The sequence below is a fragment of the Esox lucius genome, chromosome 6, assembly GCF_011004845.1.
Source record: "Esox lucius isolate fEsoLuc1 chromosome 6, fEsoLuc1.pri, whole genome shotgun sequence".
NCBI lineage: Eukaryota > Metazoa > Chordata > Actinopteri > Esociformes > Esocidae > Esox > Esox lucius.
The window spans coordinates 26,836,992-26,909,080 of record NC_047574.1 but is presented as its reverse complement, the minus strand read 5'-3'; the positions used below and the strand labels follow the sequence as shown (position 1 = coordinate 26,909,080).

The following is a 72,089-nucleotide window of genomic DNA, read 5'->3' as shown; positions in this document are numbered from 1 at the left end:
TCCCCGCCAGCGAGGTGACGTTTCACGTCCCTAGAGCTAGTTTCCGTACTTCACCATCATCCGTGAAATTACATACTTGTAGTACGTATGCGATTTGAGAGTCACCAATGCTTTCGATTTCCTCATAGTTCACATAGCGTGGTGGTTAGCTATTTAATTATTATATATTGTATGGATGATCATCTACTGTAATCTTTGTACAAGAGTAATCCTTAGTTCTGTGAATGAAACTTCTGTTGCGCACGTTATTTCAGCAAAAATAATGGCTAGGGTAAAAGTTACGTTTGGAGATGATACAGAGCTGACCTGAGGACCAGCAGACTTTGTGGTTTTGTGGGAACATCCTCAACCTTACATTTTTTGACCCTGGTTCAATTCCCCTCTCAGACGTTTCAATTTTTGTCTCTCAGAAATATTCATCAACTCAGTAGTTTTTAGCTGTTCCGCTAATAAACATTCTGTTGTCCATGTTATTTCAGCAAAAATGTAATGAGAGGTTATCTTTCCCCATTGTAGAATGAATAAGTCAATTTCCAATTTCTATCGTTGATTTTGCTGAAATATATGTCAAGGTATCTTCTGTGAAAGATCTTCTCCCATAACTATAAAATTAATTAGATGGTATCCCACTTTTACGGTTGAATAAAGCTTTTCTTAAGAGGCATAAAAAATAATCCACTTTAGTGGAGCCAAGGTTTTCCTCTCTTTTTTTATTTTTATTTCTTTACTTCAAGCAGTGTACATATTTCAAAATGGAAATACATTGTGTAATAATGTTGTGAAATACTTGTCTTCACATTGCATATAAAGATAAGAATAACGGTACTGTATATGACCAAAAAGAGCAAAACTTCTTTGTACCCTGTTTGAATTTACAGAATTTACAGAAACTAAAACATACCAAGCACCCCAAATAATATATTTTTCCCTATAATCTGCTTATTTAATAATGTTTCTTACAATGACAGCTACTCACTGCTCTGAGCTGAACTGTTATTGTAAAAAGCACACATTTTCTGCTAAACCTTGATACCCAATGTTGCTGAAGACTTACAGTAAACGTTTTATAGTTTTTTGCATAATCCCTTAAAGGCTTAAAAAATTATTGAATAGGTATTATTGGTCATCCCTTTTGAAACAAAATGTGCCAATGACATTTAAATAAAAAAATGAATAACAAACCAATACAAAACCAAATCAACCAACCACAGCCTTTCATCAGAAAATACTTAATTTGTTCGCTGTCTTTTGAAGAATGAAATATTAACCCTGAATACCTGCCCAAAGTATTGCATCTTATCAATTAATTATGTGTTTTGGGGAAAAGAAAGGGCTGGGGAAAGAAAGTATAATGTCCTCTTTCATCAGGCAAAAAAGACGAGTATTGTGGAATATTTAAATTATGCAATTACAGTAGATTGCACTACTGGTCAGTCTGGGCAATCTCTGACTCAACAGAAATATATTACTGGCACCCTGTTCCATTTTCTGTAAACTCGTTTCTTAGGGGCCTAAATGGAAAACCTGTCATTTTACAGTAAAAAAGTGTTCCAAGGCCTTGCGGAGCTTAAGACCCAGCAGTGCGCCAGGCTTGTGATTACTGGGCAATCAGACACAACAGTGGGCACCTTAGCTGGTAAATGTTTGTTTCCTTATCTCCTGCAAAACAGATGACCCTTTACAGTTAGTGGAGGAACCAGTGGACTGAGAGCGTGTCGCTGCTGCAACACATCCGAGGGCTACAGTATGTGCGGTATTCGCTTCCAGCGGTCCCGCCTTGTTTTTTGTATGGTTGAACCCCATAACCGTTCTCATAATAACTAACCCAAAACAGGTCTGAGGGTGTGTTGGGTGCACTGCTGCCATCTGCTCCAGCTGGCGATTAGCACACTGGTAAGGTGGAGCGCCAGAGAGGGAGAGTGCATGCAGCGCCACATGGAGCAGACATCATATGGATATGAAATGCTCGACAACATTAGTTCTTTTGGTACAAAAAAAGAATGCTAGCTTAACAGTGGTTCACTTATACCATTTGGTGAGAGACATCTGTAACATCAAATTTGTTGATTGCCATTGCCATGGTCAGCATGTTTGTAGCCTGGATTCAGTATTTTGCATTTTAAATATTACCAGTTGTAATACATTGTGGTTGCCCTAAATTCAGCAACATAATTAGATTACTTTCAGTAACTTTTAGATTTCTTTTGAAGTAGTTTTTTTTGGTTTTTCGCTCTGTAGTATACAGAATAAAATAATTCAAATCTTTAGTCATGCTAAAATCAATTGTTTGGTTGTTTGCTCAGATACAAACAAATGCCTTTGAACTCACTGCTCTGATTATGTCTTTGGGTTGCTGACCACCAGCAAACATTGTATGCTAAAGTATGAAACCAAGTACTAAGCATCACTACGTTATTGTCTTTTATGTTAATCTAAGAGTGTTTTGAACTTTGAAGAGCTAATTTGCTACTTTTGGCTTATTTGATCAAATAGACGTTTTGTGAATTTTAAGTTGTTATAAGTGTACTGATATAAGTAGAACACATGACATCCTAGGAACTATTAGAAACAACATTGTTGTCCCTCTTAAAATCCAAAATTGTATATGCACAAAGTTTTTTGACAAAATCATTTTTCAACATTCTGGCCTTGCAGACATACAAACCCTACTGTTAGAGCCATATGGTTACAATCAACATTATATCATCAACCCTGGTCTTGTTTCTTTTGCTTATTGATTATTTCCATAAGCATCAAAGCTGCTCTTGAAATTGTGCATATGAGCGACCACATGCACTAGTAACCATGTCTGTCAGTAACCAGAATTTATCTAAAGTTTACAATATCTTTGGGGATTCAATCATCAATCTTCCATAGACTTTTGCCGTGAATGCCTTCTGTAAGTAAATAGAGTTGATGTAGAGCTGCCGCTACTTTTTGATCTGGTATGTACAGCATAACAGGGAGAGATGGGGAAAGGACAACGGGTTGTGGTTAGGGAGTTTATTAACAGAAACAAGAAGGGGGGAAAGTAAAAAAAAAACACAGAAATGGCAAACCTCTGTGGAGGGTGAGACTGTGGAGGGTGAGACTGTGGAGGGTGACACTGTGGAGGGTGAGACTGTGGAGGGTGAGGCGGGGAAGGGTGAGACTGTGGAGGGTGAGATTGTGGAGGGTGAGACTGTGGAGGGTGAGACTGTGGAGGGTTAGACTGTGGAGGGTGAGGTGGCAAAGAAATGATCAGTCTAATTTTTATGGTATATTTATTTGAACAGTGAGAGACAGAATAACATGAATGTCAAAAATGACAGAATGTCAAAAATGTTATAAATTAATTAGCATTTTAATGAGTGAAATAAGTATTACATCCCCTCTCTGTCAGAAAGATGTCTGTCTCCCAGGTGTCTTTTATACAGGTAATGAGCTGAGATTAGGAGCACACTCTTAAAGGGAGTGCTCCTAATCTCTGTTTTTTACCTGTATAAAAGACACCTGTCCACAGAAGCAATCAATCAGATTCCAAACTCTCCACAATGGCCAAGACCAAAGAGCTGTCCAAGGATGTCAGTGACAAGATTGTAGACCTACACAAGGCTGGAATGGGCTACAAGACCATCGCCAAGCAGCTTGGTGAGAAGGTGACAACAGTTGGTGCGATTATTCGCAAATGGAAGAAACACAACAAAAAAAAACTGTTCTCCCTCACTCTGGGGCTCCATGCAAGATCTCACATCATGGAGTTGCAACGATCATGAGAACGTTGAAGAATCAGCCCACAACTACACGGGAGGATCTTGTCAATGATCTCAAGGCAGCTGGGACCATAGTCACCAAGAAAACAATTGGTTACACATTACGCCATGAAGGACTGAAATCCTGCACCACCCGCAAGGTCCCCCTGCTCAAGAAAGCACATGTACAGGCCCGTCTGAAGTTTGACAATGAACATCTGAATGATTCAGAGGAGAACTGGGTGGAAGTGTTGTGGTCAGATGAGACCAAAATCGAGCTCTTTGGCTCAACTCACCGTGTATGGAGGAGGAGGAATGCTGCCTATGACCCCAAGAACACCATCCCCACCGTCAAACATGGAGGTGGAAACATTATGCTTTGGGGGTGTTTTTCTGCTAATGGGCCAGGACAACTTCATCAAAGGGACAACGGACATATACCGTCAAATCTTGGGTGAGAACCTCCTTCCCTCAGCCATGGCATTGAATATGGGTCGTGGATGGGTATTCCAGCATGACAATGACCCAAAACACACGGCCAAGGCAACAAAGGAGTGTCTCAAAAAGAAGCAAATTAAGGTCCTGGAGTGGCCTAGCCTGCCTCCAGACCTTAATCCCATGGAAAATCTGTGGAGGGACCTGAAGGTTCGAGTTGCCAAACATCAGCCTCAAAACCTTAATGACTTGGAGAAGATCTGCAAAGAGGAGAGGGACAAAATCCTTCCTGAGATGTGTGCAAACCTGGTGGCCAACTACAAGAAACATCTGCCCTCTGTGATTGCCAACAAGGGTTTTGCCACCAAGTACTAAGTCATGTTTTGCAGAGGGGTCAAATACTTATTTCACTCATTACAATGCAAATCAATTTATAACATTTTTGACATGCTTTGTTTTTCTGGATTTATTTGTTGTTATTCTGTCTCCCACTGTTCAAATAAACCTGCCATTAAATGTATAGACTGATAATTTCTTTGTCAGTGGGCAAACGTACAAAATCAGCAGGGGATCAAATAATTATACCTCACTGTAGCTACATGAGATCCTGGCCACAGCCTGGTCCTTCTTTCTAGTTCCTGGAATTGGGAATCCATAATGGACATTGGCTTTCCTTTTCATTTAAGTCTCAGCAAGCAACAGTGACATAACCTACTGACTGAAAAGGGACATTAACAATGAAAGTCTATTAAGGCATCTGGCCTGTTAATGCAAGAAAGCATTTAATTACATTTAAAATAGAAACTATGCAAACTTATCATATAAGTCATAAGGCAGACACTTATCCAGACTTATCATGTGTGTCCCCGTCGCCCCTCAGGATCTCCGCCTGTGCTGGTGTTAGGACAACAGTCATGTCACATACTGTATGTCAGTACAACAGAGCAGATCATCTATAGCATATAAGGGGCCACACATACAGATGAAATGCATGCTGTATCTTGCTTCTCAGCGCTTGGCGCCAATTAATCTTTTGAAGGCTGTAAGAGTCAATTTTTCTCCATTCCCCTTGCTCGCTGACATTTCATACAGATTACACAGTGGGAATATGTACTTTTCATTGTTCATGTCCATGATCAAACATACAACTTAATTACCTGATTACATCAGCCTTGATGACTTTCAGGATACTTGTATGATAATATTTATTTAGCATAAAGTCCATTCTTGGCCCAGTCTTCATAGTGTCTATAGAGATACTTAGTTACTGGAACCTAATCCGCCCTTAGAATAGTAACCACCAAGATCTGTAGTTTTTACTTCCTGATTTAATTTCAAACCTGTGCCAGATATCTGGACACAAACATTATTTGCTTTGTCACCATTTCCCCCACAAGCATTCATTCATGACACACCAGTCTGTGTAGCAGGTGGATCTTTGGATTCAATTAAACAATTGATTTTCCTAATGGAATTGATTTTGATAATGGATATATTAGTAGTAGGAGTAGCCTTATATATTCTTCTGTAGATCTCAAAGCTGTGAAAATTCACATCAGATGAAGTAAGTTCAATATTTGTGTAAAATATTAATTAATCAATCATTTTAAAGTCAGGTTGTCTTCTTTGGTTTCTTTCACAGAGGTTGTGGCCAAGGGTGCGGTTAACATCATGTGACATTATTCACATAAGGACTATGAGAATGGGTTCTCCACATTAATCAGTATTTAAGAACAACATTCTATGGTCATTCCTTGTGAACAAATAGATGTATGTGGTGCTGTTGAGAGTGGAGTAAGTACAAACGCATTCTCTTCATTAAGTCAGTTGAATTCATTGTCCTAATGAGCCCAGCTTTCTATGCTTAAGGGAAAAAAATTAACTTCTAAAATAATTTGAAAATGTCTGCCAATATTGGGCGTGTTCAGAATCATTATCTTTTATCTGCGTTCACACCAGCAGTCAAATACAGCTTCGGAAAAAATTAAGAGACCACTGCAAATTCGAAGAGGAAGGTTTTGAGTGAGTAACAGAAGGGTTTAAATTAAGAGACCACTGCAAATTGAATGCTTCTGTTCTTCACTCAAAACTGGTGCAGTGGTCTCTTAATTTTTTCCGGAGCTGTATATTCATAATTTGATAATTGTGTAAATACGAAAACAAAACACTAAAGTATAATATATTCCTTATGTTGTTTATTTTCTACAGTCTCTTTTGCTCATCCTGAAGGTGCAACATATTCTGGAGACTCAGTATCCTTTATGTGAACGACGGGTTGTATGTTGATGTCATTCATTATTCTATTATACTTTTAAATGATTCAAGTGGGTTTGGATAATGAGGTAATGTACATGCATATGTTATATTTTGATGTAATTCATTACTCATATAATTTAAAGATGCTTTCAGCAATTTTGAGTCAATCAATCAAATGCATTTATAAAGCCCTTTTTACATCAGAAGATGTCACAAAATGCTTTTATTTAAAAACACCCAGCCTGAAACCCCAAGGAGCAAGCATGGTTGAAGCATAGCAGCTAGGAAAAACTCCCTAAGCGGGGCCGAAATGTAGGGGTCGTTATGGGTGGTCAGCAGAGTAGCAGCTGGAATCATCAGTTATCATCTTGATCTGCAACACTGCGAGGAGGACTTTGGACAGGGACAGCAATGAGTGTTTCGAGCCTGGTACTCCAAAACCTCATGTCCTCATAAGCTTTTGACAGAGCAGGAGACAAGAACAATTTAAAGAGAACTGACCCTACTCCCCCGGCACAATAATATAGCGGCATAAACCCTTGGGGCTGAGGGGGTCCAGTGACACTGTGGCCCAATCCAGGGGGAGGCCCCGGACAGGGCCCAAAAGGCAGGAAGTCAATCCACCCACATTGCCAAGCATCAACTAAAGGGACACCAACCAACCGCAACCACCCTTAATGAGGGCTGAATATTACCAACAGAGTTCACTCCAATTGCTTGAGGTGCACAACGGAGAGACAACAGCAAGGAGAGAGGGCATCCAATGGCTTTAAAAGTGTTAAACAAAAACATAAAAATAGCATACTATTTCAGATATGGGCCCCATCATGAAAACCATTCTCTTTAAACTTGAAACTGTCATGGCCAACTGAGGTATTATAGTGATTCTAGTAAGAGAGTGCACATATAAACAACATATTACATATCCAGATAAAAATGGAAGGTTAAAAGATATTGCTTAATTCTTTTTGCGAATTTCCCAGAATGCATCTTTAAGTGTATTCATATGATGAGTCTATGATGTCAGCCATAGATGATTGAGATGAATAACTTGTTCTGGAACAATGCTGTCCTTGGCAAGGATATCATATTTAGAGAGAAGAGATAGGGAGAGAAAGAGAACTTGGCCAGCTGTGACTAAAGAGTGTAACTTGATAGCACTTTACTAATGCCCACTTTAATCAAATATAGCCTATTTGCACTTCAAACTTGAATTGGAACCGCAACATGTACTCCCTATCACGCACACAATAAACCTGTCATTCATATTCTCAACAAAGCTTCTTTCTGCCTTCCTCTCTGTTCCTTGGCACACACCCACAACACACATGTATTTTGTTCTAATGTGTACTAGGATGAGAATCCGGATGCAGCACTCTCCAATACTAAATGAAGTTGATTGTCACAAAACTTTCCATTTTGGCAGGTGTTTACAACCTTGAAGTGTGAAACTTTTCAGAGACTGTTTTGCTAGGAGAGAGCAAACATGTTGCACTTAACTAGTAATTTTAATTTGAAAGTGATATCATCAATCAGATGAATTATTTACAAATAACATTTTGTACATACTCCCTCATTATAGCTAAAACTAAAAGTCTTGCTTTGTCACCTGTCATTACTTTCATAGACAGCTAATAGCATGCATGCTGCAAAAAAAGATCTGTGAAGCTTACCAGATGGTGATTATTAAGTAACCTGTTGTTGAAAGTTTTACTAAAAGGCAATTGAAAAGACCTACAGTACCTAATAGATTCTGTTCAAATTCTGAAGGATTAGCTACTGTAGATATTTCTAACTAGAGACAGCCAAATAATAAGTCTGATTGAAAGATTTTTGGTATTAACCCTTCACTTTCCAACACAAACTGAAGAAATTGAATAAAAATGAAGACAAAAGGATGAATTCTGAAGTATGCAGAAACATCTTGTTTGCTCAGATCCAACCAAATGCCTCAAGAGTCTTGGATGACAATTTATCTTTCAGCAGGACGATGTCCCCAAACACTGCAAAAGCAGAGAATATTATTTTTTCAAAGCCTAAAAGCCTGTCATATGACCTGAATAAAAAATGAGCTAAAGTCATTCTATAATAAAATGGAAAAGCACCCTATCTTTTTGCTAAGAGCTGCCCAATCATATTGCTTTCTGCTCATGGTAAACTGATAAAGTATTGGGTCTAATCAAATACAATCCTATTATAGAGAAGAGCGCTCAACTTTTACTGCACTAACTCAGATACTGTTACTGATTAGCTAAAATAAATGGATAAAATGATGGAGCTGACGCAGCTTTTGATGTTATTGATTATAAATAGTGTTTTGGGAAAAACAAATTTGTTATGGCTTTACATCACCTTCAGTTGCACTGATAAATAGAACTCATTGGTCTTACGTGGAATGATCTCTAATGTCTGACATTTACAGTGTGGTGTCCATCAGGTCAGCTGTCTGGGGCCATTAGTTTTATGACATTTTCAAATTATTTGGGAAGAAACTAGACTGACAATGTATGCTAGTTCCACACTACACATCAGCATCCAGAGCCAGATAGCACTGACTCTGAACAGCGAATTAGTCAATATCAATAAGTGTAATCATTTTTTTTTAAATGGTCAAGCCATATTGTTAAAGCTGTTGTGAAAATGGGGCGAGGTATTTATTAGGAAAATTAATTCAGCATTTTAGAGTCAAATGTGCTAGTTTTTCAGGCCATGGTTTTGTCCCATTATGGTTACTGTACATCAGCAGCAATGAAGAATGAACTGGTGAAACGGCACACCCAAAACTAGGTGGCACATATTGTTTCACTGTACAAAAGGAACGGCAACACACAAACACAATCTACAGATATTTCTTTATTTTTGTTGTTGTATTGTTCATTGTCTGATGTTTCTTCTCAGTAGTGTTTTGGTTTGTATTTTGTGTGGTCCTAGAAAGAGTAGCTGCTGCTTAAGAGAGAGGAGAATTGCTCAACAGAGTGTGGCTCAAAGCCTAGTTTTGCTCCCTTGACAGCACAATGACACCTGGTAAACTCGACACGTTCTGCTCCTAATCCAATGTACACTGTGATTCAGGCAAATTCAAAGCATTTACAGGGTCAACCAAATTCAGATCATTTTTCTCACTTATTAGTATTTTTACCAATGATATCAGACGTTTTCTGATCAAATCATTTTCAGTGCTGATATCATTGTTCTAAAGTGGTATCAGTAAAGGTAGCTTTGAAGCCCTCTTTGAACAACTCACATCCAGTTTTTTTTTAATCATGAGCTTGCATGTTTTTCTGGTACACATTTTGTCTTTAAAATCCCTCTGTCCAGAGATATTGCTTTAGCAGCAGTTCATTATCAATCCCAGCACTGATGCAGTGGCTGGAGGTCCGGGGCTCGGTTCTACATTTAATGTCGATGTTTTGCAATCAAAAGGAGATTTGCATAGCAGCATGTGGTGTATACACTATCATACCTTTATTTGACTTGTATTATTAGAAAAGTTATCACATTTTCTGACATAACTGGTTTATTCACGCCGCAAAACAAATATTAAGCTATAATTTATCCATCACTCATTCAATAGTCAAGGTTGCACAAAAGTAAATAGACCTGTTTGCCAGTTTTGATGTGAGTTAGAGGAGCCACATCACAGCCTATTTACAGGAAAACAACAGCAAATTATAGAGAGTGCCGTAACTGTTCTGGCCGGGGTTCTTGACTCATACAGTAGGTTCACAATGAACCTTTGGAGTTGCCAACCAAAGAGAAAAGTACACAACTTGACTGTGTTTGTTAGAGCTTGGCACTTACAACAACTGGGTGGAGGGTCTGATTCACGCTGGGGCCTATAAAAGAAAATGTATGCACTGACTGCTGAAAATTAATATTGTTTCTCCAGATAAGTGCAACTGCTGACTGACATTACTAAAAATGTTGAAATACATGAAAATAGAGCTTTTTGACTGTATACGTCATTGCTTTTGAATTTAGAATGCATTAGCAGATTACATGCACTCTTGCACAATTGTATTGCAGAGGCAGTAGCAGTGCATTACATGCGGTGCCCGCATGTAAATTACCAGATGATGTATATCTACCGTTTTGTCCAGTGACAATCTGTGTGTGATCCAGACAAGGCTTGAGCTACGTTGGATGTCAAACTTTCAGTTTTGAACTGTAATCAATGTAAGCATTCCCAGAATTGTGTGTCGTCAGCGATGAGCTGAGTAAATACGCATGGTTCTTTTTTTCTGGGACAAGGTGTAAACTTAGGAAGATAAAAGGAAGATTTTGTATGTGTAGGGTCCTTGCCTGAAGGTTCTGCAGGAATAGGCTTCCCTTGAAGTCAGCGTCTTAGTGATTTAGTGTTTGATTGATTGATTATACCCTTTTCTTCACAAAACCCTTCGGGCCTAGTCCTCTCAGCGATAGCTTGGCTCTCCTGTTTTTATTTGGGGCTGTTTATACACTGTGTGCACAATTATTAGGCAAGTGAGTATTTTATCGTATAATTATTTCAATGCACATTTTCCAACTCCAAACTATATAAACTTGAATTCTCATTGGATTGAATCATTTTCAGGTGAAATGTATTTGTGTAATGAGGGAGGGTGTGGCAACAGTGAATAACACCTTATATCAAGGTGTGCATAATTATGAGGCAGCTTCATGACCTCAGGTAAAATGTGCCAAAAAATAGATTGAACTGATACTGAAAAGTCATAAATTGTAAAATGCATTTCAGACAGATGCATCACTCTTGAAATAGCTGAACTATTGACCACGAGACACTCAAACGTCTTTTTGCTAAATAGTCAACTGGGGTTTTATGGAGAAGAAAAGACGCGAATGAACTTCCAAAGAATTAAACGTGAAGCTACACAAATACAGTTTGTTTTTAATGTCTTGATTATCGTGTAATTTTTCTTTTTCCGTTGGCAAAAAAAGTGAAATTGTCTTGTTTCAAAATGTTTGCAGTGTGGTACAGGAAGAACTCCTTAGCATTCAAGAAGGCCATGTTCTTTATGCAGGACAACGCTCCATCACATGCATCCAAGTACTCCACTTCTTGGCTAGCAAGCAAGGGCCTCAAAGATGCCCCAATAATGACCTGGCCCCTTTCCTTACTTGACTTGAGCTTGTGGACCCTTCTCAAATGTGAGATATACAGTCAGGGAAGACAATAAACCTCTTTGAACAGCATTTGGGAGGCTGTGGTTGCTGCTTCAGCGAAAGTTGATTGTGAACAGATCAAGAAACTGACAGACTGAGTGGATGGAAGGCTCATGGCAGTTATTGAAAAGAAGGGTGGCTATACCGGTCACTGAATAAGTCAAGAAATGTTATTTAATTTTCATTTTGTGTTACTTATTTGTTGCACTTACTCTAAAAATTGAGAATAAACAATTGAGTTGGAGAAATAATTTTTGTAATTTAGTTGCCTAATAATTGTGCACGCTTATTGTTGCCTAATAATTGTGCACACATACACTCACCTAAAGGATTATTAGGAACACCTGTTCAATTTCTCATGAATGCAATTATCTAATCAACCAATCACATGGCAGTTGCTTCAATGCATTTAGGTGTGTGGTCCTGGTCAAGACAATCTCCTGAACTCCAAACTAAATGTCAGAATGGGAAAGAAAGGTGATTTAAGCAATTTTGAGCGTGGCATGGTTGTTGGTGCCAGACTGGGCCGGTCTGAGTATTTCACAATCTGCTCAGTTACTGGGATTTTCACGCACAACCATTTCTAGGGTTTACAAAGAATGGTGTGAAAAGGGAAAAACATCCAGTATGCGGCAGTCCTGTGGGCGAAAATGCCTTGTTGATGCTAGAGGTCAGAGGAGAATGGGCCAACTGATTCAAGCTGATAGAAGAGCAACTTTAACTGAAATAACCACTCGTTACAACCGAGGTATGCAGCAAAGAATTTGTGAAGCCACAACACGCACAACCTTGAGGCGGATGGGCTACAACAGCAGAAGACCCCACCGGGTACCACTCATCTCCACTACAAATAGGCAAAAGAGGCTACAATTTGCACGAGCTCACCAAAATTGGACAGTTGAAGACTGGAAGAATGTTGCCTGGTCTAATGAGTCTCGATTTCTGTTGAGACATTCAGATGGTAGAGTCAGAATTTGGCGTAAACAGAATGAGAACATGGATCCATCATGCCTTGTTACCACTGTGCAGGCTGCTGCTGGTGGTGTAATGGTGTGGGGGATGTTTTCTTGGCACACTTTAGGCCCCTTAGTGCCAATTGGGCATCGTTTAAATGCCACGGCCTACTTGAGCATTGTTTCTGACCATGTCCATTCCTTTATGACCACCATGTACCCATCCTTTGATGGCTACTTCCAGCAGGATAATGCACCATGTCACAAAGCTCGAATCATTTCAAATTGGTTTCTTGAACATGACAATGAGTTTACTGTACTGAAATGGCCCCCACAGTCACAAGATCTCAACCCAATAGAGGATCTTTGGGATGTGGTGGAACGGGAGCTTCGTGCCCTGGATGTGTATCCCACAAATCTCCATCAACTGCAAGATGCTATCCTATCAATATGGGCCAACATTTCTAAAGAATGCTTTCAGCACCTTGTTGAATCAATGCCACGTAGAATTAAGGCAGTTCTGAAGGCGAAAGGGGGTCAAACACAGTATTAGTATGGTGTTCCTAATAATCCTTTAGGTGAGTGTATATTCACCTGAGAAAGATCAAAAAGAAAAATCCTTGGTTAAACATTCAAGTTGGAAGTTCAATTATATTTTGGATTAATTGAGAGCATTGTGTTTGTTCAACAATAAAATAAATCTGGAGGAATACGATTTGCTTAATTATTGTGCACGCAGTGTATTTGTCTGTGGGTGCTTGTTTCCACGCATACTTGAGTCCGATCTCATTTTGTCATCGAAGAACTGCGGGTCAATTTTGCAGTAAACAGGAGTTGATTTTCATTGACAGGAACCTCGTCTGGGAAAGCATGCAATACCTTGGCAAATAAGGCACTGATACAACAAGCTGATGTAGATCTAGTTTCGCATTGTCAAAAGGAAAAGCTCAAGGCATGATCTGAAGTTGATTAACTGTATTCTATATTCTCTGTGTAGAGTTAACTCTGTGTTTGTGTGATCAGTGTCACATCTAAAATGTGACTGATGATCACGTCCGCAATGAGATTCGGCAAGTCCATCAAAGTCCGAGACATCTGTCCCTCACTTCTCAGCCTTACCGCACCTCGACACAATAAACAGGATGGGTGATTGAGAGCAGCTGTCAGTGTTTGGACTAAATGAGAGTACAGCCTCCTCAATGATTAATGGAAGGTCAATAAAGATCCCTCAGTGCACCATAATTTCACTGTATACTGTGCCAACAACCAACAGCACAAATATACATTTTAAGGATTATGTTGTAGCTAAGGGTTAATCCTATAACTTCAATTTAAGGATGATGTTGTAGCTATGGGTTAGTTATAAATAAATAAAATTCAGGCGCATATTAAAAATCACAACAATGGTGTACGTTTGTTGATTATTGTGGCATAACATTGCTTTTTCGGTGTAAGTGTACCTCTTCTATCATAAGTTACATCCTCATAAAAGCACAATTTCAACTACTAAATTAGAGATCACAAGGCTAATGCTCTGTCTCTGTCCAAGGTAGTTGTAGTAATATTGTTTACAGCATCTCCATGGGGGGTTTATACCACTTGATCTCACACTTGATCTCTGGTGAACCGCAGTGAGGAGGCGAGAAAGACTGAAGTGATGTCCCATTGAACCGATGAAAGTGACACGTGGACCACAACAGTCTGGCTCCACTCTCTTCTTGGTCACAAAAGTGTGTAGAGGAAAGAGCTGGAAAGACTTATTCCCAAGGATACACAACATCCTGTAAAATGCTGTATATGGAGGCCTCTGAAAAAAGATGTTATATTTCCCTTGACGCAAAATTCTCAATTTAACTCCCTGTCCCCTATCGTGTACAATGACTCAGAAACTCCACAAACATAAACTGCTTAAAAATATATATATTATCTATTCACTGAGAGGCTGATTCAGACCAGGAGGTGCGTAACAAGGTTTGCATTTGTGGTTCCCTTTCGCGCAACAAATAAATGTAATTTAACCCCAGAACACACACGCAGGTGGCTTATCAATTTCATCAGGTTAAAGAATACTATATATTTTGACCCCTTCCTCTTCTCCACATGTTTTGTGTTATAGACTTAATTTATAAATTATAATACATGTTTGCCATCAATCTACACACTGTACCCCATTATGAAAAAGAAACAAAATGTGTTTTTAAAAATGTAAGAATAAAAAAAATAAAAAAATAAACACCATGCCTCGCCATCGGGATGGTTTTAGTCTGATGATGAGCAGTACCTTGTATTCAGCAGACCTAACACTTGGCATTGAGGCTTAAAGTTTTCCTCGATTGCTTAAACACATTTTTTGAACCTATGCCTCGTATTCCCAAAACAGTAAACAAATCCATAACGTCTCACCCAATTCACTAAACATCCTATTTTCAGGTCGAAATGAAGTGCTTTATCAAAACCATTAACTCTTGCTGAAAAACCAAACTTTGACCTCAGATGGGACATACAAGCCGTCACATCATACACACTAAAACTTTGTTTTACACACTGGTGTAATAAATTCAAAACAACATTTCCAAAACTGTTAAAGTTATGTTGCCACAAACCTTTTCAGATGAACACAAGACACAAACAATGGTTACATTGGCACATTTTATTCATTACTGTATTACTGTATTAATACTACACAGTAAAAAAAATTACAAATATTATTCTGCATCAGCATCCCGTCTTTGCTCTGGGTCAGGCCAGAGAATCTCCTCCACATCACAGGCTATATTGGCCCTAGCCAGGCAGTGGGGGTAAATCCTCTTGCATGCCTGATCCACCCCTGGCACGCATCTATTGATATGTCTAGGCAGGCTTCTTCCATGGCCTGAAGGAGGTGAACACGCATATAAGGTTCTCGGTCATACACTTTCCACCGCCATGCCGAAAAAAACTCCTCTATTGGGGAGTATGCAGGCAGAAAGAGGTTGGAAAATATTGGGTTATCGGTAAACCAGTCACGAACCAGAGCAGCGCGATGGAAGCTGACGTTATCCCAAACAACAACATAGTGAGGGTGCTCTGGTTGTGCTGGTTCCCTGTGGTCCAGCTCCCCCTTCTCCTTCTTTTGGTGAGGTTGAAACCAACCTCATCCACAAAGATAATTTCAGGTGGAGCAGGCCAGCCTTCAATCTCAAAGATCCTCTGCAAAACACATCAAAACACAAAAGAGTATATCACTACCCTAAAGCACAGTTCAAGAGGGCACAAATGGCAGCATAAACTGCTATACTGTGATGGTGCACAATACTTCATACAATATCAAAAGTCATACCTGAACATATTCCACTCATTGGTCTTTTACCCTGTCAGAGTTTCGTTCAAAAGGGACGCGGTACACCTGTTTCATCCGGAACCGATGCTTTCGGAGAATGCGATCAATTGTGCAAAGTCTGATGGAATTTATTCCTTGAAAATGATTATTATCCTCAATCACTCTCCTTTGAATCTCTCGCAGGCGGATTACATTATTGGCAATGACCATGTTTACAAGCTCCCTCTCTTGCTCCTCTGACAAAAGCCTTAGCCTCCCACCACCAGATGGTCGTCTCTGTATCCTACAGAAATAGAAGCATGCATTACTGTACATTTGATGGATTTATTTAGTATTACAGAATCATAGAACAACAGTGCATGTGATGTCAAAGCACAGAGTACAGCACTCAAAAGTTACTGTACAGAGCAGTCATACTGTAAGAACACCTACTTGTTTTCCTCCCTAAAGGTTCTGATGATGGAGGCGACGGTGAAGCGACTCAAATTAGTTTGGACTCGTTGCCCAGCCTCCCTCATGGTCATACCATGGACAAGAACATGGTCCACTAAAGTGGCTCGAACTTCATCCGAGACTGCTGGTCTCCTTGCCATTACTCCTCTTCTACCTCGTCCTTCACCTTGTCTTCCTCGTCTTCCTCCTCTCCCTCCTCGCCTTCCTCCTTCACCACGTCCTCGTCCTCCTCCTTCTCCTTCACCACGTCCTCGTCCTCCTCCTTCACCACGTCCTCCTCCTTCTCCTCCTCCTCCTCCTCCTTGACCATGTCCTCTCCCTCTCCACCATCATTTCTCTGTGGATCCATTGTTCCAAAACTCAATGAACTGACTCTGGCCATTTTATCTATCTATTGAAAGTTTTGATTGGTGTGTGATCAATTTTGACCCGTAGTGTTTCCACCTGGGTAATTGTGTGCTAATTGAGCTTCAGCTATGCTGACTTGAGTGAGCAATATTGAATGCTGTGCTTTCTAAATGACAACATGGTGTAGGCAAGGAGAAATTAAGGGATTTGTGTGTAGAGTTTTCCAGTAACAGTTCAACGAATCTGACTCATGTGTCAAAACCAGGGAATAGTGTTTATAGTTTAGTGAAATGGGTGTGCTTTTTGAAAAACTGGCATTATGGTTTTGAAATTTTGGTTAAAAAGCCTGGTTATAGTGTTTAAGCAATTGAGAAAAACTAATAGTTCAGAAACTTGGTCTCATCAGACCCAAGAATGTTTTTCCTCAATGCTCTTAGACAGGGATGTAGCACATTCTGGGCCCTGTGCATAGGTGGTCTCTAAGTGGTCCTCCCCTCTTTATTCAAGATTCAAACATAAACAACAGCCCCTGTAAATGTTAGGCTTCTGTATACTTTGTACCCCCTTTCCCCCTGGTCCAACACCACTGCTCTTAGAGTCCTACAGACGGCATGTCATATGCCTTTTACTCAGGAGTGGCTTCTTTCTAGCTACCAGGACTGGCATCTGTCAAGCCACTTCACCATAAAGGTCTAAATTAATGGAGTGCTCCAGAGATGTTTGTCAGCAGGTTCTTCTATATCTGAAGAGAAGCTCTGAAGCTCTTTTAGAGTGGCTATTGGGTTCCTGGTCACCTCCCAGGAGAAAAACCCTGAACAAAGTGCCTTTGCAAAGTTCTCACTGTTACTGATTACTATTTGTCAGGCCTGCTGCTGAAAATCTTTGCATGTGTCTGCGTCTATGTATGCTACGTACCTGCCTCTCCCCCTGAAGCGTTAAGCCCTACTGTAGGCTACGTACCTGTCTCTCACCCTGAAGCTTTAAGCCCTACTGCAGGCTACGTACCTGCCTCTCCCCCTGAAGCGTTAAGCCCTACTGTAGGCTACGTACCTGCGTCTCCCCCTGAAGCGTTAAGCCCTACTATAGGCTACGTACCTGCCTCTCCCCCTGAAGCTTTAAGCCCTACTGTATCCTATTTACTGATATAGAAGATAGGAAGAAGTATAAGGATAAGACCATTATCACTTTTCACAATGGATTAATTAATTCAAGAAAATAAACGTTCTTGATGCTGGAACCACTCGGCCCAAATGAGCTTGTTAGCTAACTAACTCGGATCCAGTGATTGCTAATTTTGAGGCACTGGATATGTCAAACTAGCTAGCTTGCCAATTCTGTTCTAGGTTCCTGTTGTCACATTGACTGAAGTAATTAACTGGCTAAACGATGAGAATATCATATAGAAAAAGGAACTATATAAACTGGGGGTGTCGCAATATACCGATATTGATGATAACTGTGATATTAAAAAAATGAAATATTGATATCATGTTAATAATACACTAGGCGAAACGTAAGTTTTTTTTTTCTCCAAAAACCCCTCTCAGTTTTTCGATACTTTATTCATGTCACGTATAGACAAACAATCCTATGCACTGGCGTTGAAATCAACTTCGGGAGAGATCCGCAAAAATGCGCCGTTTTTGTAGCCTATTCACATATGGAAAAAGGGATGTATTTTTTCAAAACCTCCTCTCTGTGTTAGGCCTTGTTGATCTTTTGTTGCCTTTTCACTATCCATAAAGTGTAGTTGTTCTTTTTATATGCTTTTATTTTTTGGTTACAGACTCTCTCCACCACCATACACTTGTATATTGAGTGTAATTCATTTGCCAAAATAAAAAAAAAAACACATTAAACAAAGTTGAAGATTCATGTGACTGATAGCATTTTAATTTCTTCAAATATTCTACATATAACGTGATAATATCATTAGGCTACCGTGAATTATTTCGGCCATGTAGTGAATCTGATATTGTGACAGCCCTAATATAAACCAATACTTTTTGGGTCTTAGAACCGGTTTAGAACATTATTTTGCTGGAATTGAACAAAAATGAAGTCGGTCTTATAAGCACTAATGGTAAAAATGGTAGGAGCGTCTTCTGTGTATTGAAGGGGTTATGCCATTTGATTCCTTCCAACCTAAGGTAAAACAAGTTGGAAAATTACCGAATGTAGAATTTTAGTTGAGTGAATAGTGTAGAATAAGAATCAGAAAGAGTTTTATTGCCAAGTATGTTTCACAACAAACAAGGAGCTGTTCATTGGTGCAACAATTTATACAAAAGGAATAAGGGAACAGTGGACTGAGAATAAAAATAGTAGGCTGTGCATTAATAAATTACAAAAAATGTAAACATATATTATATATATATTATATATAAAGTGCAAGATTTTGTCCAGTTGAGGGTTGAGTGTGTATGTGGTGAGGGGTTATAGATTTGTCTAGTTGAGGGTTGTGTGTGTATGTGGGGAGGTGTTATAGATTTGTCCATTTGAGGGTTGTGTATGTATGTGGGGAGGGGTTATAGATTTGTCTAATTGAGGGTTGTGTGTATGTGTGGAGGTGTTATAGATTTGTCCATTTGAGGGTTGTGTATGTATGTGGGGAGGGGTTATAGATTTGTCCATTTGGGGGTTGTGTGTGTATGTGGGGAGGTGTTATAAATGTGTCCATTTGAGGGTTGTGTGTGTATGTGGGGAGCGGGCTATAGTCAATTTGGTTCTGGGAGCATGCAGCCTGCCCTTGTCCTTGGCAGTGGCTGCAGTTTACCAGACAGTGATGGAGGAGGTCAGGATGGACTCTATGATGGCAGTGTAGAAGTGCACCATCATAGACTTTGGCAGGTTGAACTTTTTCAGCTACCACAGGAAGTCCTCTGCTTCTTTGTAAGAGAGGTGATGTTCAGCTCCCACTTGAGATGTTGGGTGATGGTGGTGACCAGAAAGTGAAAGGACTCCACAGAGTTGACTGGGGAGCCTCCCAGGGCGATGGGGAGAGCAGCTGGGCTTCTCCTGTCCATTATCAACTCCACTGTCTTTAGGGCGTTGCGCTCCACGTTGTTCTGACTACACCAGGATACCAATATACCCTGATCTATTGCCGTAATTTATAACAAGTTTTAATCATCCACCAACTGTTATTCTTGTATATGTTGTGTGACAGATGATGCTGGGGTTAAATTATTGGTAGAGTTGGCTAATAAGGGCAGCAACATGTCAATTATTTATGTGGTTAAAAAGTGCAGATGGTTGATTTTTATTCTATGTCTCTCTTTACACGATTTGCTCACTTACTCAATTCCTTACAGGGAGGGGTCAAAGTCAATAATTGCCATCTAGAGGGTTCTGTGCCCCTGGCTGTTTGGTTCTGGAGTTCACCTACGTGTTGGTTTCCATAAAATCACGGCATACCAGAATAACTCAACAGCCTGAATCTACAACAGCCTTGGCTTCCTTTCCTATTTGCTGCTATCTTCACAATTTAAGGTACCAGTAATTGCTAACCCTGACAGTGATAGAACCACAGCAACTGGGATCTACATTACACTCCATTGGTTCCTCTTAATATTTTTATTGCAATATGCCCCTCTTCATAGCATTTATGACAAGTATAGACTGCAAATCTACACTCACCTAAAGGATTATTAGGAACACCTGTTCAATTTCTCATGAATGCAATTATCTAATCAACCAATCACATGGCAATTGCTTCAATGCATTTAGGGATGTGGTCCTGGTCAAGACAATCTCCTCTCACCCTGAAGCTTTAAGCCCTACTGTAGGCTACGTACCTGCCTCTCCCCCTGAATGTCAGAATGGGAAAGAAAGGTGATTTAAGCAATTTTGAGCGTGGCATGGTTGTTGGTGCCAGACGGGCCGGTCTGAGTATTTCACAATCTGCTCAGTTTCTGGGATTTTCACGCACAACCCTTTCTAGAGGTTAGAGGAGAATGGGCCGACTGATTCAAGCTGATAGAAGAGCAACTTTGACTGAAATAACCACTCGTTACAACCGAGGTATGCAGCAAAGCATTTGTGAAGCCACAACACGCACAACCTTGAGGCGGATGGGCTACAACAGCAGAAGACCCCCACCGGGTACCACTCATCTCCACTACAAATAGGCAAAAGAGGCTACAATTTGCACGAGCTCACCAAAATTGGACAATTGAAGCCTGGAAGAATGTTGCCTGGTCAGATGAGTCTCGATTTCTGTTGAGACATTCAGATGGTGGAGTCAGAATTTGGCATAAACAGAATGAGAAAATGGATCCATCATGCCTTGTTACCACTGTGCTGGCTGGTGGTGGTGGTGTAATGGTGTGGGGGATGTTTTCTTGACACACTTTAGGCCCCTTAGTGCCAATTGGGCATCGTTTAAATGCCACGGCCTACCTGAGCATTGTTTCTGACCATGTCCATCCCTTTATGACCACCATGTACCCATCCTCTGATGGCTACTTCCAGCAGGATAATGCACCATGTCACAAAGCTCGAATCATTTCAAACTGGTTTCTTGAACATCACAATGAGTTCAATGTACTGAAATGGCCCCCACAGTCACCAGATCTCAACCCAATAGAGCATCTTTGGGATGTGGTGGAACATGAGCTTCGTGCCCTGGATGTGCATCCCATAAATCTCCATCAACTGCAAGATGCTATCCTATCAATATGGGCCAACATTTCTAAAGAATGCTTTCAGCACCTTGTTGAATCAATGCCACATAGAATTAAGGCAGTTCTGAAGGCGAAAGGGGGTCAAACACAGTATTATAATGGTGTTCCTAATAATCCTTTAGGTGAGTGTATTTTCCCTTGATTAAGTCCTTACAGAGTTGGTGACTGCTCTTCAACACCCATCTCTTTGGAGAGATCTTACCCATTCTGGGAGGTTGCGTGTCTATCCAATTGCTATGTGTGAGGTTCTGTGCTGTTCGTGGCCTTCCTGTGTGAGGACATTATTGCATCCTGCCACCCTCCTGCACCTTGTTCACCTCTGAATGCTCTCTAGGCAAGGCAAGGCAAGACAATTTTATTTATATAGCACATTTCATACACAATGGTCATTCAAAGTGCTTTACATAAATATCCATTTGACAGAGGAACTGTTACAGAAATAAGAAATAATAAAAACCATTAAGAATATAAAATCAAATACAGAACAGTGAAGAAATAAGAAAAATTAAAACCGTTAAGAATATAATGTCAAATACAGTTTAGAATAAAAAATATAATAAAATAAAGGACAGTGAAAACAGTCGGACGGACAGTGGCACAGTGCTCATTCATTAAATGCAAAGTAAAATAGATGTGTTTTGAGTCTGGATTTGAATGTGACTACTGTAGGAGCACATCTGATCTCTTCTGGAAGCTGGTTCCAGCTGCGACTGGCATAATAGCTAAAAGCAGACTCTCCTTGCTTAGAGTGAACCCTTGGTATTTCTAGCTGATGTGATCCTAATGATCTGAGTGTTCGTTTGGGTTTATATTCATTGAGCATATCTGCAATGTATTGAGGTCCTAGGCCCTTGAACGATTTATATACCAGTAGTAATACTTTAAAATCGATCCTATATGTAACTGGCAGCCAGTGTAAAGACCTGAGGACTGGTGTGATATGATCATATTTTCTGGTTCTGCTGAGAATCCTGGCCGCGGCGTTCTGTACGAGCTGCAACTGTCTTATGGTCTTTTTGGGAAGGCCAGTGAGGAGTCCATTACAATAATCCACCCTGCTGGTGATGAAAGCATGCACTAGTTTTTCTAAGTCTTGACTAGAAACAAAGCATCTAATTCTTGCAATATTTTTCAGATGATAGTATGCTGATTTAGTTATTGCTTTGACATGACTACTGAAGTTAAGGTCTGACTCTAGAGACACACCGAGATTCCTGACTTGATTTTTAGTTGTTTGACCTTTAGAGTGAAGGTACGCGTTCACCTTGAGAACTTCATCTTTATTTCCAAACGCAATAACTTCAGTTTTATCTTTGTTTAACTGAAGAAAGTTTTGGCACATCCAACTATTTATTTCATCAATGCATTGGAGCAGGGAGTCAATTGGGCTGTAATCGTTTGGCGATAGGGCTAAGTAGATCTGTGTGTCATCTGCATAGCTGTGATAAGAGATTTGGTTCTTTCTCATTATTTGGCTCATTGGGAGCATGTACAGGTTGAATAGGAGTGGCGCAAGAATTGAGCCTTGAGGAACTCCGCATGTCATGGACGTCCACTCAGACCTATGGTCTCCTATACTCACATAATACCCTCTTGCTTCTAAGTATGACCTGAACCATTTTAGGACTATCCCAGAGAGCCCCACCCAGTTTTCCAGCCTGTCTAGAAGTATGTTGTGATCGACAGTGTCAAATGCAGCACTGAGATCAAGTAGTATCAGCACTGATAATTTGCCTGAGTCAGTATTTAAGCGAATATCGTTTATTATCTTAATGAGCGCTGTCTCTGTGCTGTGATGCGGTCGGAAACCGGATTGAAAATTGTCAAAGTATCCGTTTGAGCTTAAGAATTTGTTCAGCTGATTGAAGACAACTTTTTCAATGATCTTGCCTATGAAAGGAAGATTTGAGATCGGTCTATAGTTGTTTAATATGGTCTTATCCAGATTGCTCTTTTTCAGGAGGGGTTTGACAACACCAGTTTTCAGGGAGTTTGGGAAACTTCCAGAGAGAAGTGAGGCATTTACCACTTTTATGAGATCTACTTCTAAACAGTTTAACACACTTTTGAAAAAAGATGTGGGAAGTGCGTCAAGGGCACATGTTGATGTTTTAAGGTGTTGAACAGTTTCTTCCAAAACTTTGCAATCAATTTCTTCGAAATCAGACATAGTAACCACTTTCTCAGGTTGTGGTTGGATCTGTCTGACCCCAGCACTACTCGAGGATGTGCTGATCACCTTTCTGATATTATTGATTTTCTCAGAGAAAAAGAATGCAAACTCACTGCACTTGCTGTCTGAGAGCATTTCACTGGGAATCTGGCTTGGGGGATTTGTTAGTCTATCGACGGTAGCGAAAAGAATGCGAGTATTATTTAGATTTCTGTTTATAATATTTGAGAAAAAAATCTGTCTAGCTTTGCCTAATTCCATGTTGAAAGCATGGATGGTGTCTTTGTAGATGTTGTAATGGACTACAAGTTTTGTCTTTCGCCACATGCGCTCTGCTTTTCTGCATTGTCTTTTCATATTTTGCACTGCTGTCGAGTTTCTCCAAGGTGCTTTTTGTCTACCATTCTTCCTGACTTTCACAGGAGCAATATCATTAATCATTAATTACACTTTTAACCTTTGAGTTAAAAGAATCAAGGAGAAAATCAACAGAGTCAGCAGATATGCTTGGTGTTAAAGATATGGCCTTAAATAGTATACTAGTGTTCTCATTTAAGCATCTCTTCTTGACAGACACAGATCTAACTTCGATGGCAGGAGAGATCAATATATCAAAGAAAATACAGAAATGATCAGACAGTGCTACATCCTTAATAATAATTGATGAAATATTTATACCCTTGCTGATAAGTAAATCTAGAGTGTGTCCATGATAGTGTGTGGGTCCATGTACATGCTGAGTCAGATCAAAAGTTATTAAAACTGTTTTGATTTCTTTTGCCATATTGTTTTCTGCATTATCTATGTGAATGTTAAAATCTCCAGCAATAGCAAAACAGTCAAACTCTGAGGAAACTAATGATAACAGTTCTGTAAAGTCCTCAGCAAAGGCTGGAGAGTATTTAGGAGGTCGGTAAATAGTGATAAGTAAAATGCGAGGGGCACCTTTTAACACAATACCCAGATATTCAAAAGACTGGTAGTTCCCAAATGATATTTGCTTACATTGATAGACATCTTTAAAAAGAGCAGCTACTCCCCCACCTCTCCTCATTGATCTGCAGACACTCATAAAATTAAAATTAGGAGGGGATGCTTCATTGAGAATTGTTGCACTGCAGTTGTCTTCTAGCCAAGTTTCATTTAGAAACATAAAATCCAGGTTGTATCTAGTTATTAATTCGTTGACTAGAAGTGATTTATTTTTAAGTGAGCGGATGTTTAAAAGTGCTAACTTAACAGTCTTACTTTTTGTCCCCACAGTAATTTTAGTTTGACGTGCAATAGGCACTAGATTAGATGGGTTTGCTGTGCGGCTTTTGAAGGCCTTAGACTTTCTATCATGTAATAGAACAGCAATAGAGAAAGATACAGGCACATTGGGTTCCCGCTTGTTCTGTAAACATTTGATAAAGTTGCTGTTGTCACAGCGGGGACCCGACCCATATCACTGAGAGCTGGTATCAGTTGTTTTTGGTACACCTCGAACAGAAGGAAGAGGGTGTGGGCCCTGGCGTTGTGATCGAAGATATCTCACAGGAGGAGGGGGAGCTGGGTCCGCCGGCTTTGGTGGTTGTGGAGCCAGCCGTTTTTTGACCGGTATCTGGGGGCTTGCAAAAGAGTGGGATAATATGGTTCCAGCACACACCAGTTTCTCCATTTTCTCTGGGAAGCATAGATGAGGAGATGCTGGAGAAAGAGATAAAGTATGTGGTGAGAGGGTCTTTTTCTCAGGTGTAATCTGAGGCTGTGATATGTCTGTGACATCTAGTAAGTTGGCAAACCTTGGTGGGCAGGGCTCAGCTGAGATTGTGTCCATGAGCAAGGGTTGTTGTGGCTGAGTGGTGTTATCATTGTCCTTGTATAATCCGTTCACCGCATGTCCATTTAGGTGCTGAAGTGAAGTCCTGTGGTCATTCATAGTGTGTCCAGATGTGTATGTGCCATTCTGGTTGTGTGGATTGGCAGAAGGATGACGGAGGAAGAAGTAAATATTGTCCTTAAGCACTCTTGACCCCAGTTTGTTTGGCTGGTGACCATTTTGTTTAAACAGTTGCCTCTGACTCCAGAAAAGATTGAAGTTGTCAATGAAGTTCACTCCTTTTATATTGCAGGTTTTTTGCAGCCATGTATTAAGCCCAAGCAAGCGTGAAAACCTGTTTGTTCCTCTTGCTGGGAGTGGTCCACTGATGAAAGTTTGGTCCACTGATGAAAGTCCACTTTCTCAAAAGGGCCAGCATTGTTCTCAGATACCAATTCATCACTATCAACTCAACGGCTTTTGTTGAATCATTTGCAACAGGATCCAGCCATCTCTGCACTGGGTGAAGGAGATCAAACATCTGGGATCGTGGTGCTGATGCTAGGATGAAAGGCCAGGAGTGGAACTTCAGAGCCCTCGTTGCCGTGGTGACAACTGGCTCTGGCAAGGATCTCTGCCTTCAGCTGCTTGTAGTCATCTGCAATAGCTTCCAGGAGATCATGGTTAGCCTTCTGAGCATCACCTGGCAAAAAGGGAGCTAGAATCCCATTTTTTCTACTTCCATTTCTTCCTTGTAGCTGTCTTTTTAAACTATCAGAATGCTTCAATGTCATCTCCAGCAGTCACCTTCTGTAGTACTGGATATGACTGAAGAAGGTTTGCCTGGGTTTTCACTGTAACCAGTCTCTCTGCTAGAGCTTGTGTCTGCACCTGCTGCGGCATTAATGCTTCTCACTGCCTTTCAGTGACTTCCAGTTGCTGAGATGCCACCTGCTGCAAAGAGCCGTTTGTTGTCTCTTGACTCTGCACAGGCATTAGTGGTGTGAACCAGTCTTGACCAAATGTCCTAGACTTGATACTCGATTTGGACGACTGTAGATACTGATATCAGGTCAGCTGCTTAGAATCCCACTTCTGACACCATATGTGGAAGGATGATTTAGGGTGCGTTTAAGAACTCCGATGTCCACAAGTGTTTGGATTTTATGCTGTTTTTTTCACCGGTGAAAAAAATTGTTCGGTGAACAAAAATTGTCAGCTTGGTAAGTTTTTCTGTACAGATTCAATTATTTGTGATTAAACAATTTATTTTCAAATTCAAGCAAAAAAATGTAAGCGCCTGCAAAAGCACCTGCAAAATACAATATCCCAAACCATGTGCTCAGCAAGGAATCCTCCCCTTTTCAGTGATTGCCTACTTCCTCTCCAGGTCAGAGTTCGAACAACCCCAAAAAGTGTGTTCTCCCAATGACCAGGAAAAGGAACAGCACCTCAACCAACAGTGGTCGTACACTATATTTAACCCCTGCCTCCCCAAAAAAATCTAACCAATACTAGTGCATTTGGACCACATAAAGTATTCACATGTTGCAATAAATAGTAGCCCACTTGACCAGTACTGTAACCCCTGCAATATTATCATCTGTCACATATCCCCGAACCCTGGTAAATGTCAAGAAAAGTCAATGGTGTACCATTAGAGGGTGCTGTTGTTAACCTTGAATAGCATTTCATTGTTAAAGATATCTGTGGTATCCCAGTGGTTAACATAATGCTAAAACATGTGGACAATTGTTAGTCCCTCTAGAGATAAGACATACTTGTCAAGAAGTTAGCTCATAAGTTTGGGGTACAGCTGGTTAGGGTAAAAAATGATTATGGACTCCCGCAGAGATTCTGCTAGTTAGGTATACGTAAGGATGCAGAGTGGTTCTGTAATTCCTGCCCAGATTGTAAGCAAACTGGACCACATCCACATTAGCTCCTGTAGAATTATGCCCATAACTGATTTGCCTTTTGAACGCATAGCCATGGACCTGGGGGACCCTTTCAATAAATCTGTCCTGATTATATATTAATCATCATGAACTATGCTGAAGCAGTTCCGCTGAGAAACACGAGCTTCAAGAGTATCGCGAAGGAGATCGCTCAACTGTTTACAAGGGTAGGGATATCCAAGGAAATTCTAACTGACCGAGGTAGCCCATCTGTGAGTAAGCGAACACTTGACTTGTGTGCAATGTTGCGTATCAAATCAATACAAAGCACTGTCTACTACCCTCAGACAGATGGTCTCATTGAGAGACGGACTTGTTTAAGAAGACCTTTAAATGTATGTTTACATATTTCTTTTGGCAAAGATGGGAAAGATTATGACTTGCAATTACTTACCTGATGTTTGCTATCTGGGAGGTCGCTCAATCCTCTTCAGGGTTTTCCCCCTTTGAGGTTTTGAATGAGAGATGACCCAGAGGGATTCTGGATATAGCAAAATAGACCTGGGAAGAGGAAGGTGCTTCAAATGAGAGATCGGATTGAGATGATAGCCCCAATTGTCCAACATCATTTGGAGCAAGCGCAGGCTCGGCAAGCAAACTACTATAACAGGTCTGCAAGAACTAAAACCTTCCAACTAGTACTAGCACTAGTGCTCATACCAACTCCAGGAAGCAAGCTTTTTATATTATTTACCAGGGACCATATGAGGTAATTGAGACAGTGGGTCCAGTAGACTACAGACTTAGACAGCCTGGAAGACGCATCCCTGAGCAGATACAGATATAACATTTAAATTCCCAACCCAAAAATGATCAACCCAACAAATTTTAAACCACATTAATGATGACATGTGGCAGTAATTACGCGCACTCTACCAATACTGTAACTCCTGCAACAACATGATTTCACAGTTGTATTGTCTTACAAAGGATGTTTATTGAAATTGTTTTCAATATGTACTGTGTAAGCTGACTCATAAACCTAGACAGAAGCACAACCAATTATTGCTTTTAAAAATATATTTTATTCCAATACAGACATTGTTTTATACACACACACACACATATATAAAACTAACGTGCATGACATGTAACTCTTGTAAAACTCAAATAGTTACACTGAAATCACAGCAGAACAACTCTCATCATGCCATGGTAAGTACAGTACAACAAACACTGTTGGAGAACATCTGAGAATAAAAGAGAACATGTTTAACCTGTGCTAGGAGTCCATACTCAACTTATCAGTATGCACTGCAGTTGGTGACTCCTGTCCAAATCGCTGTCACATATTTTTTTCTTCACTCCCAGTATTTTCCAAAGTTACCATCTCCACTGCCTGTTCATGTATGCCCATACACTATATATTGTCATATTGCTTTTCAGGGTGTAATGAGTTTGTATGTATGTGTATGTGTGTGTGTGTGTGTGTGTGTGTGTGTGTATGTGTACATGTTTTTCTAAGAGGATAGGGCAATTAACCTTGTGTGGACATCTTGTTGGCACCCAAAGGAAAGGGGTTATTTTCTTCTTAGGGGTTATGTAAACAGTTACTGTAAGCTATTGACTAGGTTTGGGTTTAGATTACAGTGAGGGGGTAAGTGCTATATTGATAGGTTGAATGGGAATAAGGTTTTAGGACAGAGTAACATAAAATGTTTATGTTTCAGTACCGAAATGGGGCTAAGAATTTCTCCAACATATGGATAAACAGTTTTGATTTATTCTTATTTTTAGGTGTGTTTGTTTTTGGGTTACAATTACTTGGTACGTAGTAGGGTTATGTTTAGGCTTTAGCAGTTAGATTAAGGATTTAAGATTAGGATTAAAGTTTTTAGTAAAATTAGGAGTTTAAACAGAAATACAATTTAATGTCGTCATGTGTAGAGCTAAGTTTAAAGAGGAAACAGTAAAATAGGTAGAAAGAGTTATCTGTTACATTGGCACATGTTTTTGTTTGAAATAACTGCCCAGCATTCTCCAATTTCTATTAAATATGACTATTACTTAAAATATGCATGAAACAGTTGTGCAGTATAGTCCAAAAAAGGTTGGATAGTCCAAAAAATGATGTTTTTAGTTTTTTTCTGTTTACGCATTGGCCTCATTAGTAAATTAACATTGTTTTGGATATGATAATTAACTTTTATAAGCGAGATTTTCACTGGGCTTTGTGCACATGGGTTTTTAATGTAATTGGTTGGATCAACGGAGAGGGGAAAACTTGCATTTCAAAAGTGATTAAACATCTTTCCTAACTCTGACCATTAACTGTACCTAATGGCAGAGGTGTAATAAGTAGAAATTAAAAGTACTTGGCTGTGTTTAACAGTTTAGGGAAGTTCCTAATTAAGAGACACACAACTTAATCTAGTCATTTAGCTCCTAATTGTGAACTTCCCTAAAATAGTGAACTTAGCAGTATATTTTAACTTTTTACACTTCTGCCTAATGCTAACCATAACACCTTAACCTTCATCAATTTAAACTTAAATTGAGTGACTTCTGAGTTGGGACATAAGCTCCGTCCTCTTAACTGAGTGAACTAATCAAATGTCTTCCTTTCAAGACATATCTTAATCTTTTTAAGTAAAACTCTACTAGAGGGCACAGACGCTATCTGTTATTTCAAGACTGAAAGACTATAGTCCATGAGATTGTAGCTGTAAACATTTTGAAGCTATACACTGTTCGTGTAGACTTGGTAACAATGGAAAAATACACAATGTAGAAATACAACATTTGATTTGACAGTGTAACACAATGGAATCATAGCGATATACATATACAATTATATATATCAAATAAATGTCTATGAACAGCAGAAAAATTAAATAGTAAGCATCTTATTATCAACATTTGTAAGTGTGTATGCTGTTGTGGTTGGCTCTGTGTGAAGTCTATACGTATGTATGGCCTTCATACAGAGTTTCAATTTCTGTCTTTTCACGTTCTTTCTAATAGCCCAGTGAATGAGACTTGGAAGTGTGGCAATGCAAAGCTAATTTGCGTGTGATTTATTTATGGAGACTGACTCATGCAATATAATCCGGGTCTCTGCTGTACGCATCAAATGGATATTACCACATTATGAATATCATTACATATTGTTACTTCTTGACTTAATGATAATACAGCACAGAATGATGAACAAGAGACGTCATGTGTACATAACATAGTTCAAACAAGTAGGAATACAATCATTACTACATGGATCTACTGTAACTAGTTCTAAAGTCAACACAGTGCTATTGTGCTGAAATATTGCTGACTGTCCATCCATGCTTTGTAATCATATTTTGTACAATGCTTGTGCGTACATTGCTACAGCGTTTATATATCTACGCCACTGACTGGCCGAGCTACTCCAATGCACTGGACCCATTCACAGTGCCCTTTCACAGTGCCCATTCACAGTGCCCATACATACCAGCTCTTGACAGACCGTGAAACAGGGATAGTATGGTGAAGAAACAAAGGATTCTTTTTGGACTTTATAATGTAAAGTCCCTCAGTGTCACAGCAGAGCCAGCAGGGGGCCAGCTGCACCAAGTCTCATTGACTGTCTTTGTACTGAATGAAAGTTTCTCCATCATCTAGAGCAAAAGAACCAAAACAAAGTGCAAAAACAACCCTCTCTCTGCAGTCGTCATCATAAGGGCTTCAAACAGCAATAGAGCTCAAGATGAAAGCAGTGCATTCTGATGGTTGAAAATGCAGGGCAGCCCTAACCTAGTGTAGGCGTCTCCGGGTTTGAGCATGTCTCAAAACGTGCCCCCTTTTGACAACCTTGATGATGTGGGTGTTGAAGTCATGGCCAGCTGTAGACTCTAAAGTTGCACAGTCAATGTTGCTCATGAAGAAATGCCAGTTCAGGGAGCAGTTTGCTACCGAATGTCCTTCTGGCGTGTTTTGACTTATAGAAGTGAAAGTGAACAAGAGACACTGCAAATGAACACTGAGAAGAGCAGCGTGTACTGTAGGCTAGTGATGATCGGGAGGACGGGTCTTTGTGTTCCATATGCATTTTTCCAGTAGGGGTAAAACAAAAACCGCAGGCAAATAATTGGGAGAGGTAAGATAGAGATAACCTATTCTAATGTGGATTGCACATTAAATCATAAAAGTACCTATTTGTACTTTTTGCATTGTTTTGTGGGATATTTATATGCACTTAAAGCGAAGAGCCATTCGGGAGCCAAATGAACTGGCTCTTTCGGGTGAACGGATCCAGAAGATTTGAAATGCCCATCACTTCCGTAGGTTGCGTAGAGAATGCATTCACTACCCGCTGTGCTTTACAGCGGAGATGCGCAAAAAGAGGGGGGAGAGAGAAAGACTGCAGTGCTGTGGCAGCAGTAAGTTGTCCAATCCGGCAGAAAGCTAACAATGTTGCCCATCTACTTATTAAGTCACCCCCTTACGTAGCTAACTTGCAAGTAAAACCAAATCCACAAGACATTGATGTTGCCGCTTCTCTTCACAAACATTCGACTCAACGTCCCTGGAGAACTACACCCACCCAGGCAAGCGTCATAAGAATGCAATTATGTTACCCAGGAAATTGAGAAAAGTATCTGCTTTATTTCCTTACAAGAGGAGAGTGCACGTGTTTATTTCAAAAAGTAGCCTGAATACAATTTATAAAAAACTCTTCAGAGAATTAAACACAAGAATATTGCCAGTATTGAAAAAAAACATCCAGTGGCTATTTCCAAATATCCCATGATATATGATGTATATTACATGGGTAATTTTCAGCGGGGAAGTTCACTTCTCACACTCTGGGTTTCGAGTAGGGTACTGACAGATGTAGACCATAGAATAGGCCTATTATTATTGCAACGCCTGTCTTCGCCCACACATTTTCAATTTTGATTACCCTTCAACACAAGGTTAGAAATGCAAAGCAGGTGTGAGGCATTCTTTAAGTTTTATCGAGGAAATGTCTAAACTGCATCGCAATTGTGAGCTCTTTGGTTCTTCTAAAAGAGTATTTATTCATTGGGACTATATGATTAATATGCAAGACAGATTAAGCTTTGAACTAACTTAAGGCTGTAAAACGAGCACTGCTGTGATAAATAAGAGTATTCTGTTAGAATTTAAATGACGAGATTAGGCTGTATAGGATTATTAGACATAGGTAACACATTATTGAACTTGACAAGTGTTTTTACTTTAAGAGCACTCCTATTGAGGCCAAGTAGGTTTAACCAATATCACTCACTACACAACTGCTTCTTTCCAAGAACCCATCCCCGTGCTAGGAGATGCTCAATGGGTTTTACAGAAATGTGCTCACAGGCCAAACACATACGTCTGTGGACGCAAAGTCAAATGCTTTTCATTAACCAGCTCGGGTTATTCTTAATTAAAAATGGGAACGCTACTCCCCACCACAACACACACACAACCACTACACCTCCACACCCAAGCCCACTATTTACAACCATAATAATTAGATATAATCTTTTTTTTAAAAGCACTCAAATATATTTCTATTGCAAAGGGAGGTTCAAATGAGATGATTAGCCCCTCTTTTGCTTTGGATAAGTTCCCACTATTCCTACTAGTCAATTACAGAGCCCTCAAGTTTAAAATTGACAAAAACATTGATGTGTAAAAGAAGATGCATCTACTGAGGAATAAATGGGCCGGATGGAAAGACTGTCAGAGGTTGGAGGGTCTCCCACAGGCCTAGACGGGGCAGACTTTGTTCTCTGGAATCGGCATCTGGGCAAAGGTGGAGCACTCAATTGGGGAAGTCTCGTCATTGGATTGGTCATTGCCGCAGAATGGGATGCGGGCGGCGATGGCTGACATCTCCCCTCCCATGCCACTCTGCTCCGTCATTCCCTGACGCTCCGACGTGGCGTTGGTATTCTCTGGCATGGGCTTGCCAGTGAACAGCTGGATTAGGCACTTCCTGAACTGCAAAAGCAAAAAGCCAAAAAGAAAATGTAAGACCGGCAGTTAAGGCAATGTTCTTTTTGTATAAGGGGGGTGAGGGGCACTTTTTAAACAGGAATTAATTATTAATTTTTTTAACTGTTTAAAAAGCACACTCTTTGTTTATGATTGTGTAGGCTACTGTTAGGCGCCTAACTCACAGGCACTATATGATAAGGTGGCATTTCACTGCCAGGTCAATAAGTGGCAATCTGACCCACAGATGTTAGAACAAGGCAGAATGGCACCTCTACCCTCAATTCGATGTACTGTTCCAAAGTAGAATACGTTTTGTTGACATTAAAACACAGTCTCAACGTCAACAGTGAAGAGGTGACTCCGGGATGCTGGCTTCTAGACAAAAAGCCATATCTCAGATTGGCCATTAAAAAGAAAAGATTAAGATGGGCAAAAGAACACAGATATTGGACAGAGGAAGAACTCTGCCTGGAAGGCCAACATCCCGGAGTTGCCTCCTCACTGCTGAAGATGTCTATTCTGTTTAGAGACAGTTTGCGTTGTTCTACACATTGTTGTTTGAGATCTTCAGTTTCTTGTCAGTTTCTTGCATGGAATAGCCTTCATTTCACAGAACAAGAATAGACTGATGAGTTTCAGAAGAAAGTTATTTTTTGCCCGTAATCGAACCCAGAAACTCAGATGCTCAATAAACTGATCTAGTCTAAAGAAGGCCGGTTTTATGGCTTCTTTAATCAGCATTGCAGTTTTCAGCTGTGCTAACATAATCGCAAAAGGGTTTCAATATTATGTTATTTTAATGGACAAAAAATTTGCTTTACTTTAAAAAACAAGGACATTTCTAAGTGACCCCAAACGTTTGAACGGTTGTGTAACTAAAGTTGACTCTTAAATTAAATAAAAGTATATATAAAAGATTTAGTGCAAATTTCTTGTTACTGGACACGTGTACTTTACAGCGTATAGATGCTATCGACCAAAAATGTATTCCAATACAAAATAAACAGGATCTGCCTGATATGTGCTTTTTAGGTTCTTCCAACCACTAGTATCCCATTGGAAACAAGTGTGTGGTCTGTATTAGGTTATTTGTAAAATAATTTAAAAAAAAAGACAAAAAAACTTTGTCTAAAGTAACAAGATACTGCAGTTCCTCCTAAAAAGGAGCAGCTAAGCAGCAGACACCAGATAAAAAGATGTCATATTTATCATAAATACTCGAATGCAAAACTGCCATTCATTTGTTTAAAAGGCACATTGGATTCATTCAAACCATCATCCAAATGTTGAGGAACGCACATCAGTGGCCTGTCAACAATGTCCCTGATAAAACAAGATCTACATTCAATTTTGACTAAAAGGATTGTGAAAAAAAGATCTTAATCATTACTTTTTTCCACATTATTGTTATTTGACAGACATTTTGTGAGCTTTTTCTGGCCCAAAAGCAGATTCCTGGAAAACCCTCAAAGCACTGCCCCTCTGCAAAATCAATGCCAATATTGATCTTTCCATTTAATGTCCAACCTATTGTTTCTCTCATTCTAACAAGTCTTACATTTACAGCACTAGTGCAGTATCTTAACTGCCTAAAGGAAGATGAAAAGAATCGCTATTGCCAAATTCAATTAAATAGGTGGCTGTAGAAAATGCAGCCTTTACAGACAATCTTTTGTTTAGCCAAAAGAATTCAGTGTATATTGAAAACATCATTCTAGACAACTACAGAATGTTGCCTTTATTTTAACAGTCATTTATATAGTCAGGAAACATGTATTCTATTGCCTGTTTTCTTTGTATTAATACTACATTTTTAACAAAAAAGGTTTACAAGGAAGGATACATTCCATAAATTAAAAGTAAACACATTTATCATCAAACATTTCTTTTGGTGTATAAAGAAATGTCCAACCTTATGCTCTCATGCTGTTAAATCATTATTTTAACCATGATGAATAAATTCAGATATGCTGGACGTTTTTTAGGAGTTAAAAAACTAAAATGTTGCACTCTACTTATATGTAGTAGCCAATCTCACCTGTTACAGCTTTTCACAAATGCTATCATACATATTCCAGAATGTGTACTACAACCCGATTTCCAAAAAAGTTGGTACGCTGTGTAAAATGTAAAGAAAAACAGAATGCAATGATGCGCAAACCATTTATACTCCATATTCAATAGAAAGTAGTACAAAGACAACATATCAAATGTTGAAAATGAGAAATTATTGTTTCTTAAAAATACACGTCCACTTTGAATTTGATGCCAGCAACAAGTTTCAAAAAAGCTGGGACAGGGCAATAAAATGTCTTGGACACTCGGGTGAAGAGAGGGGCGGAGCTGTCAACTGATCACCACCTGGTGGTGAGTTGGATCCGATGGCGGGGGAGGAAGCTGGACAGACTCGGCAGGCCCAAGCGTACTGTAAGGGTCTGCTGGGAACGTCTGGCCGAGTCTCCTGTCAGAGAGATCTTTAACTTCCACCTCCGGCTGGATCCTGAGGGAGGCTGGAGATATTGAGTCCGAGTGGACCATGTTCTCCACCGCCATTGTCGAAGCGGCCGCTCGGAGCTGTGGCCGTAAGGACTCCGGTGCCTGTCGAGGCGGCAATCCCCGAACCCGGTGGTGGACACCGGAAGTAAGGGATGCCGTCAAGCTGAAGAAGGAGTCCTATCAGGCCTGGTTGGCTTGTGGGACTCCTGACGCAGCTGACGGGTACCGACAGGCCAAGCGGGCTGCAGCCCGGGTGGTTGTGGAGGCAAAAACTCGGGCCTGGGAGGAGTTCGGTGAAGCCATGGAGAAGGACTATCGGCTGGCCTCGAAGAGATTCTGGCAAACCATCCGGCGCCTCAGGAGTGGGAAACAGTGCCCTACCAACGCTGTTTACAGTAGAGGTGGGCAGCTGTTGACCTCAACTGGGGATGTTGTCGGGCGGTGGAAGGAGTACTTCGAGGATCTCCTCAATCCCGCTGTCACTTCTTCCATTGAGGAAGCAGAGGATGAGGGCTCAGAGGTGGACTCGTCCATCACCGGGGCTGAAGTCACTGAGCTAGTCAAGAAACTCCTCGGTGGCAAGGCACCGGGGTTGGATGAGATCCGCCCTGAGTACCTCAAGTCTCTGGATGTTCAAATCAATCAATCAAAATGTATTTATAAAGCACTTTTTACAACAGCAGTTGTCACAAAGTGCTTTACAGAGACACCCGGCCTTAAACCCCAAGGAGCAAACAACAGTAGTGTTGAATTTCAGTGGCTAGGAAAAACTCCCTAAGAAGGTCGAATTTTAGGAAGAAACCTAGAGAGGACCCAGGCTCAGAGGGGTGACCAGTCCTCTTCTGGCTGTGCCGGGTGAGATATTAAGAGTCCAATTGGAATAATAAATAAATTTCTCTTGGCTAAATCCAGAGTATATTTGATTTTAGACTAGGTCAGAAGTATGACCAGGTGGACAAGGACAGGAACAGCAACGGTCCCCCCAAACCAGGTAATCCGCAGGTGTGGACCAGGACCTCATCTCCTTCTAAAATTTAAAATTGGAGGAAACTGAGAAAAGTTAGTAGTACATCCCTCATGTCCCCCAGCACAATAATATAGCAGCGTAACACCTTGGAAACTGAGACGGGGGGGTCCGGTGACACTGTGGCCCTACCCGGGGGAGGCCCCGGACAGGGCCCAACAGGCAGGAAATCAATCCAACCACATTGCCAGGCATCAACCAAAGGGACACCCACCAACCGCAACCCCCCTGAATGAGGGCCGAGTATTGCTAGTAGCGTACAGCCCAACTGCACAAGTGCGCAATAGAGAATCAACAACAAGCCAGTGACTCTTCCCCCGAAGGGCATTGGAGGGAGGGCATCCCAGTGGCGACGAGAGCCCACCTGGCAAGACAGCAAGGGTGGACAGTATCAAGCCTACTGGTCACCTTCACGCCCCCGGGCCAGGCTACACCTAATTATAAACCGTGCTGTAGAGATGAGTTTTTAGTAGACACTTGAAAGTTTGCACTGAGTTTGCATTTCTAACCTTAATTGGCAGATCATTCCACAGGAGTGGAGCTCTATGAGAAAAGGCCCTGCCGCCAATTGTTTGTTTAGAAATTCTAGGTACAATTAAAAGGCCTGCGTCTTGCGATCTAAGGTTACGTGTAGGTATATATGGCTGGATCATTTCAGCAAGGTAAGTAGGAGCAAGTCCATGTATTGATTTATAGGTTAAGAGTAAAACCTTAAAATCAGCCCTAACCCTAACAGGCAGCCAATGTAAGGATGCCAGGACAGGAGTAATGTGTTCAAATTTTTTTGTTCTAGTTAGGATTCTAGCAGCTGTGTGCAGCACTAATTGAAGTTTATTTATTAATTTGTCTGGATAACCAGAGATAAGAGCATTGCAGTAATCTAATCTAGAAGTAACGAAAGCATGGATTCATTTTTCTGCATCAGTTTTTGATAGGAAGTTTCTAATTTTTGCGATGTTTCGAAGATGAAAATAAGCAACTCTTGAGACATATTTTATATGTTCTTCAAAGGAGAGGTCAGGGTCAAGGGTAACGCCAAGGTTTTTTACAGTTTTTTGGGATACGACCATGCAGCCGTCGAGGTTCACAGTGAGATCTGCTAACAACGCTATTTGTTTTTTGGGTCCTAAAAGGAGCATTTCTGTTTTATTTGAGTTTAAGAGCAAGAAATTCTCTGTCATCCACTTCCTAATATCTGAAACGCATGCTTCCAAAATAGCTAATTTAGGGGCTTCTCCATGCTTCATTGAAATATATAACTGTGTGTCATCAGCATAACAGTGAAAGTTAATATTGTGATTTCGGATTACATCGCCCAGAGGGAGCATGTATAGTGAGAAAAGTAATGGGCCCAGAACCGAGCCTTGAGGAACTCCAAAGCATACCTTTGACTTGTCAGAGGATATGCCATCCACACTAACGAACTGATATCTTTCAGATAAATAAGATTTAAACCAGGCTAGAACATGTCCACGTAGCCCAATATTGGTTTCCAGTCTCTCTAAGAGAAGGGAGTGATCAATAGTGTCAAAAGCAGCACTAAGATCAAGAAGCAACAGGACGGATGCGGAACCTTTGTCTGAGGCCATTAGAAGGTCATTTGTTACCTTCACAAGTGCAGTCTCAGTACTATGATGGGATCTAAAACCAGACTGGAATATTTCATAAATGTTTTTTGTCTTTAGGAAGGCATTCAGTTGTTGGGAAACACATTTTTCTAAGATTTTTGAGAGGAACGGGAGGTTCGATATTGGCCTATAATTGTTTAATATGTCGGGATCTAGATTAGATTTTTTTAGAAGAGGCTTAATTTCCGCAATTTTTAGTGAGTTTGGTACGCATCCGGAGGAAAGGGAGCAATTTATTATGTTCAGCATTGGCTGACCTAGCACAGGAAATAACTCCTTAAGTAATTTTGTAGGAATCGGGTCTAGCTGAGAGTTTGTGGGTTTAGAACTCATTACAAATTTTGTAAATGTGTCGAGCGATACGGTATCAAAAAACTCAAGTGTCCCCATTGACACCTGAAATTTTCCGGACAACCAAGATTTTTAGGACCATAACTATTCAGGGATTCAGTTATTTGTTTTCTAATGGTGACGATCTTTTCATCAAAGTAGTTCATGTATTCATTACAACTAAAGTGAAGACCCACTTCACATGCTAAACTTTGCTTTTTTGTTAACTTTGCAACTGTATCAAAGAGAAATTTTGGATTGTTTTTGTTCGCCTCAATCAGGTTGGAGAAATAAGCTGATCGAGCAGACGTGAGTGATTTTCGGTATTGTACTGTACTGTCTATCCAGGCTAGTCTAAATACTTCCAACTTGGTGGAGCGCCACTTTCGCTCCAATTTTCTGGAGGCTTGCTTAAGTGCTCTAGTATTGTCGGTGTACCAAGGAGCAAGTTTCTTGTTGCGTATTTCTTTAGTTTTTAGTGGTGCAACTATGTCTAATGTATTTCGCAGTATTGAGTTTAGATCCTCGATTTGATCCTCGATTTGAATTTACAGATTTATTTACTCTGTCATTTAAGAGCGAACTAGTAAGAATATCAAGGAATTTATTTGTAATCCGAGAATTTATAGTACGGCTTTTGAAACTCATTGTTTGGGGGGCAAGTGAATTTCTTGTTTTAACGGTAAATGTAATAAGACAGTGATCCGATAATCCAGGATTTTGGGGGTAAATTATTAGATCTACAATATCTATTTCTCGTGACAGGACTAAATCTAAGGTATGATTGTGGCAATGTGTTGGACCTGAGACATGTTGGATGAAACCCATTGAGTCGATTATGGCTTGAAAGGCTTTTTGAAGAGGATCATGGGGGTTTTCCATATGGATATTGAAATCGCCAAAAATTAGAATACTATCTGCCATGACTACAAGGTTAGACAAGAATTCTGGAAACTCATTGAGGAACAATGTGTATGGCCCGGGGGGCCTATAAATAGTAGCTATGTAAAATGATTTATCGGCCTGGTTAACTTTCATGAGTAAAACTTCGAAAGAATGAAACTCTGTGATATGTTTGAGAGTAAGTTTATATTTACTGTCATAAATATTAGCGACACCCCCTCCTTTTCGGGATGCACGAGGGATATGATCACTAGTATAGCCAGGAGGAGAGGCCTCATTTAAGGCAGTGAATTCTTTAGGCTTTAGCCACGTTTCACATAAACCAATAGCATCTAGTTTATGATCAGAGATTAATTCATTTACCGCAACTGCCTTTGGAGCAAGAGATCTAATATTTAGGAGTCCCATTTTGAGATGCGAAGTGATACAATTATTTTTATTTTTGACCGAGGTGGAGGAAGGCTTTATCTTAATAAGGTTGTTTTTGTTAGCACTACCTTGTTTAACTTTTCTCAGCCTGGAACGAGTCACAGTGGCAATAGGTAAAGCTGTACTAACTACTCTGGCTATGCTATTGACAGACTCCACTATGCTAGCAGGCTGGCTAACAGCCTGCAGCCTGACCTGCACCCTATCTCATGTTGTGGGGCTGTCTTGATTGACACGCCTGTGCAACATCGCGTGGCGGTCGGGGACAGTGCCTCTGGGATGGCAGACCGGGGTGGTGGTCCCTCTTTTTAAGAAGGGGGACCGGAGGGTGTGTTCCAACTATAGGGGGATCACACTTCTCAGCCTCCCCGGGAAAGTCTATGCCAGGGTTCTGGAGAGGAGAATACGGCCGATAGTAGAACCTCGGATTCAGGAGGAACAGTGTGGTTTTCGTCCGGGCCGTGGAACACTGGACCAGCTCTATACCCTCTACGGGGTGTTGGAGGGTTCATGGGAGTTTGCCCAACCAATCCACATGTGTTCCTTTGCTAAGGGCTGTCAGGTCCCTGTACAACCGAAGCAGGAGCTTGGTCCGCATTGCCGGCAGTAAGTCAGACTTGTTCCCAGTGCATGTTGGACTCCGGCAGGGCTGCCCTTTGTCACCGGTTCTGTTCGTAATTTTTATGGACAGAATTTCTAGGCGCAGCCATGGGCCGGAGGGTGTCAGGTTTGGGGACCACACCATTTCGTCTCTGCTCTTTGCAGATGATGTTGTCGTGTTGGCCCCTTCTAACCAGGACCTTCAGCATGCACTGGGACGGTTTGCAGCCGAGTGTGAAGCGGTGGGGATGAAAATCAGTACCTCCAAATCCGAGGCCATGGTCCTCAGTCGGAAAAGGGTGGCTTGCCCACTTCAGGTTGGTGGAGAGTGCCTGCCTCAAGTGGAGGAGTTTAAGTATCTAGGGGTCTTGTTCACGAGTGAGGGAAGGATGGAACGGGAGATTGACAGACGGATCGGTGCAGCTTCTGCAGTAATGCAGTCGATGTATCGGTCTGTCGTGGTGAAGAAAGAGCTGAGCCGCAAGGCGAAGCTCTCGATTTACCAGTCAATCTACGTTCCTACTCTCACCTATGGTCATGAGCTTTGGGTCATGACCGAAAGGACAAGATCCCGGATACAGGCGGCCGAAATGAGCTTTCTCCGCAGGGTGGCCGGGCGATCCCTTAGAGATCGGGTGAGAAGCTCGGTCACCCGGGAGGAGCTCAGAGTAGAGCCGCTGCTCCTCCACATCGAGAGGGGTCAGCTGAGGTGGCTTGGGCATCTTTTTCGGATGCCTCCGGAACGCCTTCCTGGGAAGGTGTTCCGGTCCCGTCCCACCGGGAGGAGACCCCGGGGAAGACCTAGGACACGCTGGAGGGACTATGTCTCCCGGCTGGCCTGGGAACGCCTCGGTGTCCCCCCGGAAGAGCTAGAGGAAGTGTCTGGGGAGAGGGAAGTCTGGGCATCCCTGCTTAGACTGCTGCCCCCGCGACCCCGCCCCGGATAAGCGGAAGAAGATGGATGGATGGATGGAGGGCAACAAAAGACTTGAAAGGCATTTCATCATCTACGAGAAATAATATAATTAAAAGGTTCATGAGAATGTGGAGAAATCACTGTACACATGGGACACATCCAAAAAGCAATATTGGATTGCCGTGATCTTTGGGCCCTCAGATGGCACTGCGCTAAAATAGACAATTCGGTACTAGACATCACTGCATGGGCTCAGGAATACTTCCAAAAACCATTGTCTGTGAACACAGTATGTCACTGTATCCACAAATGCAAGCTGAAACTCTATCATGCAAAGAAGAAACTATTTAAACAAGATCCAGTAACTCTGTTGCATTCTCTGGGCCTGAGCTAATTCAAGATGGACCGAGGCAAAGTGGAAAACACACCAGCTGTGGTCTGATGAATCAAAATTTGAAATTATTTTTGGGAATAAAGGACGCTGCGTCCTCCAGGCTAAAGAGGAGTGGGACCATCCTGCTTGTTATCAGTGCACAGTGCAAAAGCCAGCATGCATAATGGTATGGGGTGCATTAGTGCACATGGCATGGGCATGGCATTTGACAACATTTGAGGTTGTATTTGTACTATTTTCAATTACCTATAAGGATTAAATAATAAAAGCATCAAACCCTGAGAGGAATTTAAAACAGTATTATAAAAAGGTATTAATGAAGCAATAACCATGAGGTGTTGAATTGTGCACTTTGCACTCTAAATAATGTCTAGAGTATGTCTAGTATGCAGAAGAGAAAATAAACAAACGATTGTTTCATTGTTTGAACTGTAATTCCCCAACACTCAAAATGTGTCCCAAGAAGATAAAAGGGAACATGTACATATTTTACCCAATACATAGCCATACGGTTATGGTAATTAAAATGTACACACTATTCTGCATCAGTATCCGGTCTCTGACCTGGCCAAGATTTTCACCTTCTGTACATCTCAGGCTTTATTTTCTGTCTCTATACCTTGAAAAATGCTGTCATCTTGAATTATTCTTTATGAGATTTCCCTAATCATATGTTTGGACAAATGGCAAGTTCTTGGGCCTCAGAAGTCATGCAAGTTCTACCACCATCGACCGATGTTTCTCAATTCTACAAAAACAAGTGTATTTTACATTTAGATGCATTTTATAGTCTATGTTTGCAAATCTCAAGTTCATGTAATTTTCTTGTACTGTCCCGCTTGTGCTAATACGTACAGATTCAGAGCACAGACAACAGCAATATAGACAAAAACATTTCGCATTCTTCCAGAACAAAGACTTTTCTGAAATATGTGTTCTGTTTTGATCCAAACTTCGCAGCTGACCTTGAAATCTTGAAAATTGTGTTTGAGTATTGATAAAATATAAATCCCCAAACATTTACATTCATTTGAATATTCTATTTTTGTGCAGTATTTTAATATTCTGGTAATAAATTGTTTTTAAAGTTATAATTCTGGGGGAATTAAGTATTATATATATACATATTGTAAATAAATGTATGGGACATTGTTTTAGTCAATGTATAAATGTGTTTCCAAATACATTTTAATATACAACTCCTTTTCTTTTCCACAAAGTAGCCCAAGTACTTTATATGAAAGTAATGTAAATATTTCAAATAGTGTCTGAACCCGAGTCTGGAAGAGTGTATTGCAGAGAGTGTCGAGCATTCTTCAGTAATGATCCCTTCCGGAGTAGCTGCTTGTGTGCAGTGAAAGCTGCTCTGGGACCAGAGACAAATGTTTATCTGGCAGGGATTGTAGTGTAGCCAACTTTCTCTAAAGGCCTTTACATTGAGGTTAATTTGCGTCTGTCAGTCAGTGAGTGAGAGGGACAGAGTTTGTGAGGGAGGATGCTCTTTGATAATGCAGTATTTTTCCAGTCAATTAAGTCGTTCCCTGACGTTCAGTCTCTTCAGGCTTCACACTGCTTAAGTCATTTATCTTTTCCCCTCTATAAGACAAAAGGGACAAAAGTGGGACAAAAGGGAAACTATGACATGCCTGACATATTGACATCATACTGTCATCAGACAAGATTTAATTTGCTCAATGATTAATCATAACCTTTTGCCTGACAACTGTGATCAAGCAATAATATTTGGGAAGGCATTTCTATGTTTTCTGTGCCAAAGGACGGACCTGGTAAGACAAAGCCCTTTCTTGGAAGAACAATCTGAAGATAATGTTAAAACATTCCTCCTAGAACCTGATGATGTACCATAACAGAGTACAGAATACAGAAAGTATTTTCAGTACACAATTGGTTCGCATCACAGAAAGCCTTGTGCCTCACACATGCCACCTTATTTCTAAAATGTGTATAGCTTTACCCCCTCTCCCAACTTCGTGATGCCTATTTCATGAATTTGGCCATGCTTAGTTGCAGCAACGGGACCCCCTATTAAATGTCAGTTGACTTTTACAACTGGCTTACATTTGTTCTGTTGAGTCTGGGATCTGCAGGCTAGCGGCCCATTACATTTACTCACACGCCCTGCTCTTTTATAAATACAGTGACCTATTTAAACAGTACAGATCTAAAGTGGAGCAGCCAGTCAAATGGACATGCAGAATGCATTCTGAATGCCAATGGGTGACCTACATCTCCCTGACCCATACAATACACTACACAGGACTGTCAACCAAGTCAACTGTCATCCCGTGAGAGATAGATACTTCATCAAAGAATAGTAGGAATACAATAGACATTTTGGAGACCGTTTTCACCCTTGGCAAAACCTTGTCAGCAATAATTGTAAGCATTTTTTTATTTGCTTAGGACCGTATTCAAAAATATGGAATAACAAAAAATAATGTTTTTTGTGATGTCAGTCAGAAAAGAAAAAGCATCTGCTGTTGACAAAATACCAAAATAAACAGCATTTTAACATTGTTTTAAACAATTCACTCAAACTGTGAGTGATTTCTAATGATTAGAGCCCTGAGGTTTTGGCTGGAATGCTCAATTAGAATTAATTAGTAAAGGATTTGCTTGAACGCTTGTAAGCTACACAGAAAATATATATAATTCTTTCCTACTCACCTCTGTCTTACTGACTTGACAAGCCTTGACAATAATTCCTTGTGTAAAACAAAATCTATATCTCCCTGTCAATGAGCAGAGCAGCCAGAGAAATAAAGAATCACTGTTAATAATAACTTGCCTCAAGTGGAGGTCTTGTTCACGAGTGAGGGGAGGATGGAACGGGAGATTGACAGACGGATCGGTGCAGCTTCAGCAGTAATGTGGTCGATATATCGGTCTGTCTTGGTGAAGAACGTAGATTTATTGGTCAATCTACGTTCCTACTCTCACCTATGGTCATGAGCTTTGGGTCATAACCGAAAGGACAAGATCCCGGATACAGGCGGCCGAAATGAGCTTTCTCCGCAGGGTGGCCGGGCGATCCCTTAGAGATAGGGTGAGAAGCTCGGTCACCCGGGAGGAGCTCAGAGTAGAGCCGCTGCTCCTCCACATCGAGAGGAGTCAGCTGAGGTGGCTTGGGCATCTGTTCCGGATGCCTCCTGAACGCCTTCCTGGGAAGGTGTTTTGGGCCCGTCCCACCGGGAGGAGACCCCGGGGAAGACCTAGGACACGCTGGAGGGACTATGTCTCCCGGCTGGCCTGGGAACGCCTCGGTGTCCCCCCGGAAGAGCTAGAGGAAGTGTCTAGGGAGTGGGAAGTCTGGGTATCTCTGCTTAGACTGCTGCCCCCGCGACCCGGTCCCGGATAAGCGGAAGAAGATGGATGGATGTTAATATTAGTATTCATAGTAATTATAAAGTAAATGATATAACCAATGTGTTGGATATCTTTTTATAACTGCAAAGAAACTGGTACTTGCCTGCGGACTGAGGAGCTGATGTATTTTTAAAACACCCTGCAAGAATTGACAATTGTCCATTCTGGATATCAGATTTCATTTATTCATATACTATAAATAATTTAAGAACATGCTAACACCTAAAAACAACAGGCTGAAAAAGAGAAGTCAGCCAGGTTTTTCTCAGACGCTTTCATCTCAGGGCTTACAAGTAACAATGTCTCTCAGTGTCAGTTCAGTGAGACTTTCCACAATCTGTCAAATAACTGACAGTTTGAAGTCTGATACTGAACACCTGCCAATTGTGTTTACATTCATGTCAGAATTTTTTTAATCTGTAAGTAGTTTAGTCAGAGGTCACCAATGTACACTGACAAATTCATAATTATAATTATATGTGAGCTAAGGTATTGGGACAATTTCCTCACAGGTGTTTCTAATTGATCAGGTGTTTCCTGCTGCAGTGATTTTTCACACATAAAAGAGCTGTGAAGTCTAGCCTTTGTTTTTGACTTTGGAATCTGCGTTTGATGTCAGTAGGCATAACATGAAGACTAGGGAGCTGTCTATGAAAGAAAACCAAGTGATTTGGATGATAAAAAAAGAGGAACAAAATTAGAACAATAGCACAAAAGTTGGGCACAGCCAAATCAACAGACTGTCCTGAATAATAAAGAAACCACTGGTATCTTGAGAAATCGGAAATAAAAACTGGTCGGCCAAGGAAAACAACAGCAGTTAATAACAGAAAAATTCTGTAAAAAACCCCCCAATAATACACAGATCAGCCATAATATTTTGACCACTGACAGGTGAAGTGAATAACACTGATAATATTGCCATTAAGACACCTGTCAGTGGGTGGGAAATATTAGGGAGCAAGTGAACATTCTGTCCTTAAAATTGATGTGTTAGAAGCAGGAAAAATGGGCAAGTGTAAGAACAAATTGTGGTGGCTAGACGATTGGGTCAGAACATCACCAAAACTGCAGCCCTTGTGGGGTGTTCCTGGTCTGCAGAGGTCAGTACCTATCAAAAGTGGTCCAAGGAAGAAAAAGCGGTGAACCAGCGACAGGGTCATGGGCTGCCAAGGATCACTGATGCACGTGGGGAGCGAAGGCTGGCCCGTGTAGTCCGATCCAACAGGCGAGCAACTGTAGATCAAATTGCTGAAAAGGTTAATGCTGGTACTGATAGAAAGGTGTCAGAACACAAAGCATTGCAGTTTGTTGTGTATGAGGCTGCGGTGCCCATGCAGACCCCTGTCCACTGCCAAAAGCGCCTACAATGGGAGCATCAGAAATGGACCACGGAGCAATGGAAGAAGCTGGCCTGATTTGATATATCACCTTTCCTTTAACATCACGTGGATGACTCATGGCACCAGTATGCACTATGGGAAGGAGGCAAGCCGACGGAAGCTGTGTGATGCTTTGGGCAATGTTCTGCTGGGAAACCTTGGGTCCTGCAATTCATGTGGATGTTACTTTGACACGTACCACCTACCTGATCATTGTTGCAGACCATGTATGGCATCAGGTAATCCCTGATGTCATTGGCCTCTTTAAGCAGGATAATGAGCCCTGCCACAAAGCAAAAATGGTCCAGGAATGGTTTGAGAAACACATCAACGAGTTCAAGGTGTTGAAATCCAAATTCCCCAGCTCTCAATCCAATCGAGCATTTGTGGGATATGCTGGACAAACAAGTCTTATCCATGAAGGGCCCACCTCACAACATGAAAGACTTCCCTTAAAAGGATCTGCTGCTAACATCTTGGTGCCAGTTACCACAGCACACCTTCAGAGGACTTGTGGAGTCCATGCCTCGATGGGTCAGGGCTGTTTGGAGGCAAAAGGGTAACCTACACAATATAAGGCAGGTGGTCATATTGTTATAGCTGATCGATGTCTCAGTGAAATCAGCAACAATATTCAGAATGTTGGGGTGAAAATCTGTTGTTTGCAGAAAACCTCAGCGGCAGAAAGTGTGGAGAAAGAAAGGAACTTCAGACGATCCAAAGCAAATCACCTCATCTTTGACGCATGGTTGATGTAGTGTCATGGCAAGAGCATGCATGGTTGCCTCTGGAACTGGCTTACTCATCTTTTTTAATGATGTAACGAATGATGGCAGCAGTAGAATGGATTCAACCATGCATTTCACTTGCTGAAGATGAGACTGAAGTCAGAAATGCCCCCAAACAAGGGACTGCTCAAATTTATGGCTGTAAAGGCTTAGCAAAACCAAGATTTTGGTAATGTCAATGGTTCGCAGGTTCACTGTTGTCATTGCTTGCAAGGGATTATAAATACTAGCTTTTACAATTCTTACATTTGCTTAAAGTCGAAATGTACTTATGCTTGTATAAAATGGGGGATGGAACATTGAAAGTACTGTTTTTCTTAGTTGGTAAAACACATATATTTTGAAATAGTCAGAAATAGAAGGTGACAGTATGTACTTTTGCATATGATTAGTGGTACATCAAAAACCTCAAATTTTACTTTACTGTCCAAATACTGATGGAGGGTACTATATACAGTTGGGCTCAAAAGTTTGCATAACCTTTAAGAATTGGTAATATACAGCTCAGGAATAAATTAAGAGACCACTGCAAAATAATCAGTTTCTCTGGTTTTACTATTCATAGGTATGTGTTTGAGTAAAACAGTTTTATTCTATAAACTACTGACTACATTACTCCCAAATTCCAAATACAAATATTGCCATTTAGAGTATTTATTTGTAGAAAATAACAACTGATCAAAATAACCCCAAAAAAATGCATTGTTTTCAGACCTCAAATAACGCAAAGAAAACAAATTCATATTGTGTTTTCAACAAGAAAATACTAATGTTTTAACTTCTGAAGAATTGATTTCTGAAGAATTCAGAAATCAATATTTGGTGGAATAACACTAAAGTCACCCACAAAGTCACCCCCCTTGCTGTTGGGTGACTTTATGCCACTCATGGTACAACAATTCAAGTAGCTTGTCTTTGTTTGATGGCTTGTGACCATCCATCTTCCTCTTGATCAAATTCCATAGGTTTTCAATGGGGTTCAGGTCTGGTGATTGGGCTGGCCATGACAGGGTCTTGATCTGGTGGTCCTCCATCCACACTTTGATTGACCTGGCTGTGTGGCATGGAGCATTGTCCTGTTGGAACAACCAACTCTCAGACTTGGGGAACATTGTCAGAGCAGGTGGAAGCAGGTGTTCTTCCAGGATAAACTTGTACTTGGCTTGATTCATGCGTCCTTCACAAAGACAAATCTGCCCGATTCCAGCCTTGCTGAAGCATCCCCAGATCATCACTGATCCTCCACCAAATTTCACAGTGGGTGCGAGATACTGTGGCTTGTAGGCCTCTCCAGGTCTCCCTCTAACCATTAGACGACCAGGTGTTGGGCAAAGCTGAAAATTTGACCTTACTCCATTCCTCTACGGTCCAATCCTTATGGTCTTTTGCAAACTTCAAACCGTCCTTGCCATGCACTTCACCCCAGCTGCTGTTTGCCATTCTTTTCGTTGGTCACTTGATGTCATCCTACAGTTGTTGAGTGACATTTGAATGAGTTGACAGTCATCTCTGTCAGTGGACGGTCGTTTTCACCCTCTGCCAGTCTGTAGCTTTGTTGTCCCCAATGTCTGTTGCTTGACCTTGTTCTTATGAATCGCTGTCTTTGAAATGTTCAGGGTGGAAGTGACCTGATGCTCACTGTATCCCTCTGCCAGTAAAGCCAGAAATGAACCCTTCTTTTCCTCACTCAAAGCTTTTCTATTCAACTCTTTTGTCATATTTTTTTATTCAAATTAGCGATGACCACAGCAGTGGTTTTTATACTTTTCCTCGTTAAATTTGATTTGGTTCAGGTAATTACCTAATTAGGACCTCATTACGTTAAATGAGGTGTGCCTGTGTTGGAATTTAAGACACTGCAGGGCTCAACGTGGGTTTGAAACTTACTGGCCCAAAAATTTTTTTTACTGTCCCTCGTTCCAAAAGTTGGAATTTATCAGTGTTACAACATAGAACCAAATATGTTTGTTACTTAACACGATTAATAATTTATGAAATGCATTCTGGATATATAAAACAAAATGTTTTTATCATAACATTTGTATTGATAAAAATGAATAAAAAGCTAAGTCAAAAAAGCATTTGACTTTCAAACAAAACTAACTCATTCACCCTAGAGAACAAGGCGACCAGTTGGTCCGTCAGTTGCTAGATTGGCGGTTGTTATGTCGTGCAATCACCCAATGGGCATCTGCATTTAAATTCCTGATACAACCAAGGGCCCTGAAGACAGATTGTCACCCTCCCGCTTGGCTATCATGAGGACCAGGTTCTGTTTGCTATTGGCATGGCTGGTTAGGGATTGTTTGTGTGGGAGTTGTCAGTGCCTTTGTAAAAATACCCACATTTGTCCGCACTAGCCGGGAACTTCGTACAGACGACAGTGCATCTTAGTTCCATTGACGTCAAAACAGGTCAATTATTTTTTGCACTGAGGTAAACATTTTCGATTATGAAAAAACTGGAGGATGTCAAGTTAATATTGCGATTATTATTTTAAAGTCTCTAATTTCTTTGCGGTTTCCCGATCCGGACAGTGCTTGCTAATTTGATTAGTTTTGACTTTTAACTGGCCCGGGGCCATCGGGCCATCGTTATTGTCGAGCCCTGCTCTGGAATGGAATGGCTGCCATAAATGTAGAGATGCAGATTAAGGAAGATTTGGAATGGTCTATTAAACTGTATGTACCATTTGTAAAGAAAACATGAGTGAGCAGGCAAAACACTATTTTATTTCTTATGGGATTCATATTCAGCTGTAGGTTATAACAGAATGGCACAATCATAAAACATAACATGGCAACAAAGATTTTTTATACTGACCCCTGAACAAAAGTCTGCATACAGTACCCTTAGTTCTTAATACTGTGTATTGCCCCCTTTAGCATCAAAGCCGCAAGGCAAAGCTCTCGATTTACCGGTCAATCTACGTTCCTACACTCACCTATGGTCATGAGCTTTGGGTCATGACCGAAAGGACAAGATCCCGGATACAGGCGGCCGAAATGAGCTTTCTCTGCAGGGTGGCTAGGCGATCCCTTAGAGATGGAAGGAAGTGTCTAGGGAGAGGGACGTCTGGGCATCTCTGCTTAGACTGCTGCCCCCGCGACCCGGCCCCGGATAAGCGGATGAAGATGAATGAATGAATGAATGCTGCATTCATCTTACCATACATTTTCACAAGATTCCCTGTGCCTTTAGAGCTCAAACACTCTCAAAACACCAGTGAGCCACTACCATGCTTCACAGTGGGGATGGTATTCTGTTCACTATAGGCCTTGTTGACCCCTCTCCAAACATATTACTTATGTTTGTGACCATAAAGCTCTATTTTGGTCTCGTCACTCCAAATTACATTGTGCCAGAAGCTGTGAGGCGTGTCCAGGTGTTGTCGGGTATATTGTAACCAGGCTTTTTTGTGGCATTGGCGCAGTAAAGGCTTCTTTCCGGCAACTCCAACATGCAGCTATTTTTTGTAAGCAGCCTGGATTTCTCGTGAGGTTGCCTGTGGGTTTTTCTTTGTATCCCGAATAATTCTTCTGTCAGTTTTGGCTGAAATCTTTCTTGGTCTACCTGACTTTTGCTTGGTATCGAGAGATCCCCAAATTTTCCACTTCTTAATTAGTAATTGAACAGCATTTACAAGGCTTTGGATATCTTTTTATATCCTTTTCCCATCTTTATAAAATTCCATTACTTTTTTACACAGATCTTTTGACAGTTCTATTCTGCTCCCCATGGCTCAGTATCTAGCCTGCTCAGTGCATTCACGTGGGAGCGGACAAACTCATTGACTATTCATACATAGAAACTAATTGCAATTTTAAAAGCCACAGGTGTGGGAAGTTTACCTTAAACTGACATTTTAACTGTGTGTCACCTTGTGTGTCTGTAAGGCCAAACATTCAAGGGTATGTAAACTTTTGATCAGGGCAATTTGGGTGATATTTCTTAGCATTATGATTTAAAAAGAAGCCAAACAACTATGTGATAATAAATGGCTTCTTATGATCACTATCCTTCAAGAATTTTTAATATTTTTGCATGATCAGAGATTTTCAAAATCAATGTTAAAATGTCACAATTTCCCCCAGGGTATGCAAACTTATGGTTCCGTATAAAAAAAATTCATATGATAAGACCTGCAATACAAACACATTCTTGTATTTTTTCTGATTAATTTACCATTTAAAACAAACAAATTCTGTAATTCATATTTTTTGACTTTTTTATATTTTTGCCAGACCGCGTTAGTGGAGCCGGCCTAGAAGAGCGAATGTCTCCCACTGACTGACTGACTGAGTGCCTGACTGACTGACTATCCCTTGCTAAATAGCGTAGTGGTTAGAGAGATGTGGAACAGGTCCCATCAAAACACATTATGCCTAGGATTTGTTCAAGACAGGCAAAAACTTTGCTGGCTACAACCTTCAGTAACTATGTTATAGGAAGCCTAAAATAAAACAGTTATGATGGGTATTAGGATTTGTTCAGGATAGACAAACACTTCACTTGACTATAAATTAAGTTATCGTCACCTATATTGATAGATACTGTATCAGTGTCATTCACGAATGGCAAATTAGCTATTAAAACGGCCAGTGGCAAAAGAGGATTTGTTCAGGATAGACAAAAACTTTGCTGGTTACAACCTTCAATAGCTACATTATAGGAAGCCTAAAATAATACTGTTTATTATTATAGTGAGACTATTTCTGGTAGATTTTCGGATTATGTATTTGGATTTGTTCAGGACAGACAAAAATGATTGCAGGTTGTAAGAATGACATCAATGAGGCATTTAATTGAGTATTTAAATACGTTTCCATTCCAATTTTAACAATTGTAATAAGCCGACATTCCTTCATACAAATTTGCAATGCTCAAACCTTAATAAACAGCTTACCTGCTCACAGACACGCCCACAAGTAGGCTACAAGCCAAGCACTCTGGGTGATGCTAGCGTTGGCTATCCAACTTTTCAAAAACATTGTGAATGTACCATCACAATCTGACTGAAATTGTGGTTCCTCTCTGTGCATGACCAAAGCTAAAATGCATTCACAAACCACACACTTCTTTGCAGCACCTAATCACAGTGCTAACTGAACTTAAATATGTTTAAGACCTATAATAAGATGAAATAACACAGTTTAAGACTTTTTAAGGACCCGCGGATACCCTGTTATACAACATAAAGAAAAAACATTTAGTAAATCGGAAAGAGAGGAATCTCTTTTTAACCATACTGTTCACCTTGACACAGTCATACATTTAATTACACTATATAATTGTCAGCTAATGACAGCACGGTGCTACTGTTGTATTCTGGCTTTGCCCGTAATCCAAATCGTACTCATTCTTTCTTAGCTTCCAAACAAATAAACAGAATATAATTGAAGTGGCAAGTTGTTAAAGAAGAAGGTTGTGAGATACCTGTTTGTTCATGAAGACATAAATAACTGGGTTGTAGCATGCAGCCGTCTTGGAGAAAAAAGCTGGTGCGGCCGCCAGTCTGGGGTCCAGATAGATCGTGGGGCAGATTGTGACAATGATAGAGAAGGGCTGCGTAGGGCGTCCATCCGACCAGGTAAGCCACAATCATCACCACCACCATGCGGGTCACCTGACGATCCGGTTTCTTGGCATTACCCAGCCTGCCATGGGACACCTGAGGTTTGTCATGACCACAAAAACCTTTGCTTAAAGATTTCAACTGAAAGGCTTGAAAACTATAGGACGTAATGGTTACAAAATGGTTATAACAGAACATGTCCAAGCATGTGCTTGCTAGTTAGCCAATGATCTACATTGGTTTAGCCCCATCTCCCAGTACCAATTTTCAATATGAGAACTGACCTTCCTCAGCTTCTGTAGGAGCTTCCCATAGCTGTAGACGATCACCCCCAGAGGCATTATGAAGCAGGTAATGAAGAAGGTGATAATGTAGGTGTGATTTGAGATGTTGTCAGAGTACCTGAGGATAGAGCAAAAATAAACCATCAATATTTGAATTACATTTTCAGCATTTGCAAAAAATATTGTATGGCTTAGTGTTTATTTAATGATATGAACATTATGTAATTGATATGTTATAGCATTCAGATAAGTCACTTTTGAATTGACTATAAAACACAAACCTTGTGTGGAGAGTACATCACACAAAAATGTATTTAACTCAATGTCATTGTGAATGCATTTGGGTCATAAGCAACCTTAATCTAGCCATAGGGAGCAATGCTTACATAACTGTTTAACACTTCATTTTACAGGGTACATTTAGTAATTTTAATGAACATTATTACAAGCTTACTAAAATGATCAATGTCCAAACATTTAATTACTGAATATAATGGATCATTCTGATTCATTTTCAAATGTTTTATGCATCTCTCTGGAGGTATGCCTACTTTCTCAACTACTCTACTGATGTTTACTCTCTTCCGTCTTCCTGCCTCCAGTGCAGATGTGCTGCTTCTTTTCAGCAAAAATAACTCTCCATCTTTTCCCACTGTCTCTACCAAAATATTCTGCTTGACCAATGGAAAAATTACAGCTGCTTTTGCTCCCTCCTTAACCTAACCAACAACTGGAACACAGAAGAATGTGTATCAATCCCCTCGTAACATTTTTCCATAACCCACTCAATGAGAATGGAATACATGAAACCATTCAGCCCTTTATGCAAAATCCAAAAGGCCCAAACAGATCTACAGTATAAAACAAATGCAAATACACTGTACACTCATTTAACCACTTTACACCTCACATCCTGTGATGGATACAAGATTCTATGGGAATGCCTTTTCACCAAAGACCTCATCCCTTGAGTGTGTAATTCATTGGGAGTGGTGAACCAGACAGCATCATAAATTGGAACAATATCATAAGTCAAAGCCTGGTGCCTGCTAGTGATATGGCACATCTTCATCAGTTGGCCTTCATCTTTATTTCACTCTCTTTTGATTCCAGTACATTAAGAGTTTTAGCTGGTTATCCACACGTGGCCACAATCTCTTAAATTGTGTTTCTGGAACTAAACATATAATTGGACCATCTGTGGTACCCGTTGATTCTTGATTATATTACTTAGAATTGCTTTGTGAGCTTAGCTAAACTGTCACATCCAAAAAACACACAATATAAGCACTAACTTTTACCTTGGATTGTGACCATAGCTCTGTCTATTCATTGGAAAAGCGTTACATTTATCCAGGTTCATCCCTTAGCTTTTTAATAAAACAAAAGTGGGGTGACCAACTTGTTATTGGATTGGCAACTTAAAGACACCATAAATATATGCAACATCTAGTTGGCAGAAGTTGGGGGTGGAATGGGCCTGTCAGATAGGCTATTTCTGTTTTATGCCTCAACTGAACTGAAATTAAAGTGGGAACTCTACAGCTATGTCAAAACTATGGGAAACAATTGGAGTTGATGGAAACCTAATTGTGAAATTTCCATGACAATACCTGCAGTGGCAAGCTGGGGAATTATTCTCAGAGTAGCAGACTGTTTACGGTTTCTGCGAAAATCGAAGTTGAGTTTACTGAGATTTTAGGTGCACCCAACTGAAGTGTCCCCACCCACAATCCCCCTGGACACCAATTGATTTACATAACAAGCCTAATGTATGCCTCATTGGCCTGTCTCAGGCAATAGGTTAATGATTTGGATGGATTTTAAAGGAAGTCAATGACAAAATGTGTTGTGAGGAGGAACAATGACAACAATGACAGCTCAACATCACAAAACATCTTCAGCATAATTTTCCATAAAGATAATGTTCACAACACCTATCAAAAATCAACTCCATTATATTTAGGACATTACAAACAGTTTGTAATCTCATTCTACCTTGGTTGAAGAAATGAATTGGGTGTTTAAAAACACATTATGTTAGTGCCTCAGGGCTCCATTCATTTGTGTTTCCATAGTCGCTGCTGGGAAGTCAACATAACACAAATGTTTTCTGACAAAGCGTGAGCTGTTTACTCACAGTGGCAGGAACTAGTCTACTAATATGGTGTGTATCCGTGAAGATGGCTTAGTATTGCATTGTTGACCATGTATTTCACCACCTTAGCTTTGGCTTCCTTGTTGACCAATTGACTTTGAACATTTTCTTTCCATTGTATGGGAGATCAAATTGTCATCAACCAAGGGTTCAACCCGATGAAAGTTTATAGGCACTGTGGATTGTATAGGCAATGTTCTAGATCTAGAATGCATAGGATACAGATAGAAGTGTGTTGACAATATTTGATCTTTTAGATTAAATCAATGACAGAAAGACAATATTTACAATTATTTATCTGACAATATAGAATGCAAGCACAGTGCTTAAGCAGGAAATTATCTTTTAATATATTTAGTTTGCTATAAGTCAGTTTGAATGGAAGCGCACCTTGGTTTGTGTAGTGCACATATACTTTTTACAAAAACTTTAGTATTTGAGCATGAAGCATGTACAAGAGGATACAAACATAGCAATTGGGACACATGATTATTTCAGTTAAATTCCAACCACATTCCTTGATAAATGTAACCCAATTTAAAAAATCACAAACAATACACTCTTAAACCTGTCACAGTTGTGGTGGCAGGACACAGGCACAGAGACCAAAGTGTGGTAATCCATATTTTTAATAAAGAAACAAAAAAAGCGAAACAGCAACCAGTGATGGTCGGCAGCTATAGACTGAGTGCACCAGCGTAGTGAAGAACTTCCGCTTTTGTCTAGAAGTTGGTATTGCAGTTTCCGGTTTACTTACTAATACTCATCCGCATTAGTAAACACTTAAACTCACAAAAAGATGTGTGATGCTGTTGTATGGAAGAAAAAGAAATATAATGTACGTGACTCATTTAATTTTCAGGTACAAGTGGGGGCATCATTTTAATCAGGAGAATGTCCTCTTTTTAATAAAAATATGGCTTGCGCCATTCAATGACTTCAAACGCTAGACTAGAAATAGTCAGAAAAGGCGATTTTTTATATACTTCCACGTAACGCAGGTTTAAGGCGCAATTAATACCATATAGGACCAGATGTTTACTTCCTATGCCAGTTTGTTATTTTTCAGTTTCGTTGTGAAAAGAGGTTACAGTAGTAAAATAAAAGAGGAGACCTGTTTTGGTGCTTTTTTTAGGCTATGGAATTTTAAGCTTCATTCCGGTTAGAAGAGGCTGAACGAAGGTTTGTTTCAATTCACTTGCTATGGGGACACGCTAGCGTTCCAGCTCAGCCAGCGTTCTTTTGCCGTTTTTGAGGCTAGGGTGAATTTTTATGCGTTCTATTGTCCTGCCTAATACTACACTAAAAAGGAACACGTCGCTAACTAGCTTAGCCAATAGCTGGCCGGCACACCACATTAAACTACTTACCCTCGTAGTTGTGCAGATAACTCGATACGTAGAGTTTGAATCCCTTATTCTACTTGCTTGTTGGAGCAGGGGACCAGGCATCAACAAGTCGATGGACATCACTAATGCTTATTTTAGGCATGTCTTGGAGACATCTACTAAAAACTGAAATTTTGGGCGACGCCGGTGATCGCCTTAAGTAAACCGGAAAATGATATGCCGACATCTGGCTAAAGCGGAAGTTCGTCCATACGCTTGTGCACAGAGCTTATTACAAAAAAAAAAACACAATGATCCACACCGGGTGTGGACAAGCATTGTACATAGATTGTTTCCCCAACGATCTACACCTGCCTCCAACTGGGGAGACCAAAATGGATTTAGTGCCACCTTCTGTCCGGTTCTGACTATGGCCCCCAGGCCAGTGCAGAGATGGCTAGGGGCATAGCCAGGACGTGCCATACACAATGAAAATGAAAACATAAAAACAATTTCACCTCTAAATGTATTAAAATTAGAATCAGGTCAACTAAAAAAAGCTAATAATTAGAAACTGATTAAAGAGTAAATTGGCAAGGGTCCAACCATCCATAGATTAGAAACTGGTTTGGCCCTAACCATATGGGTGTCGTAACACATCATGCCAAGATCAAAAGACATATTTGAAGTCCTCAGAAGAAAGATTATTGCTGCCCGTGAGTCTGGGATAGGTTACAAAGCCAGAAGAAGCCTCAGCCCCCCCAAACCCACCCCAACCACATGGCCCAACTAGCAATTTATTTCAGGTCAACTTGGTCCCAATAGTGCATACAAAACTGGGCAGAGCCAGAGTGGGTGGGACATTTTCAATATATCTGGATTACAGCTTTGAGCGACCTTAATGCTTGATTAATGCTTTATTCTATCAACATCCTCTAGGTGACTTAATCACATAAAATGGTCACGAGAGCAGAGAGAAAGGCCAGTGCCTGCACACAGTATTTTTTCCACACACACTGTACTCTAAAAATGCTGGGATAAAAATAACCCAATTTGCTAACACAGCAGTGGTTAATAGTGGATAGAATTTCCATGAAGAGCAGATTGTATTCCATATTCTACATTTTGGAGCTTCATTTGCCACATAACATTTCTATATAAACTTTCCAAAATGTAAAAATACACTGATTTCAGGTCTGAACTGATGAACTGATTTTACTCTCATGGGTGGAAATAAATGTCATGCCCTTACTATGCTACACCTTCAGTCTTCTGAACGAACAAGATATCAGTAACCAGTAGCAGTTTTTAAAGACCTAGTACCTTCAGAAATTTCATTAGGCCGGCTTTCTTGATATTTCCACCATGAGGTACTATGTGACATCTTGATATTCTGGTGCATGTCATACAGTACTTTGATTGTCTTCATCATGTTCTGCGTATCAACTGTTTTATAGGCACCAATAATAAATGTATCTTTCATAGACAAGCTTTACATGTTTTCTGTTAGACTACTACCCAAACACATTGTAATGAGTAGAATAACTGTTCACCTAACCAAAAATGCAAGAGAGCACAACCTAAAAGTACAGCACAGGAAAGAAGGGAAACATGTTCAGGGAAAAACCAGAAAATGAACCAGGCAAGCCTACTTAAGCCAATTAAAAGTAAAAAAAAATGGTTGTTGCCCTCACTGGATTAAAAAACAGATCTCCCACATGAGTGGCTGTGTTTTTAACCACTACACCACAGTCCAATATCTTTGCCCAGTGTCGGTATTACATCTTGACATTTGCTCATTCAGTCATGTATGCACATCATGCAAAGTTTGAATATTTCACTAGGCACCATTAATCATTGTCTTAAACTGACTGATGTTTCTTATAAGTTTACATCCACCACAAATAGCATCTATGAAATGTATAGCTTTTGCCACTGGCTGTTTTAACAGCTTATTAGCCAGTTATAGGCTTACTAGTATCTACTAACTTAATACTTGGAATAGTCATAAGTTTTGAGCAATTGCTAGTGAGACTGAATATAAACTCAGCCAAAGCAATTTCATGGCACAAAAACATTAATTTTTCTTTCATTCATGAAGGACATTGATACAATAACTATCAATAGATAACTGACTTTTTAGTCAAGTGAAAAGATGAGAGAATCGTGGAAATCCCAACTCTTTTACTGCCCAAGGGGTTTTTATCAACCCTATATTACCCCAAAAATCACGCACGGATGCTTATTTCAAAGGACCACCATAAATTGTTGCAATATAAACAGTTTTACTATAGGCTTACTATAACGTAGCTACTGAAGGTTATAGCCAGTCAAGTCTTTATCTATCCTGACCCAAAAAGCTTGCACAGATGCGTACTTTGAAAATCCACCAGAAAAAGTCACAATATAATTGAACAGTTTTATTTTAGGCTTACTGGAACATAGCTACTGAAGGTTGTAGCCAGAAAAGGTACAGGTGAAATTAGTACAGAGTTAAAATTTAATTAGGAGGTTTAAGGAAATGTTGAAGGAGCATTTAACTACTTGCACCAACATTTTCCAGAAGGCAATATCTGGGTAGTGCCCGCTGGTAGTCGGTAGCTTTTTTAATTTCATGTTAGGGTCAAATTAAATTATTTTACACAAATAATTAAGTGTTGGAGACAGGAGAAGGCGGCACATATGTTGTGTGTGTATGATTAATATTGGCTGCTCAAATAGTTGAAATGTACAGTGAGGGAAAAATATTTTGATCCCCTGCTGATTTTGTACCTTTGCACAATGATAAAGAAATTATCGGTCTATAATTTTAATGGTAGGTTTATTTGAACACTGAGAGACAGAATAACAACAAAATCCAGAAAAATGCATGTGATTTTTTTAAATAAATTGATCTGCATTTTAATGAGTGAAATACGTTTTCGACCCCTCTGCAAAACATTACTTAGTACTTGGTGGCAAAATCCTTGTTGGCAATCACAGGATTTTGTCCCACTCCTATTAGCAGATCTTCTCCTACTCAACAAGGTTTCGAAGCTGATGTCTGGCAACTCAAACCTTCAACTCCCTCTACACAGATTTTCTATGGGATTATGGTCTGGAGACTGGCTAGGTCACTCCAGGACCTTAATGTGCTTCTTCTTGAGCCACTCCTTTGTTGCCTTGGCCATGTGTTTTGGGTCATTGTCAAGCTGGAATACCCATCCACAACCCATTTTCAATGCCCTGGGTGAGGGAAGGAGGTTCTCACGCAAGATTTGATGGTACATGGCCCCGTCCATCGTCCCTTTGATAATGTTTCCACCTCCATGTTTGACGGTGGGGATGGCGATTTTGGTCTCATCTGACCACATCACTTTCACCGAATTCTCCTCTGAATCATTCAGATGTTCATCGGCAAACCTCAGACGGGCCTGTACATGTGATTCTTGAGTAGGGGGACCTTGCGGGTGCTGCAGGATTTCAGTCCTTCACGGCGTAGTGTGTTACCAATTGTTTTCTTGGTGTCTGTGGTCCCAGCTGCCTTGAGATAATTGACAAGATCCTCCCATGTAGTTCTGGGCAGATTCCTCACCGTTCTCATGATTATTGTAACTCCACGAGGTGAGATCTTGCATGGAGCCCCAGACCGAGGGAGATTGACAGTTCTTTTGTGTTTCTTCCATTTGCGAATAATCGCACCAACTGTTGTCACCTTCTCACCAAGCAGCTTGGCGATGGTCTTGTAGCCCACAGTGTAGCAGGGTGCATTATCCTACTGAAAGAGGCCACCAAGGAATACCATTGCCATGAAGGGGTGTACCTGGTCTGCAACAATGTATAGGTAGGTGGCAAATGTCAAATTCCCAGCAGAACATTGCCCAGAGCATTACACACCCTCCACCGGTTATCTTCCCACAGTGCATCCTGATGTAACAGAAAACGGAATCATCAGACAAGACAACCTTCTTCCACTGCTCCAAGGTCCAGTAACAACGATTGTGGGCCCATTGTAGGCACTTCTGACAGGGGACAGGGGTCATCATGGGCACTCTGACCGGTCTGTGGCTGACCTGATGCTCTGACCCAGTTGTCTGGTCATAAAAATGTGGCCCTTGTCAAAGTCGTTCAGGTCTTTACTCCTGCATTTAACACGTTAACTACGATAACCGACTGTTCGCTTACCATTTACCCAGACCTTGACGTGCCCTTGTTATACCAGATATTCAACGTTATTCGCTTCATAATGTTTTTGGCTCATCAGTGTATATGTGTATAAAATTACAAAGACTGCATCGAGGCTTAAGCTCTTCCAGGAAGCCTTGTTAAGCTTTACAAAGACATGACCAAACTTTTCCTTAAAATCATCACTGTGTGTGTAGAAAATCAATGTGTGTTATTTTTTTCATGTAGTAAAATTTATAACTCTCTCCCTACTTTTGTACTTGCTCAGATTTGAAGACATTTACATACAAAGACCTGATTGACTCATAGGATTATTTACAGCCCACCCCCTTACCAAGTTGAACATTTATTGGTCTGAACATGCATTGGTCTAAGATCAACTTTGCGACATCACAGTGAAAAAAGTTCCATCCCACCTGAAAATGCTGACATTCTAAGAATTAAACACAGCTGTTACACACAATTTCAGAGTGTTATTTAAATTAGTTGGTCTTGAAAAAAGGGAAATCATGTTGTTAACCCCACTGGGTAACTAATGACAATTGCTCAACACACCTTTAGTACATACATTTGAGGTTTCTATTGACAAATTGTGTGTATAAGTAAGTGTCACTGGTGTTGCTCAGTTCAAATACAGGACAATTAAACTCAATGTAAGTGAAATGATTAACAAATCACTTTAGTAAATTATTTTTAAAGGGGCCCTTGTGGTACAATGTTATCGTAATGATTTATCATTAAGCTGCCAATTAGTTGATTAATAATGGGCAGATGTACCATCCCCCAGTGCTCAAATGCCATTGCAATTCGGGAAAGATTTCTCTGTGCCTGCATTTGTGAATGATACAAACAAGAGGACATATTTTCTCTGTTGTCTCTTACCAGTTGGGCTCGCAGGTTGTGCCAATCTTGCTGGGGGTGTAGCTGCACCAGCCAAACACAGGAGGAATAGTCCAGATGAAGGAGAAGGTCCAAACGAACAGCAGGCCCAGTGCTGCATGCTTCCCCCTCAGACGGATATTCCCCAGAGGTCGGCAGATCACAAAGAAGCGCTCGAAGGACAATACCGCCAAGGACCACATTGCCACAATCCCTGAGAGAAGACACAGTAACAGGGTATTTTGAGGCATTACTCTGTATTATTCCAGTACAGTACATTACTCTGGCTCACAAGTTTTATTGCTTTGAATAAAGCAATCACAAACTTTAAAATAAAAAGGAATGTTAGTTTATTCATTATTTCTCATTATACAAGTTTCTATAATTGTCACATTTCTACAGACGTGCTACACTCATTACTTCTTTTTGCACAGTTGCCATGTTATTGCACTGTTAATCCCCTTAAAAACATATGCAAGCTAACTTTCTTGTCATTTGATAGCTATCCAACTTCAGCTAAGCTAAAAGATAGGAGAAATAAAGTTGAGAGAAATTATAATTTGTCATGTTATGGAGGTGCAGTGATCATTCAGTGATAAATAAAAGTGTTCTTTAAATAAAAAAGAACACTTTTATTTAAAGATAATCCCTGGAACCAAAAAAGTTCATTTCAACTATGACAACAAAGGACACTTTATGGTTCTAGTTAGTCGCTTTTTGGGTGTATGTTCTGTACATGCTATTTACACACTATTGTGACAATGTCAGCAAAAATGCAGAGCAGTATATGATATCAACCACTGATTCTGGTTAATCCTCAGCAAGAGTTCTCAATGCAGAAACAATGACACTATAGTAGCTACAGTAATTAGCAGGATAAAGAATGAGGTATAATTGACTCAAATGGGGTAATGACGCAGTGGAGGTGTTATTAGGTTACCTACTAATGGAGAACAAAAAGCTATGCTTCATGACAGTAATAACTCTCTCAAAACCTTGGTCAATTACCAATGTACCCAGGACAAAGCTACAGTGGCTGTATTTCTCTCCCTAACAAAAAAACTGTGAGATGAATTCAGACAAATGTATATTTTGTTCAACAGAGAGTAACAAGGTCTAGCCCTAATGAGGTTGTTACATGTATGTTACATGTATCTCCAGTGCACCTAAACTAGAGGGTCAGTTAATACCTTGCACACAAAAGTCCAAGTGCCATTAGAAACAGTCTAAAAGGGCTGATCTAAAAACACATCCCTGTCAACAATTGTTTAATTTCAAACTGATCTTGACTTGACTGATAGAAAACAACCTCCTTTTCATCAATTCATTCAAAACTCAGACACCTTTCTATTTGTCAAAGTATTCACATGTCATACATGCTGTGGCACTAACTAGCATTAAAAGCAAGGCAGGATCATAATCTGTATAATTATTACTGTCCCAAATAAATGGGAAGATTCAGCCCACTCATTCGACTTGTCAGACACTGATATCTATGGGCAACTAGGTCAACAACAAAAGCCAGCTGTTGATGGATGAACTGCTAATGCAACATGATCTACATTCAACAGCGTTTACAACTCAACCTCTGTCCTTGTGAGTCAGCGGCTTCACCACAGTGCCAGTGTGTCTAGTCTCTATTAGCTACATTTGATTCATAATGTTGTTAATAAAAGTACTCTGTATGTGCTATTTGGGAAACAAGCAGCACTTAAAACTTGCACTTCCAAAACCGGCACCACTCCTGTGGGATCCAAACGGTAAGGTGTGTCTGTACCTTGCATTCCATTCAGTTACCATCACCTAATACACTAATCCTGGAAGACATGAGACTTTGAAGCATGTTCTCTGACGTCTACTGCCCAGAAAGCTTTTTAAACTGCCACTCAAACTTTTGATGAATGTCATATAGCCCAGCCAACGTCCCTCACCTAGACTGCCCATGATTCCTAAGACCTGCATTGGTGAAATACTGTCTCCAGGGGCTGCACTTCTCGCAAGATGCCTTGCATACAAATCAAGATAAAAACAAATGGATTAAGTTGTCATAAGATACAAATTACTGCCACGTTATGTAAGGAGATCTTAGTTTTAGGTACTTTTTCACCACAATAATATGCTTTGAAAAAATGTGCCACATGCAATAGAACAGACAGATGGCTTTAATCAGGTATTATTTGTAAAAAGAATAATAATAAAAATAAACTATTCTATTGCTGTATTAAGAAGCTGACTTTATTTTGTACAATAACAAAATAAAATCTACCAATCAGTATTTAAATGTTATTATTTTGCAATATTTTGGAATGGAAACAGCTCCAACACTGACACCTGCAGCAACTGTGCTGTTACACCAAAACCCTAGGCTCCCAATTCAAAATATTGCACATAACTATGATTCATAACTTACCGAAATAAGTGACAGCAAACCCTTCTAGTACGCAAGCCCATTTTCCAAGGAAAAAATACCCTTTGGCATTTGTTACAAAACTTATTACTCCACCGGTGAGTGACACAAGGAAATCAGCGAGGGATAAATTAACTATTATATAGTTTAAGGGCTGTCTCAGCTGTTTGAACTTGTAAGTGGCCAACATAACAGTAAAATTTTCAAAGAGAGACAGTGAAGTTACAATAAACATCAAGGTAGCCAAAACGACGAAATTCCAAGGTGCGAGATTTGTTACTGGACCACTGAACGGATCAGCATCTGGTTTGTACATCTCTCCCTCGGTATACGAAACACCATTCACTGCGATTCTTAAAGTATCCATTGTCCATGTCCAAATACTTGCACACAACCTAACACCGTAAATTCCTATTGCATTCGGGGGTTATAAAAATGTCAGAGATCTTATGGTCCATACGCATCATTCTCACAAATTAACTTTATCCTCCTCGCAACTGCAAGATTCTGAGTAGCGCGTAAAACGTGTCCGTATGAAAGAATAAGGTCAGCATCCAACACTTGAAATGTTTACTTTTCTTTCAGGACAGCAGGCTGAATTTTAGCATTTTGCCAAAAACATTTTGGGGTGTTAAGCAATGAATCCACAGTTCAGAGTTGTTGGCTGTTGGAGTGCGGGTGCGTCTCGAAAAACAGCAACCGTAAAACAAAAAGGAAAAAGCATTGCGGCAAATAAACGAACACTTCTTTAAAATAGGTGTACGGACATAATCTTAATCTTGAGAAAGTATACCAACAACTGAATAGATGTCTGATGAGCAGCATCTTGTACGCGCTTATATAGCCACTAGTCAACTCGCTTACAACGGTCCTGCCCTCAAGGATATTAGTAATGTGCAGTTCGCGAACGATTCTTTGTTTTTGAACGATTCTTTTTACTGATTCGAGAGTAACGAGTCTTTTTTAGTGACTCTTCCAACAATCTTTCATTCAAACGACTGGCAGAACATCATCACAGGTTTCACACGCGGTCCTCCAGCTCAGTGCTCCGACAAACGACTGTTTGTTTTACATTCGCAGAGAAAAAAACGATTAGAAATACGTTTTTATAACTGATAATTGGACGCAGAGTAGGTATGAAAGTCGTTCGTTCATTTTTGATTGTCGTAATAGACACAGATATATAGAATCAAAAAATATTGCCTACCGAGGTTTGCTTGAGTTAAAAAACACTAGAGACCGCATTTGAACGGTAGGCTGCAGTGTCCTCCTACATCACTGGCAGGATTCACACGCCGTCCTCCAGCTCCAGCTAAGTGTATCGACCTACAACTTTGTCTTACACGCGCGGAGAAAAATAGATCAATATGCAGGCAACATTAGAGAATAAAAATACATGTTTAGGACTGATAATCCGACGCAGCATGCAGTAATGAATCCCATATATGTATTGAATAATAGCCTATGATAAACACAGCTATAGAACCTACACACGGAGCCATTGCTTAAATGTGCCGTCCTGGGCTTGGAAACGTAATGGGTTCTTTGTTTGTGCATAATCTATAAGTAGAATCACTATCAAACTGAAGTTAGCCATGAAATTCCATGTTTGCATGACATAGTAAACAATCTGCTTTCTTACTTTTACAACCTTGGCAAGACACATTCCTTAGATGTTAAAAAGACTTGTGGAATTGATTTATGTTCAATGTGATCGTTCATTTAAATAATGACAATTAGTCGTTTGCTGGTAGGGTCAGTAAGCAAGCCGTTTTAACATTTATTCCTTGGAATTTACTAATCAGAATTTAAAACCAAGACTTATTTTTAGTTACCATAAGGACTCAAACTGTTACTAGGCGCTATATCTTAAAATAAAATTGCATTCCAAATAAAAATTTACTGAACTGTAGTAATTATAGTAACATGGTCAGATTTTGATATCCATCAATTCAACCTGAGTGAAGTTGACCCTGCAACCTACGCAAAACATTGGCAAAATAGTCTCAATCGTTTGTGCCCCGTTTGTACAGTTACCATTTTCGTTTGTGCTGCTACCATTTTTTAGACATGAAAGAATATTTTATAGATCATTCTGAGGTCACTCGGATCCCTAACATGCTCCAAATTCACCCAAAATAGGCTCAATCGTTTGTGGTCCCTTTGTGCTGGTTTTTGCCGTTAAGATCTTCATGCTGCTGCCTTGTTTTATATATTAGACATTACATTTTAGGTGATGACGTCACCAGCCCCCCAACCTGATATATAATTGGCTCAATTGTTTCTGCTGGTAAAAGTTTAGTTTGCGCTGCTAGTTTTTGGTACATAACTTACATTTCTACTGGATAGCGCATTGGTTTCCACTATAGCTGTGTACAGAAAAAGTAGCCAGTGCTGTAAATTAAAGTGCACTTAAAGATTAATTCCAGAAGTGGAGGACATTTTCAGTCCCATCTCATCTTCATCCGCTTATCCATATCAGGTCGCGGCGGCAGCAGCTCCAGCAGGGGACCCCAAACTTCCCTTTCCAGAGCCACATTTGCCAGCTCTGACTGGGGGATCCCGAGGCGTTCCCAGGCCAGTGTCGAAATCTCTCCACCTGGTCCTGGGCCTACCCCGAGGTCTCCTCCCAGCTGGACGTGCCTGGAACACCTCCCTAGGGAGACGTCCTGGGGGCATCCTTACCAGATGCCCGAACCACCTCAACTGGCTCCTTTCGACGCAAAGGAGCAGCGGCTCTACTCCGAGTTCCTCACGGATGGCTGAGCTTCTCACCCTATCCCTAAGGGAGAAGCCAGCCACCCTTCTGAGAAAACCCATTTCAGCCGCTTGTACTCGCGATCTTGTTCTTTCGGTCATGACCCAGCCTTCATGACCATAGGTGAGGGTAGGAAGGAAAATTGACCGGTATATGGAGAGCTTTGTGTTCCGGCTCAGCTCTCTTTTCATCACAACGGTGCTCATAAGTGCTGTAAAGCGAATGCAATACCGCCCCTGCTGCTTTGATTCTCCGGCCAATCTCCCGCTCCATTGTCCCCTCACTCACGAACAAGACCCAGAGATACTTGAACTCCTTTACGTAACGCCTCATTCCCTACCTGGATAAGGCACACCATCGATTTCCTGCTGAGAACCATGGCCTCAGATTTAGAGGTGCTAATCCTCATCCCAACCGCTTCACAAACCGAGTGCTGAAGGTCACAGACCGTTGATGCCATCAGGACCACATCATCCGCAAAAAGCAGCGAGGAGATCCCCAGGACACCGAACTGCAACCCCTCCCCACCCCGACTATGCCTCGATATCCTGTCCATAAAAGTTACAAACAGGATTGGTGACGAAGCGCAGCCCTGGCGGAGGCCAACCCCCACCTGGAACGAGTCCGACTTACTATCGAGAACCCGAACACAGCTCTCACTTTGGACGTACAGGGATTGGATAGCCCTCAAAAGGGACCTCCTCACCCCATACTCCCGCAGCACCTCCCACAGTATCTCCCGGGGGACCAGGTCATATGCCTTCTCCAGATCCACAAAACACATGTAGACTGGATAGGCATATTCCCAGGCCCCCTCCAGGATCCTTGCAAGAGTAAAGAGCTGGTCGGTTGCTCCGCGACCAGGACGGAATCTGCATTGTTCCTCTTCAATCTGAGGTTCGACTACCTGCCGAACCCTCCTTTCCAGTACCTTTGAGTAGACTTTCCCAGGGAGGCTGAGAAGTGTGATACCCCTGTAATTGGCACACACCCTCTGGTCCCCCTTTTTGAACAGGGGAACCACCACCCCAGTCACTTTCCCTTAGGCACTTTCCCCGACTTCCACGCAATGTTGAAGAGGCGTGTCATCCAAGACATCCCCTCCACACCCAAAGCTTTCAACATTTCGGGACGGATCTCGTCAATCCCCGGAGCTTTGCCACTGTGGAGTTGTTTGACTACCTCAGTGACTTCTGCCATGGAGATTGACGATGCTTCCCCATCAGCCTCCAGCTCTGCCTCCACTAAAGATGGTGTGTTAGTGGGATTTAGGAGTTCCTCAAAGTGTTCCTTCCATCGCCCAATTACTTCCTCAGTTGAGGTCAACAGTGTCCCATCCTTACTGTACACAGCTTAGATAGTTCCCCGTTTTCCCCTCCTGAGGTGGGGGACGGTTTTCCAGAAACACCTTGGTGCCGACCGAAAGTCCTTCTCCATGGCTTCCCCAAACTCCTCCCACACCCACTGTTTTGCCTCTTTCACAGCAGAGGTCGCAGCCCTTCGGGTACACTGCAACCGTCTCCGTACTCACAAGCCCCCGGCTGAGTGCCGCTATGTTGGAGTTTACCCCAGTGGATGAGAGGGTTGCCTCCCTACGCCTACGGGTTGTGGGGGGGAATCTCTGACTGTTGTTTGTGCATATGCCCCGAACAGCAGTTCAGAGTATTTGGCCTTCTTGGAGACCCTGAATGGAGTCCTGTATGGGGCTCCAGTAGGGGACTCCATAATTCTGCTGGGGGACTTCAACGCACACATGGGCAATGATGGAGACACCTGGAGAGGCATGATAGGGAGGAACGGCCTCCCTGATCTGAACTCGAGTGGTCGTTTGTTGTTAGATTTCTGTGCTAGTCATGGATTATCTATAACGAACACCATGTTCGAACATAAGGATGCTCATAAGTGTACGTGGTACCAGAGCACCCTAGGCCGAAGGTCGATTATTGATTTTGTGATCGTGTCATCGGACCTGAGACCGCATGTTTTGGACACTCGGGTAAAGAGAGGGGTGGAGCTGTCAACCGATCACCATCTGGTGGTGATCGGTTTTCAGTCCAACCCATTACATTTCAAATAATCATTGCACAAAATACTAAAACATGTACTCTCCAAAAATTGCATTTTTCTCTTGTCCCACCTTCCTGCAGACAAACTTGCACATCAAATATAACAATTAAAATAGGTTTTAAATCTACTTTTTTGGTATGAATTTGTTGATATACAGCTCTGGAAAAAATAAAGAGACCACTGCACCTTTTTCTTTCCTTTCTAAAAATGTTGAAAAGGAAAGTTTTGTGTGAGGAACAGAAGCGTTCAATTTGCAGTGGTCTTTTAATTTTAATTTTAACCCTTCTCTTCCTCACTCAAAACATTCCTTCTCAACTTTTTTGGAGAGGAAAGAAAAAGGTGCAGTGGTCACTTTTTCCAGAGCTGAGTTGTAATTGTTAAAACAATTTGTTTAATCATCAACATATTTTAAATGATATCAGTTATGCACTGAAGTTGTGTCCCACAAAATGCATGCAGCCCTGTTCCTGAAATATTTTTAGCCTGGCAGAGGAAGAGAAAAAACAGTGAGTCACATGAAAGAGTAAATTACATCATCACGCCATTTGCTAACACCATGGGCAGAGTCCTATCTTCTATTTTTCATATTTTCATACGTTTCAGCCTTGATTGAGGGTGTCACTCTAACCAACTCAACCCTATTATTAATTATCAGAATAATTAAAATGAATTTCAAAGTTTTTATGTACAGGTGCATCTCAAAAATTTGAATATCATGGGAAAGTTCATTTCCCGTAATATAAATCATGTATTCTAGAGTCATTACACATAAAGTGAACCATTCCAAGCATTTTTTGTTTCAATCTTGATGATTATGGCTTACAGCTCATGGAAATAAAAAAACAGTATCTCAAAATATTATAATAAAACATTTACAATACAGAAATGTCGACCTGAGAAGAACTCTAATCAGCCAATTCCATGGTATTCATTTTTTGTTGAACTGCACCTGTATAGCTAAGTTTGTCCTTGACCTTGACAGTAATGCTATATTCCACAGCAAGCATCTATTCCAGAAAAAAAACTAACATTCACATTGATTTGCAACCCTGTTACTATAATTCAAGTAACAGTCTTGCACTGCAGTAACAGGGTTGTATCTCCTTGAGGTTCACACAGAAGGGACTATCTATAGTAAAATTAACACTAGAACCACTTTAAACCCACAGATGACCACACAGAAGATCCCATACACAGCACACCAGAAGTGCAGTGGCACAGTCCAGAGGTTGTGGGGAAATGGTGTGTCCTCATAGTGTACAACCAAATCATCTGCCTAGGGATCCACCCAAAAAGTGAATAAGACCCAGTGTCAGGTGAAATGTATGCATAGAGTCAGGGAAAAAGGTTTTTCCTGGCCATTGAGAGACAATCTCCTTTGGAATCCCTCTTAGGATATACTGACCCTCATTCCTCATCCAGAGAACGTTACCTCACACCACATGGCCATCACAAGGGAGGTATGGGATACTCTGGCCAGCAACCAAATTAAATCTGAACATTGTAACATTTCTTAAATAATGATCAGTTCATTCCTTTTTTTGATATGCTCATTTATTTTAATGCCAGGTTGTCTGTCTACTGTAACATGACAATTGTTTATGTTTGTCCAATGAAAATGTGATCAGATCCAGTTTATGTTTTATCATTCCTACTCATCCTTCTTTGAAAAGACATATAAAACATTATTAATCAACATTCCTGTGGTCCTGGATATTTATTTGTCATGTTTATGTCATGATCTGCAATATACAAGTAATGTAATCCATTCAACCCTGTTAATTTGCGCAACCCTGTTACTCTCTTTTACCGTAATTATTATTAAAATAATCTTACATTATTTTCTCAGCTCACAAGGGTTTAACCTATTGTTCTTTTAATAGTTTATATGCATAACATATTTGAGCAGATATTTGAAAATAATCACTGAAAAACTGACTATTGAAAAGTTGTGCAGAATAGATTTCAAAAGTTGCTTAAATTAATATGTTAAGTCTTATCTGAAATTAAATGAGTATTCAATGGGTATGTGACATTCTTTACTTAATGATAAAGTATTTAATAACAAATTCCTGAGTATTCGTAACAGGGTTGCATCTAGCATAGCACACAACAAATAAAAAAGCTCAAAAAAAGTGTACCTTTGATGCCTGAACTGGACAAATCAAATTGTTTGATTTATTACCTGTTTTTCTTAAATACATAACAGAAAATGTTAAAATAAAGGTTTCATTATTGAAAAGTGTTGATGCTTAAATTGTCCTCCGATTCTGGAATGACCTTAAACATGTTGGTCAGATATATCCACTTAAAAATGTGGGATTCCATAAACTGGAATGCCATTCGGGGGTGGAGTCATTGCCTTACTGTTGCCTCTCTGTTGCTGTCCTCGGGTAATGGGAGTGAACTCTGTGGGCGATACTCAGCCCTCATTCAGGTTGGTTGCGGTTAGTTGGTTTCCCTTTGATGTTTGGCAATGTGGGTGGATTGACTTCCTGAAGTTATTAGATCCACAGTGTCACCGGACCCCCCTGTCTCAGCCCCAAGGTTTTACACCACAATATAACTGGAGGCCAGTTCTCCTTCTCCATTGTAAAGCCTTGTTAATGTAAGGAATGCGCTCTCTAAACTTTCCTTGTCTCTTGCTCCATTTAAACTTATGAGGACATGAGGTTTTGGACCACACCTCAGGAGCACCAGGCTCGAAAGACTCATAGCTGTCCATGTTCAAAGTCCTCCTGGTTGTGTTGCAGATCAAGACGATACCTGACGATTCCAGCTGCCACTCCACTGACCATTCCTCCCCCCCAGGTTGTCTCTGTCCATGTGGTCATGCGTCTGACCTGGATTATGCTTTATAGACTCTGGACACAGATGACATGCATTCATTAATTACTACAATTTGTACTTTTAAAATGTTCACCCGGCACAGCCAGAAGTCTGGTTCACCCGATCACCCCTCAGAGTATTGTACCTCTCTAAGTTT

The 72,089-nt window shown here is 40.6% G+C and overlaps 1 protein-coding gene across 1 annotated transcript; it reads right to left on the bottom strand.

Moving 5' to 3' along the window:
- Nucleotides 1-28,292: 28,292 nt before the first annotated feature.
- On the bottom strand, nucleotides 28,293-65,070 carry valopa (vertebrate ancient long opsin a). Its single transcript, XM_013134280.3, is given in 6 exon segments — nucleotides 28,293-33,209; nucleotides 52,920-53,045; nucleotides 53,047-53,154; nucleotides 53,343-53,460; nucleotides 61,875-62,085; nucleotides 64,282-65,070. Coding segments are annotated over 6 exon segments (1,161 nt in total). The 5' UTR covers nucleotides 64,646-65,070; the 3' UTR covers nucleotides 28,293-32,975.
- Nucleotides 65,071-72,089: the final 7,019 nt, after the last annotated feature.